The 72,089-nt window shown below is 40.2% G+C and overlaps 2 protein-coding genes across 4 annotated transcripts; one reads left to right on the top strand and one right to left on the bottom strand.

Annotated features, from left to right (window-relative positions):
* Positions 18,787–35,948, top strand: LOC109826420 (notchless protein homolog). Its single transcript, XM_020393457.1, has 13 exons — positions 18,787–19,135; positions 19,731–19,812; positions 19,929–20,018; positions 20,944–21,069; positions 23,181–23,308; positions 30,275–30,474; positions 31,653–31,713; positions 32,926–33,036; positions 34,256–34,393; positions 34,761–34,903; positions 34,980–35,034; positions 35,442–35,498; positions 35,583–35,948. Exons 1-13 carry the CDS (start codon positions 18,959–18,961, stop codon positions 35,664–35,666), a joined length of 1,452 nt encoding a protein of 483 aa, XP_020249046.1. The 5' UTR covers positions 18,787–18,958; the 3' UTR covers positions 35,667–35,948.
* On the bottom strand, positions 40,944–46,365 carry LOC109826403 (enoyl-CoA delta isomerase 1, peroxisomal-like). Of its 3 annotated transcripts, none has more exons than XM_020393438.1 (2): positions 46,201–46,365; positions 40,944–41,818 (listed from the first exon to the last, which is right to left on the bottom strand). In XM_020393438.1, the coding sequence occupies exon 2, from the start codon at positions 41,752–41,754 to the stop codon at positions 41,263–41,265; it is 492 nt and encodes a 163-aa protein (XP_020249027.1). In that variant the 5' UTR covers positions 41,755–41,818; positions 46,201–46,365; the 3' UTR covers positions 40,944–41,262. The 3 variants fall into 3 exon arrangements, 2 of the variants coding, with proteins under 2 accessions (XP_020249027.1, XP_020249034.1); XM_020393445.1 differs by lacking the exon at positions 46,201–46,365 and adding an exon at positions 42,029–42,197; XR_002243291.1 differs by lacking the exon at positions 40,944–41,818 and adding an exon at positions 44,103–44,473.

Genomic DNA, 72,089 nt, shown 5'->3' with positions numbered 1-72,089 from the left:
ACCTACAGCGCAAATCAATCGATGATAATCCCGCTGCAGTTGAGGTCCTCTTGCGGCCAGATTCTGACCAATGCATGGTTACGAAAATGGCACACGCACACAAATGACAATAGGCCAGAAACAAAAGGGATAATTTCATTCGTGAAAGGGAAGTCCTATTACAAACGGAAAATTGAAAGCGAATTACAGAGATTTTAACCGCAGCTCCGCCTCACGAAGTTCTTCGGCATGGCGAAGTTCAAGCCTCCTTAGAATCTCTCGGCGAAGATCTTCATCCGTACGCGAGGCCAAGTCTTGAACGGTCTCTTTGGCTTCCTTATGGGCTCGCTCCTTTTCCTCCACTGAATTGGCAGTCAGCTGCTGGCGAGATTCAATGTTCTCCAACTCTTTGACCGCCTGCTCACGAGCCTTCTCTTGAATAGCCAATGAGGCCCGCGCCTTGGCTATGACCTGCTTCAGAGTCTCTACCTCCGAAGACAGGCGAGAAACGCGGTTGTCAGCCTTCTGTCGCTCGAAGACCAACGTTCATTCTCAGCTCTGGCCTGCTCCAGCTCCTCCGACAATCTCGCCTCTAGTGACATAGTTTCATTCAGACGGCGATCCCGCTCTTGCACCACCGCTCGGACTTCGCCGGATGCAAGATCCACAAGAGTGGAACTCTTCGCGCGAAGAGCAAGCAACTGCTGGATGGCTTCTTTCACCGCCTCCTTACGCTGGAAATAAGGCTGCGCCCCAGAATGCTTTAGCCTCTTGATTAAGAAGCCTATGATGTAGTCGATATCCTCTTCGAAGCTCTCGAAAGGACAACTCTCTTCCAGCGCGAGCCTGATGCAGGCAGCCATAGTGTCATGGAATTCAGCCACGGATCGTGCCGCACTCTTTCTTCGCTCACGCTCCAAGGGAGAGAGGGCAGCCTCTTCCATCATAGATGGAACCGCGGTTGAAGCACTGGTGGCCGTAACTGTGGAAGTAGTAATTGGCGTCGCCAGGGCCGGTGTGACCAATGATGACCTCGGAACAGCAATCACGGCATCAACGGCGACCCCCGACAGGGAGGTGATCACTTGCTGAGCAGAAACCTCTCTTTGAAGCGGTGACTCTCGCACTGAGGAACGATCCTCAGCAGACACCGCCGCAGGAGCAGGGGATCCCCCTATTTGACCAGTCGCATCTTCATGAGCCAAGTCCTCTTCCTCACTCGACAGGGCCTCGTGTATTGAGGCGTCGTCGTCATCCTCCTCAGATTCGCCCGTCTCCCTAGACGAGCGATTCGCCCAAGAGGAAGGACCCTCTTTGCCGGCGATTTCGCGGGCAGGATCGGCTACAAATGCACCGAGAGAGTTAACGGAGACCCCTCGTAAGGGACCCTATTTACGGTGAGGCATGAAAGAACGAGTAATGCTAAAGTCTATACTTACCTAAGCCCGTAAGCCCCTCATCATCTCCAGCTTCTTCCTCTTCGTCGGAAGGAATGGAGATCACTTTCTCAACCGCACCTGCATAGATCCATTACCAATATCAAAAGGTGCAAGAGCAACATTGCAATCAAGGGTACTGTTGCAAAGACTACCTCGTGATGCGGGCAAAGAAGCCGTTGGAACTCCCGACGGTGACCCCACGTCGGACGGCAGAGGAACGTCCTTCGGAGTCTCCTGAACTGCCCCCGATGCGGCAGGTGAGGCAGGCGACACGGCTCCAGACCCAGACGGAGCCACTCCAGACCCGGACAGAGCCACTCCAGGAATCCTTATCGGAGAAACGTCATCCCGACCCCCTGCCGCTTGGATGGTCCCGACTGTCCCATCACAGCGAGCCTTCTTGGCCGCCTCCGCTCTGGAACTCTCGGCCACCGCCTCCCGCTGACGCTTCGAGAGAAGCGAGCTACTCGGGGATAGCAAAGGTGCCCCCATTTGTCCGATTGTCGGACTCTGAACCGGAGCTTGAACATCGGGAACCTCAGATTCGCCACCAGCATCGAAGCTCTCACAGTCCTCCACTGGATCCTCCGAGAACAACTCCCTAGCGGTTTGGTGGCCCCTTCTCTTTGAAGAACGGAGAGAGCCCCTGATGGGACGATCGCGTTCCGCCAGACATGAGCTTTGGAACCAGAAGTTGGCGGGGTCAGCACTAGCACCCCGATACCACCGACAGTACAAGAGCGTGTGGTGTAAATCGCGGTCCTTCGCAGGCAACTCAAAACGAGCTTGAGTACCTCCAGCATGGGTCCAGAACCACCCCCGAGCGCCGTCAACCAGTCCTCCTTCGAAGTGTAGGCGAGGGTTGGCGTTGCCCACATACAATTGATCATACCCAAACTGGCGGGCAAACCTGCAAGGGATGTATGGCTCGAGATAGCATGTGGAGCCTGTTCTCAGAACGTGATACCCTGGTCGAATGTCCACCAACCAGCGAAAGGCACCACGGGAAAGGATTGTGTGGTGATCCGCCGTCGGCGCATCCCTGAGAGATTCTCCATATCCACCCCCGCTAAAGTAAGGAAAAGATCGACGAAAATTATAGTGCCCGAAGTGGGAGAGCGTCTTCCTCGTATCGGGGATGTCCTTGCACTTCCAGGAGCACCTCTCCAAACGCTGGACAAAGGGGACAAACCTGTCTCCCTGAAGCGCTGCCGGGGCACTCATCAAGCATTCGCAGTGATAGACGAACCATGCCACCAAGTAGGTATACGGTAGCCCCACCCTAGGATTGGGGGTTCTGATAACTTCTCCTTCCCCCTCGTCGAGGACCGACACACGGCAGAATTGGCTCGTCAGAGTACGGAGCCCCCGATGGATGCACGCTATCGTCGCCGATACCAGGGAATAAGACTTCCCGTGAGCCAGGCAAACCGCCGGATACACGACCTCTATAGGAAGAGCCTCGAAGGAGTGAGTGGGGATTACGCACCTCTTCAGCCATAACATGAGGTACCCCGCGAGCAGCGCCTTCCCCGATTATCGGAGAAACGTCATCCCGACCCCCTGCCACTTGGATGGTCCCGACTGTCCCATCACAGCGAGCCTTCTTGGCCGCCTCCGCTCTGGAACTCTCGGCCACCGCCTCCCGCTGACGCTTCGAGAGAAGCGAGCTACTCGGGGATAGCAAAGGTGCCCCCATTTGTCCGATTGTCGGACTCTGAACCGGAGCTTGAACATCGGGAACCTCAGATTCGCCACCAGCATCGAAGCTCTCACAGTCCTCCACTGGATCCTCCGAGAACAACTCCCTAGCGGTTTGGTGGCCCCTTCTCTTTGAAGAACGGAGAGAGCCCCTGATGGGACGATCGCGTTCCGCCAGACATGAGCTTTGGAACCAGAAGTTGGCAGGGTCAGCACTAGCACCCCGATACCACCGACAGTACAAGAGCGTGTGGTGTAAATCGCGGTCCTTCGCAGGCAACTCAAAACGAGCTTGAGTACCTCCAGCATGGGTCCAGAACCACCCCCGAGCGCCGTCAACCAGTCCTCCTTCGAAGTGTAGGCGAGGGTTGGCGTTGCCCACATACAATTGATCATACCCAAACTGGCGGGCAAACCTGCAAGGGATGTATGGCTCGAGATAGCATGTGGAGCCTGTTCTCAGAACGTGATACCCTGGTCGAATGTCCACCAACCAGCGAAAGGCACCACGGGAAAGGATTGTGTGGTGATCCGCCGTCGGCGCATCCCTGAGAGATTCTCCATATCCACCCCCGCTGAAGTAAGGAAAAGATCGACGAAAATTATAGTGCCCGAAGTGGGAGAGCGTCTTCCTCGTATCGGGGATGTCCTTGCACTTCCAAGAGCACCTCTCCAAACGCTGGACGAAGGGAACAAACTTGTCTCCCTGAAGCGCTGCCGGGGCACTCATCAAGCATTCGCAGTGATAGACGAACCATGCCACCAAGTAGGTATACGGTAGCCCCACCCTAGGATTGGGGGTTCTGATAACTTCTCCTTCCCCCTCGTCGAGGACCGACACACGGCAGAATTGGCTCGTCAGAGTACGGAGCCCCCGATGGATGCACGCTATCGTCGCCGATACCAGGGAATAAGACTTCCCGTGAGCCAGGCAAACCGCCGGATACACGACCTCTATAGGAAGAGCCTCGAAGGAGTGAGTGGGGATTACGCACCTCTTCAGCCATAACATGAGGTACCCCGCGAGCAGCGCTTTCCCCGAAATGAGAAATTTCGCCTGATGATGGAATGAGTGAAGGACCGTACCAGCCTTAAATCCGCCCTCGTCGCGGTCAAGAGTGATGGTGCTTCCTTCTCTAGCTGTCCTCGCCTCCACTTCGGGCTGGTCGCACGCGCCTAACGGGAGAGCGGGCTTCCCCTTGACATCGTTCCCAGGGAACAGATAATCAGCCCAATTCTTGTGGCTAATCCCTGGGGTCTTCTTCCTCTTCCCCTTATGATCCGAGGCCCCTAAGGTACTGAGGCATATGTGGAAGTGACAGAGTAACTCCCACAGAGTTTCGACCGCCAGAGGGGAATTGTCCGACAGCTGATCGATCTCATCTTGATCAGGGACGTATTCCTCATAAGGGAAGTCTCCCAGAGGTAGCCCTGACACGTCGTGCATCTCGAAGGGGGTGATACCAAGTTCACCGTTGGGGGTGAAAAATGTGCCGCTTTCCGCACAATACAATTCCAGAATGCTATGGAATTGAGAAGCGTTGATCCGCAGGCCATGTCGAGTGGCTTCGAGGGCCACATACAGCTCTGTGCCTTTGAGGTCAGCATTCTCGGCCAAAACATAGTCGGTGATCTTGGACCACCACGTGTCGCTGCCAGGCGCAGAGTAAACCCACCCCGGGGCTCTAAAGTCCTTCGGGGGAAAGCTCCCACCAGCTCGAAAGAAGCGGTGATGGAAGGTCTCCGCCACCGCTGTCGACTCCCCTACGGGCGGTTCAACAGACACTAAGCCAGGGCGCAGACCCGTCACGCGCTTACATGAGCTCTCCACTCCATACCCAGCCGTAGAGCCCGTAAAGACGCCACAAGTGACCCCGTCCTGAGTGGGGGTCAAATCCCAGTTCATCGTCCGAGGGATCGCGAGGGACCGCAGCTCAACAATCGAAAACCCTCTCGACATGCTGGGGAGGTAGTAATGGGTCCCCTCTACCGTGCGGTACCACCGGCTCTCTTTGAGCAACAGGGCGGAAGGGTCGGTCATGGAGTCGCCAAACGAAAATTGAGGTTTCGGCAGCTCTGCCCTGGCCTCATCTGTCCGCGCCGCGTTGGTTGTCAGCTCGCGTAGGGGCCAAGTATCAGACCGTGCGGCTTATCAGCGGTGAACACGGGTACTGGAGCCAAAGAGGGAAACCGAGGAGGTGCTGCGTAGCTCGTAGCCCCGACGTGGCCGACGGCCACACCCTTTGGAAAAGCCTCATCGGAAAAGGTCGCTGCAAGAAAAAGAAAAGAAGAAGGTCAATCAAGACAAAATCCGCTGTAGGGGCAAAATCGCCCATCAAACAGAGGAGGGCGAAATCGCAAGGAGGAACCCCCTTCGAATAAAGTCTGTCCCTACAGACTAGACGTCCCTCTAACAGGAAGGGGCCGGACTCGCCTTACAAAAAGAGAGTTCGCCTCCTTCCCGCTGAAGGGCTCACCCGCGGAGACAGTAATCGTCTTCTAAGGGCAAGCAGGGCAAACTTTGCCCCAAATCGGGAAGGCTACCAAGCTTAACGAGCAACGCTCATCTCCCCAAATCCGACGCCTAAGACCTACAAGAGATCGTCCAGCAAACCCATCAACGTACCTGGGCGCGACTCCACAGCACCGGCGGGCATGCCGGCAGAGAGACGGTCGGAGTAACGTCCGGGGCCTGCACCCCTCACTTTACACCTCTTAGATTTCGGAGCCATTGTAAGAGGAAGCGGGAATTCTTTCCTTGGATGTTCCCTTTCAAGATTTGAAAGCACGGTAACTCCCAATGGAGGAAAACGGCTGATTTAGAAGGGCGGAGTTGTCCACGTGGCCACGACTGCCCTCGAAAGGCGAAAACCCTAACGGACAGGAAACGGGGCCACGATCAAATTCGACGGCCCAGATCACCCTCAGTACATCGAAGGAACCGAGATTGGCGGTTGAATCCGACGGTTGAGTCCGAGAACCACGGCCACGATACGTCGCAGGGCGAAACGCACGAAGATCGTGCTGTCAAGTCACGATCGCCACGATCTAATGTCTTAGCTGGGAAGCACGAGGCTCTATCAGCAGACACGTAGCTCATCTCCCGTCAGATCCGGTTCCGCCTACAAAAGGAAGGGTTTCGCCTGCAAATACTGGGCATAACCCCACGAGTCGCGCGAAATTTGGCTCCCAAAAACTAATTTCGCCTTGACGATGCATTCGCTCTCAAAGGTAAAATTACAAACAAAGCCAAAAGAATGACCTTGCTTAAACAGTTGAAACCCACGCCCCAGATGGCTAAGGGTTAGAGCAGAAATCTTAGCATTAAGCCTAAGAGAAACTGTTCGACAACTCATCGTACTGAGGAGAATAGTATGGCTAGCCCGATCCAAACGGTAATCGGTAAAGGCATATCAAACCCGTTGATAGCTGAGGATTTGCTAAAAATCCTAAGAGAAATCGAAGGCACTTGCTTCGCCAACAATTTCTTCATTCAAAGTATTCCAGACCACACGCAAGCCAGTTTAGGTCTGAAAACTTTGAAGGGGGTCTTGTAGACGGTAAAAAATACCTCTATGGGTCTACAGGGAATTTGTCTACGAGAAGAGTTCGCACGCCCAGTTCTCTGGCACGGACCTAAACCGCGTAGACGTCGACTGTACTCAAGTCCAGGTTCGCCTAACGGTCGACTCGCCAGCATGAGTCAGGGTCGATCAGGATGGCGGAAATTCGCTCTTCGCTCAACTCGCCTGCCCGAGTTCGGAGTCGAATCCGCCAGCAAGCCCCAAAACCGTCAGTACAGCTGGGTATCCACTACCCCACGTGCTGAGATGGACCTTCCCATCTCTCTCGACCCGAAGGGAGAGAGAGCATAGTACCCCAGGACCGTCAAACGGCCGCCCACAGTGCACACAGCGCGAAGGACTGGACAGGCGTCGAGTCAACCGGATCATTCATAAATGCGATTCACCTCGGCTGTCTGAGCCAAGAGCTGGATCCGCCGGCACTCGGCAAGCTGGCTAGGCCCACTCGAGTACTGTACACCTACTTCACCGCCTCCCCTGACCGGAAAGGAGAAAGCATCGTGCTCAAAGCACGCCGGGCGGTCACGCACAGTACAAGTGATCGGACAGACACTTCATCGATCTGCGAACTCATAAATGCGGTTCATTAATGCTGGTCAAATCCACTCGGATAGCAGTCGTTTGTTGCCTCACATACAAGAATGGGCCTTCCCATCGTAGGTGACAGGACATAGAGCACAATCCCTGGAATGACCATTCATGGTATCGAGGAACGGCGAGACGTCTCGGAAGAGGATGTGGTCACATCCCACAATTCAAGGAGAAGTCAAGCTGTCCTTCTTTCATTTAAAAACCCCTTCCAGCACGATGGAAGAGAGGTCGCAAAACTTGGAGTAAAAAGAGTTGAGACCAAGCTGTTAGCAAATCCTTGCATTACAGCACTGCTGCCTAGTTTTGAGCTCCGATCGCCGACGAACTAAGCAGACCCGAACTCCATTGCCCCGAGCTTCTACTGCGAACTGAAGCTCTCCAGCAACCTCATTCAAACGGTCCAAGGGAAGCAGACTCGACCCGAGCATCGAGCGAAGCGTCCTATAGCCACCTAAAGTCCCCACACAAAACAAAGAGGGCCTTCCCTCTGCTTCTGTTGTAAACATTTGATTTGTTAGTTTGTAATAAGCTTTCTTATAAATACAAACGAAACTCCTTTCTTCGGAAGAATCAAATTTTCACCCTACAATACCGAGAGGAGTGTCGTCGGTGGCCTAGTGAGAGATGATAATTCTGAGCACTTGAGGAAACCGATACGTGAGGACCAACACTTGAGGTTGTAGCTTGTGTATGTACTTTGTGAGGATTTGTGAGAGTTGTCGGTTGGCTTGATAACTGAGTGTGTAGAGTTTTCGGTTAGCTAGAAAACCGAGTGTGTAGAGAAGTTTCAGCTTCCAAACTGGGTTGTGATAGTGAAGATCTCCTCGAGGTGAGGAGCGGGGACGTAGGTCGTGGGGACCGACCCTCGTGAACATATCGTTTGTTTGTAATTGCATTGGCGCACTTATTTTTTGTGCTTATCATTATATCGCCTTTGTCAATTGCTTATTGTTTATATTACCCACTATCTTATTTATCTTGTTTATGATTATTTCACCATTGTGTTAGTTTATATATCCTTGCATATATTTCACCATATACCTCTTTGCTAGGATATATATCTCTTTGTTCATATCACTTATCCTTGCATATATCTTGTTGTATATCATACTTGCTAGGATAATTTGTTAATAAGTTTTAATTGGCATTTAAATCAGATTAGATTAGAATAAACCCTATTCACCCCCCTTCTAGGGTTCTTTCCTAGTGGCATTAGGGTCTAACACATGGGCTATCTCTTGACAACTCATTTAGCAAAATGAACCACCACCTCATACTTAGTATTTCCATATAAAAATTAGTAGATGCCATTTTTATTTCAACCTTTAAAACTCGTGTTTTAGAAATTATGGTTTATTAAAGTTCTTTATTAGTTCATCTTTTATTAGTTGTGAGATAATTTAAGAGTACACTTGCAAACTTACCTAAAACACAACACCATATGAAAATATGAACTATTGTTAAATATATCCAAATTTTATTTTTCAAATAAAATCAAAAAATGTTTAAATTAGAATTTGGTTACGATTCACAGTAAATTAAACAAATATTATTGTCTAAAAAGGTCTAAAATTAATATGTGAATGTTATATGAGAACTTTCGGATGAAAATTTTCATATTTACATAATAGAGGGTACTAAAGTGCTAAGTTTAAACAACTTCAGGAGATATAAATGCTCTGGAAAACAGCTAAGAGTATACAACTACTAAATGAGTGAAACATAAGGAATTTTAGTGCAATTTATCCTAATATTAATTTTGATGATATGATGAGCTGGTTTCGTAATAACTTATTGTAAAACCCCAAAATTTTAAATATTTTGTGATAAATAATAATAAATATGTTATATATTTATAAATAACATATTATGATGTTTGATTATGCTAGGAATTGATTTGAGATTAATTCAATGTATACATGTATATATATAAGAGCAAATGCACAAATCATGCTCGATGTATAAATCTGGAAATTTATGACTAGTGGAGAGATTTTATATTTTACATACTGATACGTTATGAATATGAAAAAACTTAAAAGACCAACGTTGTAGATATCTTTAGCAGCTTTCCAACAAATCTTTAATCACCTCAATCCGAGGTCGGATGCGAAAGTTGAAGCTAAAATACCAAAGAGTATGTTTCTAGTCAGACTGGGTTTTCCAGTTTCGGATTTCGGGTTTTTGGCTGTAGTTTTTCGGGTTTGTAGTCATATATATGTTGACCCTATAGTTTTGATGATGATTTGTCAAACAATTTATCGCTAATATATTCTCTAGTTTTGTTTTTATGTTTCTCTTTATAGGTATTTCAACACACGACAATCAAGCGTTAAAGATTCAAGTTCATATGTGTGGAGTTGCCTAGGTATAAGAGTAGTTTACTTACATATATTGTATGTTTATATTTAAGCTCAATATATGTACACTTAACACGATTTTTGACGTTTCTATCATATAAATGATTTTTCATCAAACGTTGTTACAATATCTTTTATCTTATGTTTACAGCTCCTTCATGCTTTATTATATACATATAATATATGCATGATTTATATTTGCATGTTTATAAGTCATATCAAAATTTTCATATTTGTAAAATACAGGTTTTACGAACACTTTTCAAAAACAGTGTGTTTTTACAAACAAAAATTATTTTTCTAAAAAATCCTTTTCTAACATGTTCATTTTATCATTTAAAAACTTTTCCCAAAGTTTTATTATTTTTGGAATTGATTTGCTATTTTTAAAGTATTTTCAAAATCAGCCCAAAAACAGGTTTTCATACTGTGTCAGTTTACGGTCGACCGCCACGGTCGACCGCCATGTACAAATTATCAAGTTTGGATTTTATATGCCCGCGGTCGACCGTGACGGTCGACCGTGATTCATCCAGAGACTTTCACGGTCGACCGCCAGCTTTAAAACCCTGTTCTCAGATTTTTTTGTGCCATTGCTGCTCTCTTTCATTGATCTATGTTTTGTGTTTAACAAAATCTTAAGTGTGTTTAAAAGAGCTGTTTAAGTTGATTTCATCAGTCTGTTTTCAAAAAAAGTTTTCCTACTACAAGAAGAGGATTTTTAATCTCATCATCCACTGTTCTTCTTGTCTATGGAGAAGTTTTCTCTAACTCATCTTTACATATAGCTTTCTACTTAATTTTCATATCTTAGTTATATTTACTTAATTTTCATATCTTAGTTATATTTATTGAGTTGTATTATTTTCATTCACTGTTATCACACACATGTATTGAGTTTAATATCTTCATACTATATAGTGTGGGTTGTGGAGTGTGATTTAGTGAGTGTGAGCTTCATTTGCGTTCTCATTTGTTATTGAGAACAAACCATTGTATTTAATCTTTATTTGTGAGTATCACTTGTAATACACTTGTACACCGAGAGAAGTGTGAGGCGAGAGACAGGGTCGAATCCAATAGGAGTGGCGTCGGTTGACGAACCTAGGGAGAGGTTGCATCCGAGCACTTGAGGAGGAGGATACGGGCTAGGTTCCTACACTTAGTGTGTAAAGTGTGATTGATTAGTAATTGTGTAGTGTGAGAGTTTTTGGTGATCTTGTAAACCGAGTGTATAGAAGTTCCGGCTTCCAAATAGGATTGTGATAGTGGAGATCTCCTCGAGGTGAGGAGCGGGGACGTAGGTCGTGGTGACTGAACCTCGTAAACATATCGTTTGTTTGTGTTTTGCTTAGCGTTCTTTTTATTTGTGCTTATTCATATCTCTCTTGCTCATATCTATCTTATATCATTCTTGCAAGAACAAATTAATCAACATAATTTTAATTATCATTTAATCAGGATTAGATTAGCATAAGACCCTAATCACTCCCCTCTAGGGTCTAACAATTGGTATCAGAGCTTGGTGCTCTTTGATTTAAGGACTAATCGCCTTGAGTTAAAGATCCAAGTTATCGTTTTCGTGCTAATCTAGTGTTGATTGCTTTTTGCTTCTTGCATATAATCATTATGGATATGTATGATGCATCTAGTCTAGGTTATGCTATTAATATTGCTCCTCGTTTGGATATTTTTCCCTATGCTCAATAGCGTGTTAGATTCAAACTTTTTGTTCAATCAATCTAATCAATTTGATTTATGGGAAATTATTGAGGATGCCTATGTTGTTCCCATTTTGGAAAAATCCAAATGGAGTGAAAATAATAAAAGATTGTTTAACATGAACAAGCTTTTGTTAGAATACTTGCTTAATGCTTTTCACTCATCGTTTTCTAACAAATTTGCTCATTTTGATAGTGCTTACGCCTTATGGAAATTTATTGAAGCACATGAAGGAGACTCGTAGGCTATTCAACAAGCGTTGGAAAATCCCGTTTTAAGCTCTAAGGAAGCCTCATCTCCATGTACAATACCACTAGGTGATAACCCTAGTAAGGTATGCAATCTTGATAACGATGATATTATTACTTTTGATGAACTTGCTCTTGAGTTTGAAAAATTACACAATTGTTATATTGATGTAAAGAGTAAGTATGTAAATATGAAATCCACTCATGAAACACTAGCCACTAAGTTTAATTTTATTGCAAATGAAAATATAATTCTTAAAGAATGCAATAAAAATTTGAGATTAGAAAATGCTAGTTTGCTTCATGAAAAATGTGATGCCATGTTAGAAGTAGATAAGTTAAAATCTATGATGAAAAATCTTGTTTATCCTACTTCTAGTAGCAATGCTTGTATGCACAATGATGAGTTGAATCAAATGAGAAAACGTATATCCACCTTAGATTCAACACTAAACACTTGTATTGCTAATAATAAAAAGCTTATGGACTTATGTGCAAAGGTTAATGTTAATTCTTCCAAGAAACCTATACCTCTACATTGCACAAATTGCAATCGTATGAGTCATGTTTACAATTTTTGCTTTGATCGTATCGGTGCGCAAAATACGCCCAAGCGGGTTCATAACCCTAGGACCTTGGATTTAAATGATAAGGGTCATGTCCCAAATTTTAGTGGTACTAAAATGATTTGGGTACCAAAATGATTTTTATATCAATCTTTTTGTTTTGTTTATTTTTTTTGTTTTGTTTGTTGAACAATTGAGTTTTTGAGTTTAATAATGAATTGTATGTTTATTAAGATAAAATAAAATATTTTTTTTGTTTTTTAATGGATAAAAACTATATATGTATTTATACATGTTATAAAACAATTTTATTAAGGATCAAATTGAATTTTCCTCAAATTCCAGATTTTATAAACTGCCTATGCCTTTTTCTTTCTCGCGGTCGACTGCCACGGTCGACCGTCAATGTTTCTGGAGTTTGTTACGGTCGACCGCCACAGTCGACCGCAAGAGAGTTTTTCGGTTTTCTGCTCATTTTCATTATCGGGTTTCGGTTTATTTGGTTTAATTTTTCAAACCCGCTTCTTCACCACCATTGATCTTGATTTGATCTAATCTGGGCCGCCCTTTCTTCCTCTCTAAGATCCGACCCTCTTCATCCTCTACCTTCATTCGAAATATTTTTCCCCAAATCAGAAACCTCTCCTCGGTCGCCCGCAGCAATTCCTCGGTCGACCGTAGCTGCTCTCCACCTCTCTTGGGTAATCTCTCACCTTTCAATTTCTTCTCTTGCTCTAGAGTTTCAACATTTTAATTCTAGGGTTTTGATATAGAGTTTGCTCATTTATACTTATTGTGCTTTATTTTTCTTTTTAGGGTTTCAATTTCTGTCAAATTTCACATCTTTTCATAACCCTAATTGATCATATCTGTCAAAATGCCTCCTAAGAAAAGATCTAAACCTGAATCTGGTTCCTCATCTTCCATTGCCTCTCATTATGAGGATTATCTTCTGTTTAAGTTCCTAGTTAAGAAATATAGGGAGCTATGCAAATTGAAAATCCTGCCCACTAGATATATCAAATTCGAACAATTAGCCATATATGACATTCATACGATTCTACATGATGTTGGGTTGGCTAGACTGTTAGATGTGGAACGTAAAGTTCCTTATTATCCATTTCTGGTATATTTGTTTTATGCAAATTTGTCTGTCACTTCCACTGCTGATGGTGTCCAAACCATCTCCACATCTGTTAAAAATATCCACATTTTATTTTATGCCGACGAGCTTGTGGGAATTCTTAAGATTCCAACAAGTGACGTTGAGCTCATGTCTATCGATCACACCGATCAGGCTGTGAACGATATCTTGTTTTAAGCCCGGTTGCACCTATCCTATGAACAACAAATCACTCAATCCCACCGCCAAAATCATAGCTCGTATTGTTGCTCATAATCTCATTCCAAAAACCGGTAGCTTTGATCATTTTGCTCCTGACAAAGTTAATGTTGTTTATGCCATTTTTGCCAAAATACAAGTGAATTGGGCAAATGTTTTTCTTAAGAACATGGCATGCAAGCATCACAAATTTCTTCCTTTTGGCAGTTTCATCACCCTCATTCTTCAACACTTCGGTGTTGCTCTCTCAAATGAACTTAAAGTTGATCTGGGTAAGGAGTACTTTGATAAAGTCTCTCTCTCCCGTATGCAACTTTCTGCATCTTTATCTGATCCTACTAAGCCATCATCTTCTCGGTCTAGAGCTTCCACCTCCTCCACTTCTGATATCTGTGCCCGTTTGGATTGTCTCGAGACTCAGGTCTCAACTATTCAGAGGGACGTTAGGATTATTCTATCTTATCAGCGTCAGTCTCTTAGGATTCCGGATCCCTCTTCCAGTTCTGAGTCTGGTTCTGAGGAGGGCCCTGCTGATGGATCTGATTCTGGCTCTGATGATGGATCTGCATCTGGCTCTGGCTCTGCTTTTGGTGGTGATGGTGGTGATTGACTTTGTTGAGTTTATTGGATTCCATGCTTATGGTGATGTTTTTTTTTGAGTTGTATTTGGACTAGAAGTTGATACTTATGTTTTATTTTGAGTTGTAATAACTCTATGTTTGTGTGGAAAACTATGTGACTTTGTGAAACAATTTGTGTATGGTTTGTAGTATTGTGAAACAAATTATGTTTGTGGAACACTATGTAGTATTTGGTGTTTAAGTGATGATTTGTGTTTTATTTGGTCTATATATTGTTTATGGTTGTTTTTGGATGGATATGGTTGCTTAGCTCCTACGTATAAGTATGATCTTTGTATATCATCTATGCAAATTAACAGGGGGAGCTTTAGCTGTACTTTTGTTTTTTATCTGTGCTTGTATGCAGGGGGAGCATTGCTCCTATTCAATATATATTTATCCTTTTTTTCCCTTTTTGATGTTGTCAAAGGGGGAGAAAATCTAATGTGGTTTATATGTTTAATTCATATTGTATGTGGTTTATCTGTTTAATTCATATTGTATGTGGTTTATCAGCATATATTTCATATCAATATATAAATTGTTTGCCATTATCAAAAAGGGGGAGATTGTTGACCCTATAGTTTTGATGATGATTTGTCAAACAATTTATCGCTAATATATTCTCTAGTTTTGTTTTTATGTTTCTCTTTACAGGTATTTCAACACACGACAATCAAGCGTTAAAGATTCAAGTTCATATGTGTGGAGTTACCTAGGTATAAGAGTAGTTTACTTACATATATTGTATGTTTATATTTAAGCTCAATATATGTACACTTAACACGATTTTTGACGTTTCTATCATATAAATGATTTTTCATCAAACGTTGTTACAATATCTTTTATCTCATGTTTACAGCTCCTTCATACTTTATTATATACATATAATATATGCATGATTTATATTTGCATGTTTATAAGTCATATCAAAATTTTCATATTTGTAAAATACAGGTTTTACGAACACTTTTCAAAAACAGTGTGTTTTTACAAACAAAAATTATTTTTCTAAAAAATCCTTTTCTAACATGTTCATTTTATCATTTAGAAACTTTTCCCAAAGTTTTATTATTTTTGGAATTGATTTGCTATTTTTAAAGTATTTTCAAAATCAGCCCAAAAACAGGTTTTCAGACTGTGTCAGTTTGCGGTCGACCGCCACGGTCTAAGTTTTGTGTTTAACAAAATCTTAAGTGTGTTTAAAAGAGCTGTTTAAGTTGATTTCATCAGTCTGTTTTCAAAAGAAGTTTTCCTACTACAAGAAGAGGATTTTTAATCTCATCATCCACTGTTCTTCTTGTCTATGGAGAAGTTTTCTCTAACTCATCTTTACATATAGCTTTCTACTTAATTTTATTTATTTAGCTATATTTATTGAGTTGTATTATTTTCATTCACTGTTATCACACACACGTATTGAGTTTAATATCTTCATACTATATAGTGTGGGTTGTGGAGTGTGATTTAGTGAGTGTGAGCTTCATTTGCGTTCTCATTTGTTGTTGAGAACAAACCATTGTATTTAATCTTTATTTGTGAGTATCACTTGTAATACATTTGTACACCGAGAGAAGTGTGAGGCGAGAGACGGGGTCGAATCCAATAGGAGTGGCGTCGGTTGACGAACCTAGTGAGAGGTTGCATCCAAGCACTTGAGGAGGATGACACGGGCTAGGTTCCTACACTTAGTGTGTAAAGTGTGATTGATTAGTGATTGTGTAGTGTGAGAGTTTTCGGTGATCTTGTAAACCGAGTGTATAGAAGTTTCGGCTTCCAAACCGGATTGTGATAGTGGAGATCTCCTCGAGGTGAGGAGCGGGGACGTAGTGATAGTGGAGATCTCCTCGAGGTGAGGAGCGGGGACGTAGGTCGTGGTGACCGAACCTCGTAAACATACCGTTTGTTTGTGTTTTGCTTAGCGTTCTTTTTATTTGTGCTTATTCATATCTCTCTTGCTCATATCTATCTTATATCATTCTTGCAAGAACAAATCAATCAACATAATTTTAATTAGCATTTAATCGGGATTAGATTAGCATAAGACCCTAATCACCCCCCCTCTAGGGTCTAACAATATACACATGTTTAAACATGAAAAACACATCTTTTATCCTGTGTTCCAAACCCTAGCAGCCCCTTTTCCCCTCTCTCAAAACCCTAGTTCTTTTCTTTGGCGATTTTGAGGGATTTCAGAGGATTTTTCAGTGGGTTTTGTGCAGTGCAGCGAAGGGGATTGGTTCTCTTTCACGTGATAGGAGTTTTTCAGCATCTGAGGCAAGTAACATCTTACCCAACTCTGCACCCTTTTATTTTGCATGTTTTATTAAGTTTTATTCAGTTTTTTCGAGCCTAAAACGTATTTTTAGTGTATAAAATATAGATCTTTATAACTTATGAAGTGAGAATACATTATCATAATTTTCTAATTGATTACAACAGTAACCTTGACAAATTTTAGATCTGAAATTTATTAATCATGAATTAAATCACAAGTTTTTGCTTTTAAAACGTTTAAACATGTGTATATAAATGTTTAGGGTTTCGACGATATATTTACATGCTAATATTTCATTTCATGTTGTCTCATATATGTTGATATCAGTAATATTATGCTTGGAAAATAATGATGTCACTTCTAGATTTGTTTCGAAGCAGACAGAAACATGTGAAGGGTTTCTGTCTGTTTCGGTTGATAGCCGGCACAGTTTGTGCATGTTTATTTTTGTTGTGTGTTTTAATGTGAACGAGGAGTTGCCTCGAATATTTGGCGTTAGAAATTATTATTTATTATGTATCTTCATATGTGAGATGGCTTGTGGACATGAGTTTAGATTTGCACACCGAGACACATGTGAAATTAGTGTATATGCATCCTTTTCATATATCTCATCGATATTCTACACATTTCATTTAGTCCATGTGTTCGGACAATTATTATGTGCAGTCCATGTGTTGGACATTCATCATATTTAATTCATGTGTTGGACATTCATTATATTCAGTCCATGTGTTGACATTCATCATTCAGTCCATGTGTTGGACAATTTATATATGCAGCCCATGTGTTGGGCATCCACTACACCTAGTCTTAGTCCATGTATTGGACACCTGTTTAAACCTTGAGTATGACACTTACACTTACATAGGTTGGACATGACACTTATGTGGGTTTTGACATGACATGGTATTTGAGTTCTGAGATGGGTTAGTCTTCTTTATATTATTGTTCCTGTATTAGATCTTGGGTTTGGTATTTAGGGATTTACAATTTGAGATACACGGTATATACATGAGGGTTTCCTTGTTTGGATTATTTCGCTCGACGTACCTATGCTCGTGTTGTAATTTCCTAAATACTAAAATCTTCTTATTGTTAGGATCATTGATTTTATGTATATATGTATTAACTGTATTTTCTATATGCAACGAGCCCTCTCCCTTGGAGTTGGTTGTGATGTTGCTCGCTAGCGCTTTGACGCTCGTTGTCCCATCCCATTTCAGGTAACGAGCCAGGTGTACGGAGAGTCACAGTTTGATGGCGATACTTATTAGCATCCATCTTTCATTTGTAGTTTTATTTTATTTATGGAGCTCCACTGTAGACATTTTATTTAGACATTTGAGAGTTATGTTCTAAAAGTTGTAATGGCTGTGTGTCTTATTTTCTTTTATCAGATATTCTATATTTGAGACTTGTTGAGATCTCCAGACTAGTTATTTCAGAGATTCCCTTTATATTTTTGTATGTTGGATGATGAAATATCATTTTTATCTCTATGATTTCATCATATATCTCTTGTATTATCTTTTACTTGCTTTTGTACCTACACCTGTTGTTGACTCTACTAGTCTTGTATTATCTTTTACTTGCTTTTGTACCTACACCTGTTGTTGACTCTACTAGAGAGATATTAATTGTGATGGTGAAACATGTTATTGCACGGTGTGGTGCATGGCAGGTTTGACATTTCTGGTTTCACCTTGGACTGCAGCATTGTGTGAACCCAGAGACGTCACACTTATTGACAATTGGTTGATCTAACAGCAATATGAATGATTTGAGGGACCAATTTGAAAATATTAATACTTTGCGGCTAGGGTGCAGAACTGTATCCATACCCGAGGAAATATCCATAACCGTATCCGTTAGGATACAGATATGTTTACTCAAGTCTATAATCGATAGGATATGGTTACAAATATGGTTTTGTAGTGAAATATCATGATCCATATCCGAAATATCCGAATGCATATTAGTCATACTCTTACGATAGTTTTAATTCTTAAATTATGGATTTATGTTTAATTTTGATGATCAAAATATCTCATCTTAGCTTTTTAGTTATAATGAACGTATTAACGAACTCTTTTGTATCACATAAACCATGTTTTTCTCAATACTATCTAGTTTTCTCATATCCGTTTTGTACCCACATACAAATCCGCATATACATTTGTAAATATATCTGATTTTATCAGAAATGAATATAATTTTTTCTTACCAAGATATGTATTTGTATCCTTATTTTCGAAATGGGTTAGCGGATATTAATATGATAAGTATTACGATGTTACAGGACTGAATGCACCCCCTCTTGCGGCTCGTGGCTTGATGACTGACGGTACTAGATTCACTATTTCACCGTCTCTCCCTGTAACGACCTGACCAAAAACCCTTGGAATTAGGGTTTTATTTTTCTCTGCCCCCACCCGCGCCCATTCGCACCGAAATCCCCATCAAAATCCTCCAAATCCCTAATTCAAATACACAAACCCTAGCCCAAATTTTATCCACAAAAGCCAATGGAGGTGATCGAACAAAGCAAAGAGATGATGGAGCTCGACCCTAAAACCAGCAGCAACAACGTTATGTGTCAGTTAACGGATCCAGAGGGGCAGCCTCTCGGAGCTCCGTTATACCTCCCTCAAACAGCAGGCCCGCCTCAGCTTCAACAGCTTGTGAACCAGCTTCTCTGCAATGTAATTTTCGAAAAAGATTAATCTTTTTCTAGGTTAAAAATTCTGATTATATAGCACATAGAATAGTTTTCTGTTCTTGAATATGTTGCGGTGGCCGTCAACAGTTCGATTTGTTACCCGTGGCGATGCACGAAAGTTGGCATCAGAGTGGTGTTGAATCACTCACGCCGTGGTATATTATGATTTGATGAATACATATTCAAAATGAACAGCCACCGAGATCACTTTCTCATTGAAAACCAAGAAAATTGGTTTCAAGATAATAAAATACGGACAGTGAAAGCTAGAAAACTTGTGACCCCTTCCGAACAACATAGGTTAGGAATGACTGACGCACATCGTTTTCCTACAACCAGTGGCAACCACTTCAGTATAATAATGTAATATAATGTGTTGTAATTGTAATACAGATGGAGATCGCAGGTGGTTTTAGTTGCTCATGTAATCTTCAAAGTATAGTCTTTATGGCGGCGTGTTAGCGATCATGCTTTACATTTCCTTCTGAATTCTTTGTTACATTAGTTATAATAAGATTTCCCTATCTTGTTTGAACGCAATATCGTTTATTTATTCATCTGTTCATTCTTTAATATAGGAGGAAAGATTGCCTTATGCATTTTACATATCAGATCAGGAGCTTGTTGTTCAGCTTGGCGATTACCTTCAGAAGAACAAAGGTGATTGGGAAGTTTATCAAGTGTTCCTGTATGATAGCATTTCCATATTGACAATCTATTTGATGTTTTTTTGTTAAATGTTTGATTCTTGCATTTTATTTTGATTTATCATGCAGTATCGGTGGAGAAGGTACTTCGTATTGTGTACCAACCTCAAGCAATTTTCAGAATTCGTCCTGTCAATCGATGCTCTGCAACTATTGCAGGTTGTTTACCTTAATTGTTTGTACTTTCAATCTACTCACTCTGTTTTCTCTGCATGTTGCTACTAGTGTAGTGTCACATGCATAAATATTTGACCTCAACTTGTTCAACTAGAGTTGGAGATAGAATCTGCTAGCGCTTTCATTGAGTTGAAGCTCTTGGTTGAGAGTTTGCAGTTATAGTTACTAATGTTCTTTATGATCCGTGCAATTGGTACTTGGGAAATGAAATTGTTGGTCAAATTTGGAGATGAAATTCATGTTCAAATTTGGGGTCCTCTAGAGACTGTTTTCCTGCACATGTCAGAACGTTGGATTCAATGTCTAGGTGCATCAACATCTCCAGCATATCTTTTTCACGTCATTATGTGAAATCATGTATAAGTAATTAATAAATATTCACTGGAAGGCTGGAGTAGCACCTTTCATGTAAAGCATCTTATTTAATGCCGTACTGCAAAAATCAACATGGCTCTTGTTGTGTTCACTTAATCTAACATTTAGCAAACACAGCTATAAATTAGATTACTTCATCAGAGGATTTGGGTTTTATCTATTTATTGCATCTGATATTAGCCTTATTGTTCCTTGCAGCAACAAGGGATATTATGTGCAATCCAAATAATCATGGAAAGGTTAAAATGATTTATCGATAACTGGTTGTGCATTCTGTTAGCTCATGTACGATAACTGTCGAATTCTTCCTGTGGCTGGTACTTTTACATTAGAGCCTGTTTTGAGTGGTATTTTCTCTTATTTGTTTTTTACTTAATGTCATGTGCAAATAGACGGTCAATATGGTTCTCTATGTTTATTTTTCTTTGAAGTTCTCCATGCTATTAGGACGGTAAGTCGTACTTTTCAAGTTTATCTTTGACATTGTTTTATTGTGGTGCCATCTTATCTTATGTCTTACCGATTTTTGCAGGTCATACAGAAGCTGTACTTTCTGTTTCCTTCAGCCCTGATGGTAAGCACTTGGCCAGTGGCTCTGGAGATACCACAGTTCGATTATGGGATCTCACTACACAGACACCTTTGTTCTCATGCACAGGCAAGCTTGTTTCTTGGTTTTATTATCTCCTGTTTAATTCAGAATGTCCTGTTAAATTGTCTGTTCTCATGACATATTTAATGGTGGTTAACTACTTTCCCTCATTTTGTTGGTTAGTTCTTATTAAGGCTATGCTTCATCGGATAGAAGAATGCAAATTTAAACAGTAAATATAATCTATGAGTACACTGTTTGGTTCTGATGAAAGTCAAACACAACATAATCAGCCTAGTTACATTTTCAGTTTCATTGCTACAGCTATGTCTGGTTTGTTAGGCTCTCAATTTTTACTTCATATCAGTATTCAGTTGGTTTGCTTCGGAAAGTTCCAATCAAAGCAACCAAAGAAACTAATCTCAAGACACATAAAATAAGCCATCGATACATGTCCCTTATTGTCACATGCAAGTATGGTGGAATAGTTAGGTTTGGTATGTAGTAACTCACTAACTCCAATGAAGTCAATAATTAGCTAGTTTTTTTTTTTGAGGAACCATAGAAAAAAATATTCTGAAAGTCCTGGTGTATGTCATGATTGTATATGAGCCAACACCAGCTGCAAGTGAGTGGAACAAAGCACATGGAGCTTAGTACTACATGGTGCAAAGTGTCATTCCATACAGGGTTGTCCTGAGAGCCACCTCTATAATCTCATCACTTGGTAGATTATTCATCTGATGATCACACAGATGAAGTTATCATCTATGGTGTGGGGGCTATGTCGGCTATTCCTGTTGTGAGAGAAGGCTCACAATAGGTGTCAATTCTTGTTAGCTATTCGAGTTGTTATGGACTCGGATTTATGGTGGTCCCTCAATTTGATGGTGTCATATCTTTAGGATTCCATTTAAAAATTACGTCAGCAAATTGTCCTTATTTTTAGGTTTAGGAAAGAGAGAAATTAATTGATTTATTTGACAACAAGCCAACATCCACTATAAAGGGGATTTCTATAGCAGTTGCACCTATTAGCGATGAGCTCACTACCTAGTAAGTTCATTTCTAATTCTCGGCCTGTGCTGTATATTAGACGCTTTTCTAGAAGTTCTCATAAGTCATAATACGGAAGAGAGTGGGCTGTTGGTTATGGAGGCCACCCAGTGTACCTGGAATCAAGTACTGGATGTCAGTGTGTCACTGTGCTTGAGGCCGGCCATTATTGTAGGGGTCTAAGGGATGGTAATGTTCATGTGGTTCCCTTGTTTGAGCATGCAGGGGATTCTCATTGTCAGCGCTCTACAAATTTAGAAACTGTTGGTGAAGTGAGGTTGATATTATCATGTACAGTCAAGTGGCTAGCGTGCATCTTTTTTATGCTGCACATTGTATTTTGAAACAAGCACAAAGGTCTGACCTTGAGGAGGAGATATCGAATGCTAATGAGGTCAGAGATGACATAATTTCCCACATCTTCATCTCTGAAGTGCTATGAGTTTCAGGAGCAAATGATATCAGCATCAGACACATGCCCTACTAGTGAAGAGACGTGAAGTGGATCTTGACAGCTTAGGGACATTCAAGTTAAGTTATGACTTGGAAGATCAAAAGGAGAGAAGGTTGGTTGTTGAGTGATCGGACGGTAAGTTACTTTCTGGACGAGGTATCTAATTGCAGATGGCTATGATTGTTAATTTGTAACTTGTTAAGTTGACACTCAAACCTCTCCCTCTCTCTCTCTTCCATATTCTTCATCCCCAATGAATCCCTACAAATGAAATTTTTGGTGGTTCTTAATTATGCTGGGAGCCTAAAAGTTTGGCTAACAGAATGCTTATCACTTAACATAAGGCAATGAGAAAACAAAATATTTGTTCTTATGCATAACATCTACGAAACGTGAATGTCAACTCCATCTTCGATCTTAAATTTTTTACTCCTGGACAGTTGCTGTTCATTTTTGTTTAATTGCATGTTGAGTCCATGGGCAGGGTGCACATGTATATGGGTGCATACACATTAATTTTTTTTCATTCTTTGGAGAAATAAAAAGCTTCTTAAATGGATAACAATTTCTGAATTGTCTAAATTCTATAGTTATGGAGTCCACAAGCATTTAATTGTGAGATTATCTTGGAAGTGGTACTGAATTTACCTTCTTGTGTTTTATTTAGGACATAAAAATTGGGTTCTCTATATTGCATGGTCTCCAGATGGCAAACATCTAGCAAGTGGTAGCAAATCTGGAGAACTTTTAACATGGGACCCACAAACTGGGAAGCAATCTGGCAAGCCTCTTATGGTAAAGTTCACGGAACAACCATTTTATACTAGCATTTACTGAGCATCTTCTTTATTACGAACATTATTCCTAGTGCTTTAATACTATGACATCTTATCATCTAGTCTTCTAGCATTATGTATTTACAATTTATCATTACCAATTTAAGGTATTATCTTTGCCAGATTACAGTAAATAAAGTACATTCTAATATTTGTGTATTTTCTTCCTTTGCTAACATTTTAGCCAAGCATAAGATTTTCTTCATATAAAAAACTATAGTATTTCAACATCCGATAGTGAGATTCGTCTTCTTTCTTAAATAATCATTATGCATTGATAGGCGAAGTCATTACTTCTTTATTGATGTTGAGTCAAAATAATCAGGTAATCTCATATATTATATTTAATTTCTACATTCTGTCATTAAATTATGCGATCTACCAAATTTTATGTCTTTTATCGTATTCCAACTATGTATAAGCTAGCATGAGCTTGAACATCCTGATTCTGCTGATCTAGTAGGTCTTGGAGACATGTTGCTTATTTGATGCTTGCGTAGAAGATATTACAAGAAATGTGGTCTTACCCCCATGCATTCTTGAAGTTCTACATCTGGTGTAGTTGTAAACCAGGATAAATCTATTATATGAGCAACAAACCAGGTCATAGGTTATGTTTGAGCACGAACTATCGCACAATACAATGTACATAACTATTGATCATATAGGATACTCTCGTAGATATACATAGCTATAATTATATGTCCCCAAAGTGCCCATCAAGAAACCTAGCTTTTCCTTATTTGATAATCATCAAATTTATGGAACTCTCACCCGACCATTGGTTCAATTCTAGGTCATGTGCTTAAGGTATGTAGGTCTTCAGCTTTTTTGACTTTATATCAGTGTTGTAAAAAGCGGCGGATCGCGGCGCTATAGCGCCGCGGATCGCGGTCGCGGAGCTTTACCGCCACGCTTATGGTGATTGCGGGGAGATAAGGCGGAGAAAACCGCTAAACACTCGAAAAGCGCGGATAAACGGCGGTTTAGCGCTGAAAAGCGCTTAATAGCGCTAAAAAGCGCTTAATAACGCTATCCGCTACACTTAAACCCTCTCCCCGAACCCGAACCCGACCCGTATCCATTTTACTTAAGCCCTCTCACTTCTGATTCCCAAACCCATCTATGCCCTAGCCGCCTCTCTCCCGCCTCCCCCCTCCCGAACCGCCCCCCCCCCCCCAACACTTATACGACGACTTCGCCGTCAACTAAAAACACAAAACCAAAGTTTGTCAACGCGCTACCGATCGACGCGAATCCGCCACCAGCAGCCCCTCCGGTCACCATCTCTCTCCTGTCAACCCATCTCTCTCTCCCATCAACGCCGACTCCCGCCATGGCCGCGCAATTTGCGATGAGGTCAGATCATCGGAGGGCGATCTGAGGCTCGTGAAAGCAAAATCGATCGATGGGGGCTGAGAAACCCTAATGACGAGATATTTTTGGTGGCGCACGGGTTTGCTTTGGAGACTGTGCCTTCGAGAGGCGTGGAGCCAGGCCCTCGGCCCATTTTGAATGGCTTTTTTCCATATCAATCCCCCACATCTTCATTTTTGAATGGCTTTGTCTGCAACAGAGAGAAAAAGTAATAAACTGAAAGAATATTTATGAGATTTATAAGATTATATTGATGAAGCTAGTGCTTGATTCTTTGCAAATAAATCTCTATTTGTTCGAGTTGTACAATAAAATGTTTGTTGAACACTTGATATCTTTATTCAAGCAGTTTATTGCTTACTTTTCATGAGTAGTATGGTTCTGCGTTTCTTTTTTGGCTTTATTTTATTCAGTATACATTTCCTTATCGACTAAAAATTAAACTAACAATCAAAATAGTTAGTCATAAAGATTATTTAGCATATTTAAATATATATATTTGACCGCTATTTGACTGTGCGCTATTTGCCGCTATTTCACCGCAATAGCGCGCAATAGCCTTAGCGGTAGCTCGCCGCGACGCGACGCGATCCGCTATCAACAACCTTGCTTTATATCTTGTTTAATGAATATTTTTACAAAATAACTTCACACAAATTTAGTTAACTAATGTATCATATCAATTTCAGCACTTAACAATCCCATTACAACGTTTGTCAAATACAATCTCATCATTGAAAACAATGTAGGCCATAAGTGCCTTCTGAAATATCTGGGCCTTTGAAGTCACCTATGTACCTATCTCATTAATGTTTCCACCCAAACTTGATCTTTATACATTCAATCTTCTGCTAAAAGGTCTACCGAGTTTCAATATTCGCAAGAAAGGAAAAATATGAAGGAAAACCACTAGAATACTATAGTTAACTTCCGCCTCAAACTCATTGTGGATAACAATTGAGAGTCTGGATAAAAATTATAAAAAATTATCCGAGTCCTGATGAAAGAGTCATAAAGTCAGCGAATAGGCAGATAAATTACCGAAAGCGAGAAGGTAAACAACAAAGGATTAATATTGAGAGAGAAAATCTCAGTGGCGATGAGATTAAATGACAAATGATTGTAATCCAAGGACATCGACATAAAAATTCAATAGCGACGAGAGTTATAATGAAGGATAGGAAACCGGATTAATATTTTCTCCTTGAGGTCTTCCTCTCTCCAAGTCTCTATATAGATCATTGAGTTTTTCTTGATCAATGTGCTTAGAATCCTACCCGTTACCATCACTTGTTCAGCGAGTTTTCTTTGCTATGTCCTAGGATTCTTACCGTTCACCATTTAATGGGGTCGTCACCAAGTTTTTCTTTGATATTAATACTTTTTTGTCTATAATTTGTGTCAGTCATTGATCCACCATGAGTTTGGGGAATGAAAAATATAATATTTCTCTTTCATGGTAGTTTCCTTTATTATAGTTCTCCTTGTTATGGGAGTTTTCTTTTTGCACGATTTTCTATCTATAACCTATAATATTTGTGTATATACAGTATATTACCCCCTTCAATGTCAATAAGAAGATACAACATTTTCTCAACTCTTGATAGTTTACGTTCAACAAACTTCATCTGATATGGTGTTGTACTTGATGTAAACAAAGTAAAGATGAGTTGAGATGTCCTCTTGATTAATGGGGACTAGTATAGACTTTTTTATCTTACTTGAGAGGTATTTTGATGCAGATCTATGTTAGTTTTTCTTCATCCTTGTGGAATATAAAAACTTCTTGATATTTTTTTAGTGTTATATTCTATTCTTACATATCGTGGTCATTCTTCAATAGGAGTACATTTTTTTCATTAAAACTATACAACAACAATACAAATCCAATTAATTTGTGCGTTTATGTAAAATTGGTTTGCTGAATCAAAGGTCTTAATAGTCCTAGAACATCAAATATAATGTCTGATCTAGGCTTCAGGTTTTTCAGAATTTGATCACATGATCATTCACAATATGCACATGCATAAGCACTTACACAAGTCCAAGGGCAAAAATGTCCTCATGTGCTAGTTGCTTATAGTTATTCTTAGTTCTTGTCAGTTATATTCTTTTATATTATTCATCCTCTTTTACAATTATTCTAGCAGTCACGTTAAACAATGACAAATTGTTATGTACAATTTATAAAAGGCTGAAAACAGGAGATTCTTTCAAAGATGTAATCAAACAATTTTCTACCTCAAATGGGAAGCATCGCACTCAAACTGAATAGTCCCAACATGGCATATGCACAAGAAGAACACATGGTTTACAATAGTTCCCAAGAACATGAGAATTAATCTTAACTAACATTTGAGGATATGTTGAATGACTTTTTAGTTAATGGATTGGAAACGGTTTTTGGATGAACTCTTGAGGAGTCCTTTACTTGTGTGCATTAAAGAAGTGAGCATGTAAGTTCATAATTAGATCAAGTGGATGCACATATAACCTAAAATAATTTTAGAATATTGGTCGGGAACTGTGTCTTTGGTCTAATGAGATCTAATGAGATGATATAAAGACAAAGTTTTGAGTGGACAATGGATATGCACAAGATGTTGAAAAACAATTTTCTAGCTCAAGTGGAGAATGTCACTCAATTGAATAGTCCTAACATGGGATATGCACACAAATATTCTATGGTAAATAATAGTTTCTAAGAAATTAGATGGAAATTTCTACGAGACAACTATAAACCTGAAGATCCTTTATGGATCAGAATGGTGGTAGGTAAGTAACATGTGCAAAAAATGAGTATAGAGGAAATGAAAATATTATTATGGATATATGGATGTACATAGTATAAGCAATGTGAGCTTGCTTCTATTGGAAGTAAAATGAGAAAATCACTTGAGATAATTTGGCAATGAGCAACAAAGGCCCGCTAAATGCATCAAGCAGGAGAACTAATAAGATTATAGTGCAGTGTTGAGCACACTTGTTTGGAAGCGAGAAGGATATGATAGTGAATAACTTAACGAAGGAAATAATCTTAACATAACTGGATGGAAAAAATGGTGTTACCGAAAGCAAAATATTGGAATAAAAGGCTTTATTATTGTTGTTGTTTATGCGCTTGTCAACTAGTAAACTATCATCAGTAAATAGTATGCACTTCTGGACTTCATTATGCACTTAGTTGACTCATCCACAATTAAGGAAAAGAGGTAAATGAATGTTCATCGTATGTGTAAGCTTATGGTGGAGACTCCCATCTAATTTCTTATATGCCAGTTGCTATTTCTTTTTGTTTATCCTCGATCATTATCCTCAATCACATAGATATAATTATTAGACACCTATTTCTTTTTAGAACGAGACATATAATCTTCTCAATGACCTAACTTAAGCTTTTTCCAAATCAGTAAAAACCATTTGTAAATAAAGCTTACTCCCCTAGACCTATCAACCGCCATTATAAGTAAATATCTGCTATACTCACACTGTTGAAAGTAGCACCTAATAGCGTTGCTATAACGCTGCAAATTGCGTTCGCACCCACTACCCTTAACAATATCGACGAAAGCGGTGGAAATTTGCGCTCTCTGTGCTATTTGCTTAAGCGCGTAATAGTACTTTGTAGCTTTTCGTTATGGACTCTTAGTTTACTATCCGACTCAAACCCGACCCATAATCAATTAAAACCCCCTCAACTTCGTTTTATCGCTTTCCTCTCCGATTTGATCTCAAAAGATAAAAGAAAAAAAACCCTAATCCCACGATTCCTACTAACTCCGCCGCCTCTTCTCCTCTCCCTCCACCAACTTCTTCGTCAGCGACCCTCCTCTCCTTCTCCGACTACTTCACCTCAACCTCTACATCTCACTCTCCAACTGCAACACCTCAAACCCCAAAACCCCTCTTCAACAGCCCTCCACCTCAACCCCTACCTCTCCCTCTCCAACTACTCAAGCTCAACCCCAAAACTCCCTCTCTGACTGCCTCACCTGCTATCTTTGCCAATCAAAACTGACTGAGTCCTCTTCCTCCTCCTCAGGATCTTTATAAATCATAAAATATGCATTTGTAGATTTTTGAATACTTGTACATATTTAAATTGGACTGCCATTTGACTTCGCACTTTCTGCTGCTATTTTGCCACTATAGCCCCAAATAGCCTTAGCGGTGCCTCACCCTATCCACTGTCAATAACCTTTGCATGCTCATTGTCAACCTTCTTGGATAAAAGCCAATTGAATGTACATCACGATAGTTCTTTTCCCCTTATTCTCTGGTCAATTATTGACAATTACTCCCTTCCAAGTTTCAATCTATGGCTTCATTTACTTGTTATCTTGATCCTAGATAGTTTCTACAACTTTGGGTGTCTCCTGTACTTGTAAGTAAGCTCCTAGATTCTCCAATCATTATTTAATTTCATAGTTCCTATAAGTTTGCTCTATAAGTCAATAGCCATATTATGTTATTAGTTAGTCTCTCTTCTCCCTATCACTTCCCAGCATCAAAATAGTGAGAAAAAAAAAATATTGTAATGTCTTACAACACTCATTTCATTTTCCAATACATCAATAAGTTTGGGGCATAAATTTAATTTTTGACAATGCATATATTTCCTAGAAAACTTTGGCTCTACTGCACCCTTTATTGAGTAATTCTTATTAAATAAGCCTATGGAAGTGAGTTCTTTATCCTTTCATGAAATTGTCTTCCTTTAGTAACACTCGTCGATCATCTCTCATGATACGATTCAATTATCTACACTCATCTAACGAGCTATCTCTCTCTTATATTTAAGACATGTAGGAGACACTTTGGATCTATGAAAGTAGTAATTTTTTTCTTCCTTCTGTGATAATAGGTGGTGATGTTTGTTACAAATAAGATACTGCTGGGATGTGAAAAAGGACATTTGCGCAAATATGACTTTTGTAGAAATATCAATGGTTTTTAGTAGGTTCATACTTAAAGTGCCCTAGCTCTGACTGTAACCTCAGTATTTGAGTAGTATAATAGTGGATGATAATACAACTGTGACGTATATGTATTATTTGTCACCATCTCCTTAGCATTTCCTGCATATGTAAATTGTCTGAATTCATGACTACTGGTATTTGTTTGTTCTGAATGTTTAGTCTAAGTACAGCCTTTTCCCTTTAAATCAATTTAGAAAAGAGAAGTTCTATCCATTTTCTAGATATACTACCTTATGCTAATCTTGCTTGTTCTACAGTTGAGAACATGTCTTTTAGAAGTGAAGAAAAACTCATGCTAAGATATTTTTTCAAAGAATATTATTTAAAAAGAATGTTTTTAAAGAAATTATTCTTTTGGATGTGATGGATTAATTTTTTGTGGCAAGCTCAGGAAGTATCCTGATTGAACTTTTCCCCTCAAATGGTGATTTTTGTTTAGTTGATGTATGTAGTTCAGCATCCTTGTCCTTTAGCTGACAGTGGTCAGTAATACCATGCATGTCATGAATTTTTAAATAAAAAGAAGTAAGCAAGTTTAGCTTTCTAATGTACTTCCTCTGATGTTTCAGGGCCACAAGAAGTGGATTACTGGTATTTCTTGGGAGCCCGTACATTTGACAGCTCCATGTCGTCGTTTTGTTAGTTCCAGTAAGGATGGAGATGCCCGTATCTGGGACATTACATTGAGAAGGTGTCTTCATTGCCTTAGTGGTCACACCAAGACCGTCACCTGTGTGAAGTGGGGTGGTGATGGAATGATATACACTGGGTAAGATCCAGATCCGTTCATATGGTTAAATAAACTGTTGCTACTTTGAAAACTATTAGTATTTGCAAAGGAACATGTTAAACTGGTATAGTGGATACGCCATTGTACTTTTAACTTTTTTCAATGCTTCAATTTTCTTGTTAGTGTTACTTCGAGCTGAGTTACACTTACACAGTACTTTCTGCTGCTGTGTTGCATGCCAGCCTATAGTCCAGTGTCCTTTAGCAATTAGCATGCTTCTTTACAGATAGTTTATTCTATAAGCTGGGGAAATATTTGTAAGCATTTAGTCACATTCTCCTTAAAAGTAACACTTTCTAGACATGTCTATTGCTAATGATGCTTACAAAAATTATGTGTAATCAGTTTGTAGTAGCTTATATCAACCATTGACTTACCATTATGGCACCTTATCTTTTATCTTTTTGGTATTAGATAAGGGTTCTTTTTAGATATTAGTCCCTTAAATCTTCAATAATTGCATATGAGTCCCTTGAATCTTCATAATTGCATATTAGTCCCTCAAATCCTATGGGGTCTTGCAAAATGGTCCTTCAAGTTAAATCAAGAAAGATTTAGGGGGAATATTCCGTCACATCTAACGGTTGTAGGCAAGATGACCATTTTACCCCTCTAATATGTTCCCCACCCATTTCTTGATATCTTGAAACCCAATTCCCGCTTAAAATAAAGCTAAACTCAGTTGTGTTCTTCTTCTCGAATGGTTAGCAAAAAAACTTAACTCAAAGTTGAGCTTCACAAGAGGTTGAAACATCAGACAGAGTAGTTTGGTAATTGTAGATTTGGATTGGGAGTTAACCTAACCATGATTAGGTTTTTTAACTGAAATACTAATAGAGGGACCATTTTGCAGGACCTTATAGGATTTGAGGGACTAATATGCAATTATTAAAGATTTAATGAGCTAATATGCAATTTTTAAGTTTTTAGGGACTATTATGCAATAATCGAAGATTTAAGGGACTAATATCTAAAAAACCCATTAAATAAATGTGTAATCTTCTGCCATGCTTTGCTCAAGGAGAAATAGAGCGGTTTCTAAGATTGCTCCTGGTTTGTAATTGTGACTTATTCTTGCTGCATGCAGCTCACAGGACTGCACAATCAAAATATGGACTTCCGAAGGAATAATTGTGACTTATTCTTGCTGCATGCAGCTCACAGGACTGCACAATCAAAATATGGACTTCCGAAGGAAAGTTGATCCGTGAGTTGAAGGTAATGCAGCTCACAGGACTGCACAATCAAAATATGGACTTCCGAAGGAAAGTTGATCCGTGAGTTGAAGGTAATGTGTTTCTTGCAGATAATTGTTCTCGGCTCACATTCCTTTTGAATCTGGCAACTTTTTTGATCAAGTTGGTCTGTAATAATGAGCTGCGATTGCTTTCAGGTTCCTCAATAAATAGCATTTCTTTCTTTTTAATGATGATGAAGTTGGTGATTATAGAATGGAAGGAATTACATCAACTTAGAACCAGTGTCCAAAGGTGTCTGCCTGTTATGGCCAGCAAACAAATTTCTGAAACACATGATACATGCACAATGTATTATTAGCTTATGCAATTAGTCTCCGAGAACATTGTTTTTTCAGTTAATTACCTTTGAAAGAAGTGGTTGGCCGATTGCTTCATGTTCATGGTGAACTTGAAAGCTTTTGAGAAAACAATGGCAGAAACAGTAAGCCTTTCTCATTTTTATAAGGTTGGCTTAATGAATCTATTTTCTTCATTCTGATTTCCTAAAGGCCATCTTCTCTATTAATAGTCATATACTTTCTGATGGCCTCAACCCATGTCTGTTTAGATCTTCATTCTACCCTTACTCTTTCCTCATCAACTAGGGTCCTATCTTTTTTTCTGTGGTACGAATAATTTGCCTTTGGTCCTACTAATTAGAGTACCTAATAGTCTAGACACACATTGAACATCTCAACTGGTTCTCCGTCATTTTCTCCTCTTTAAACTACCTCTTAAGGTTGTCTCAGGTTCGGAGAATACAATATTCTCATCTGCCAGTAGGGTCCCAGGAATCTGATCTCCACATTTCTTGAAACGTGGCATTACCATGTTGCTAAAACTCTGAGCATTCCGGTAAACATAATAATTCTTGTTTGCTGTCTACACTAGGTTTTACCTTTGTTTCTCACATCTTAGCAAGTTTATATATTTTTGTTTACGAAGCATGTATATATGTACATAGATAATTCTAAGAAGCATGATTATCTTAATGTACATAATTCATGTAGTGTTTTCTTGTGTTGTAGAATATACATGTGCATCTAAGTATCTTCTAAGAAGTGTAAAAAAACTAAGAATTTCTTCCTCCACATAATTTATATATAAGAATTCTGGATTGATGATCTAATCGTATAAGGTGATCTGAGTAAGTCTGTAATTATTCTGTTAAGGTTGGTGATTTTCTTTTCAGAATCATGCACATTGGGTAAATTCACTTGCTTTGAGCACTGAATATACTCTTCGTACTGGCGCATTTGATCATACTGGACGGACATATTCATCCCCTGAAGAAATGAAAGAGGTAACTCTTAATGATATTTGACATTCATCGCATTCATTTACTTCTGAACATGCATGCAATTATATTGTCTCCATGCTCATTTCTAAACAACAGAATTTGTGATGTATACTATTTTTCTAGATGTCAAAGTTAAGTCTAGCCAAGGTTTTAAATATTAGACATTAGAGAAATATCGGACAACCAAAATTCATATCGGATTGCGGATATTACTGAAATAACGAGGATATGTAGTAATATTGGAGTGTCATATCGAATGGTTTGCATATATAATATAATGTCCTAAAATGTAATCTAATCGTATTTAATGAAATCTAATTATACAAAAATGTAAATAATATGTTTAGAATTACTAACCAACCGTAGAAACTTATATAGGGAAAATAGCCTACTAGAATTTTGCTAAAAGCTTTATAGGGCTAGAATTTTTGCGAAAGAATATTAAAGAATTTTTTTCTTAGGTTAAAAAGATGCTTATGTTTGATTGAAGAATTTGATTCCTCTTATGTGTCACTGTTGATACTAGAACATAATTTGCCACCACAGCCACTGTTATCCTGGTCAAGTTAATGCATTTACCGCTGTTTCTTTTTATCAGAATTCACAGGATTGTCAATGGTTCAACTGCTAACTTTGCATTGTACAAATTCCATCATCCCTGTTCTTCTTGTTACCTAGCCTAATAACAAGTGTGGCTGGAGAAATACCATGGCATCAATTTCTTTCTTGTCTCTATTAATGTCTCCAATGGAAAAATTCCACCGTTCTTTTATCTGTTTAATCCTCAGTATACTATTATATATTGTAGATTTTTCTCGTGCCTTATGATGAAGTAATTGAGATCCTTAGATTTTTCGAGTTGCATTGTGCTTCTTTCTCCTTCACATGTTTGGCTTGCTAAGTATCTACGAAAATTGCGCACTTAATGTTTGATAGTCTTACAGAATGTTTTGCATGCCTGATAAGCCAGGATACTGTTTACTTGAGATTTGCGCTCAACTTTCAAACTAATTTACTTTTATAGGCTTTCAAACTAATTTACTTTTATAGGAACTTCTACTGTGCATTGTAATTATTCTTTTGCGTGAGATTTGCACTTTAACTTTCAGACTAATTTACTTTTATAGGAACCTCTACTGTGCAATGCAATTATTCTTTATTGCTAACTAATATCTCTTTGTTCCTTCTTTTTCGTGATGATTATTACTGTGTTAAATGTCAGGCAGCTCTTGCAAAATACAACAAAATGAAAGGCAATGCTCCTGAAAGACTGGTCTCCGGGTCTGATGATTTTCATTTGTATTTGTGGGAACCTCTCACTAGCAAGCAGCCGAAGGCTCATTTAACTGGCCACCAACAGGTACATATGACTGATAAATTTTACTTCTTGTCCATGCTCCCTGCTACGATCTTATGGCTACCTGGTTCTGAAGAATTCTTTTGTCAATAAGGATCTCATATAAAGATTTATTATCTCTCTTTTTATTAAGATAGTTAATTATTACTTTCCTGTCCTGCATAGAAAAATTTCATTGTTTTCAATTTTTTCTACTTCATCAGGCCTCTTTATAGATTATAGGTTATTATAAAGCAGAGTTGCTTCTTTCTATTTATGTTGTTTTGCCTGTGTAAAATATTGTCGTTGCCACAAGGAGCTAGAGAGAGTGGTTTCACTTTTTCTCTATCTATATTCAACATTTTTGACAAATACAATACTTTATTTGCAGCTTGTAAACCATGTGTACTTCTCCCCAGATGGGCAATGGGTGGCGAGTGCTTCATTTGATAAATCTGTTAAGTTGTGGAATGGGATTACGGGGAATTTTGTTGCATCTTTCAGAGGGCATGTTGGTCCTGTATATCAAATCAGGTCCAGACTATTTCTTGTGCGCATCTCTTCTATTAGCTCATCACTTCTCTGACATGCTTCTGCTTTATTGTCACAGCTGGTCTGCTGATAGCAGGCTTCTGTTAAGTGGAAGCAAGGATTCCACATTAAAGGTAGACACCATAGTTAAGAGGGTTCATATTACCATAATTTGTTACTCGTGTCTTTTTCCATAACGGACTTGGCTTCCATATACGCATTATGTTACAATATGAATGAATTCATGTTGGTTTAACTTATTGATGTTTAAGCTCTTTTCCTACTTCATTACTTGCATAGAAATTTTTTTCCCTGTTGCATGTTTAACATTTTTATACTGTTTTGAGAAAAAATGTTACAATATTGTTGCTGTAGCGTTACAGACTTACAGTCTTGGAACTTTTTCTTCTTGCATTCTGTCTCATTTTATTAGATATAATATATTTCTATTATTAAAATGCATGAACTGTATGGTTTTACATTTTTATTATTTGATATTATCTCCTGTTCACCCGATACTGATATTTTAAGCTGGTTTTAGGTATGGGATATCCGAACAAAAAAACTGAAACAAGACCTTCCAGGCCATGCAGATGAGGTATTTATTTTCAAAATAAGATGAACTAATGGACAAATCTTTTGTGCATTTTGATTAATTTCAGTTAAAATGCTTTTATTGGAGGTTTTTGCTGTGGATTGGAGTCCTGATGGTGAGAAAGTAGCATCCGGAGGCAAGGATAGGGTGCTCAAGTTATGGATGAACTAGCTACTCTGCCCGATCAAATGCTAAGCGCACATAAGTATGATTACGATGTTTATTAGTACATAAGATTCGTGGCTCTGCTGAAAACATGATTTACATCATTTAGTATCAACCATGTTCTAATTATTCAAATGTCAATGAGATTGAGTCGATATGACTTCTGTGTGTCATGGAAACAAATTCTGTGTATCACGGAAACAAATTCGTGTATCAAGTTTGCTTCCCATCATAATGCGGCCGGGTATATTGACATTCTTGTTTACTGAAAAACATATCATTCTAATATGACGCAAGCAAATGTATGAGTTTACTTTATGCCAGAAACAACTCGATGTCAACCAAAATTAAAGATCAAAATAACTAGCAGCTGCTTACCCAACACGCTCAAGTCAATTAGCAGGACATAAATGCTTGTTGCAAAGCCTTTACAACTTACAAGAAATAATAAGTTCCAAGTATATTCAAATACACCTTAAACCAAAATTTGAATTCCTATACTGTAAGTATTACATCTATGTATTATAAATTTAGGCAAAACAAATTTAACCGCCCATCTTTTACTCAAATAGGTAATTAACACAGCATACCACACCACATAAGTTTGACAAAGTGGCAAACAACCTCAACATGCCCAATCCTGAGCGCATCAACTAAATTTGTGGCTTTTATATTAACCATTCTAAACTAATTTGAGTCCATACTTTGTTTAAGAAAATGCCAACTACAACATCCTCTTCAACCCACAAAGTGCCGTATGCTATCCCATTTAGTTCTGAGTATTCTCTTGAATGTTCTGCTATTATGTATTAATAACACCAAATCCAATGCCTAAATTTTGCCAAATTGGCCTAGGATAGTACATAAACTTGACAACTCATATAATTTTCAGCAGATGTTCTCTTAAAGGCAACAATCGACGACCAAGCCATAAAAACTAAGTTTAATTTATTTTTCTTACTAACCTTTTTCTTTAAAATCCCAAAGAACAGAGTCCGAAGTTTCACATAAGCTCTATCACTCATATATCCTTTGATAAACCTCGAACACCCCTACCCTCAGGGAAGCATACACTAGACCGTCTAAGTGAATAATGTGCCAAGCGTAAAATTTGTATGGAACTACTGGGGATGTTCGAGTGGCTAGTTTGGAAAGGAGCCTGAAATGGATAGAATATCATGTTTTGCACATTTCCATCAACAAAAAGGATTATAGGTCGGGAGATACGCAGGGAACAAATGTTTATAGTGCAGATATCATACTCCCTTTATCAAATTTTTCACACATCCAAACCTTTTCCTTTTGTCCATTCTTCCAATCCTCTCCAGGTTTCACTCAATCTTACTAAACTTACTAAACTTCCATATCTCTACCAGAATCTTTCCCATATGAAGACCAGTTAATTTTTGGTACTCAATCATAGAACTGAACCATGCTGAGCTTGCATTTCACCCTATGCAAATCAAGCAAGGGAAGTTTCAATTGCATGAATTCAATAACAATTGCCATCATCAGAATTCTGCATCAACCATAGTCGACGATAAGGATATCATATATTCATGCAATATGAACAAAGCATGATTCTCTATCATAGACAATGTTTTAAAAGTGGGCACCTAGCACTGCCTAGTGCTTTCTTTAATATTGGCATGTATTGTCAATTATTGTAAAAATAAATAAATAAATAAAGGAAAACCGCCTAGGCCCTGCCTAGGCTCCTACAAAGTGTCTAGGCTCTAGGTGCCCTGGTCTGGAACCTTGGCCACCTAGCGCTTTCTATAACCTTGATCACAGTGATTATGAACAGTAAGGGATGGTAAATCTAGAAATAAGAAAATTGATATTACTTCCATAATGCTCCATTTAAAGAGTGATATTGAAAACATGGCGAGATGGCAATCGACAAGTTAGGTAATTCATAGTATAATCAACTTGAAAACAATGTAAAAAAGTTTGTTGAATTTTCAGGTGGAGCCTGGAGGGATGAATCAAGGCATTAGTAACTCAATTCAAAATGGAACATCTACTGAAAACAAAGAAGTTAGACTGCACTCTTCAGACAGGAAAGCTGACAGGTAGATTGAACAAATGCAAGCCAGAGAAAATTCACTTCTGATATTTAGTTTGTCAAGCAGGTGCATTCTCTGATGTGCATTTCTTGAATGATCATTTAAAAGTGACATATAGAAGGAAGGTTTTGTTCATTTCCTGGAAAGATAACAAGCTGCATAGAGATAATCATTCAAGAAAGATGAATTGTTCCATTCCTTTTTTCAAGGGGACATACTGGTCCTCACAATTTATAGAGTAAAAAACCACAACATTGCTGACTACTAACTTGAATATGCAACTACTTCCCTGTAGATTAGAAATAGAGAGGGAGGGTGTGAGAACATCAAGAGAAGATTTTGGAGGCAGGTGCCATTTCCAGAGCTGAAGACATGTATCTGAGGAAATCTGAATTAGCCCATGCTACACAGCATCATTCATTATAACCAAAGCCTACACCAAAGTTAGCACCCAGGCCTCACCCCTTTTAGTTGCAGATGAAATTAGCAGGCATATTCGAAATGAAGTCCAATAGTGTATGTTATGCAGTATAGTTGATAAGACTAGACAAAAAATAATGTCCAAAGCAGAATGTTGAACAGATGCTTTTGAATTAATAGAATGAAAACATAACTACTAAAGATGAGAATGTGGTGTAGAATGATGGTCGAATATCTCTAACTGACCATTTTCATTATTTAGAATCAACCATTCATCATGATGTGATAACGAGAAGGATGCAGTTCGAAGAACCAACGAAGAATGGTTAAACTTGATAAGTGCTTATGCAATATTAAGAGAGAATAACAAATCTGTTACACCAAATGTAAAATTTCCACACGATAGTTATAAGTCTAGCAATGCTTTATGGATCATAATGTTGCATAATTAAGAAAAATGTTCAAGAGATGAGTATGGCGTAAGTGAGAACACTGATATGATATGTAGCAAAAAGTAAAAGAAGTTAGAAATGAGTGCATACTTAAGAAGTAACATGTTATTCTCAGTAAGGACAAATTGTGGGGAAATATCTAGGTGGATTATGAAGCCCAATGAGTGCATTAGTTAGCAGAAGTAACGAGATTGTAACCAATAAATAATGAAGATTAGAGGCAAGCTTAAAGAGACATTGATGGAGGTAATTAAAAAGTGTTTGTAAAGTAGAGGAAATGACCCTAATGGGGCTAAAATGGAGGATAACGAATTATGTAGGCTACACAAGAAGTCTAGGATATAGTTGTTGAAGCCCCTACTTCAAAAGAATGACGGTTGATGCTCCCCGAGATTCCAAAAGCACCAACTATAAACTCAAATATACTTATTACTTGGATGATCGAACAACAGACAGCTAGCGAAGATACTGCAGAACAAATAAACAAATTGACTTTGATCTCTGGAAACAAGAAACTGCAGGACTGATCCAAATAGAAGGAGCTTAATTATTCGCATATAGCAGAAATCCTGACCACACATGTTTCTTCTTCCTTAAACTCAACATGAACTGTTGTAGTCTCCATTACATCTATCCACCCAGCCTTCAAGAGACCTAAATCATCCTACCTTACCGTCTGGCATCTGCATATGCAATTCTTGGTTCCATGTTCATATGACTCACCAAATAAGATCACAAAAATTCAACAGGCGGTCATCTTCAATAGTGGTAACATTTTAAAATGTTGAGATGCACAATAGAATACTAGACGGAAGTAACATAGGAGGACAAGGAATAAATCAAGTTGACAAAGCAGATGGCAATCAGGAAGTGTCACAAGCAATCATCATGATCTGGAGCAATATCCAGAGTACATTCATTAGCATATAACTGTTCAAAATTTATCAGTATCATAAACTATGCAATGGTGTTATACAATAATATGATCAAACACAGAGCAAGTAAAGGAGGTTATCAAATAAATTAGCAGGTAGAGATATATCAAATAAATGGAAATTCTGAAAATGAAACACTTACCCTGTAAATCAGATGCCACTAAGCCTAAGGCCTCGTAGAGATGCATGGGTAAACTTAACTGTAAACAGGCAAAGGTAGCACTTTCATCTATAAAAGTATTAATACCTGATCAGACAAATCTAACTTTGTAAACCTAGAGCATATGTGTTGGAACTAGAGTCAACAATATTGACTCCGGCTTTGCTTGATACTTCTTAAGAGTTTGCTATTTGCTCTTTTAAAGCATCGAAGGTGAGTATGTGTGGCAGGAAAGTTGTGCAAGATAGCATTCAATTAGAATACAAATCTTTATTCTGTATCAGAAAAGGCTTACATTAAACATTGTTCAAACTTGTAAATTAATAATGAAAGACCAACTCCAATGTGCAGTCCTTTTCTGTAAATTGATTATTAATCAGAAGCCATCGCCCCCTCCCCGGATCCCCGCCCCCTAGCAGTGCCCCACTGATTTCTTCGACAGGCTTTATCATAATAAGAGTACAAAAATGCATATTTCATATCCTAATTATAACAAAATAAAGCTAACATAATACTACTCAAAAACTAAATCTCACTAGTGAACTAGTCAAGAGGTCTAACTCATAATAATGTTGTCTCCCTGTGGTTAATTCAAAGTTCATATTCCCATCCCAATACTTGGTAAATGTCTTAAACAGGAATCACACTTCAATAGTCAAGACTCTAAACCTACCAAATATAAGCTCAACATTGTCCATACGCTTTAAATTGGTGGCGAACAGAAGCATACTATACTGGGTGGCTTATCATCTTGTCTTGTCAGAAATGTCTGCTAATCCTTTGATCTGTTCATGCTCAAATCTCAATGACTTCAATTTTACCCCAAAAATGCATACAATATCAAAACATGCCACATGATACAAATTTAAGCAAGTATTCTAGCAACATGCCAAACCATGCATAGTTTAGTTCATTTTTGCTCCAAAACACTCATTATTATCTCTTCTTCTAGCAACTAGGAACTTCAAAGCAATAAAATCATGGAAGCATATGCTACATGACATCTTTGGCCTTACGAATTTCTTCGAGCAACTAGGAGATTCACAGCAATAACATCGTGAACCAAAATGCTACATGACATCTTTGGCATATTGTAAGAAAACCAAAAGAAGAAACATGAAACAAAACAGTTTTCTGTCAAGCTTTTGGCATTATTTTATAAAAAAAGAAAAAGGAAGAAGTGATGAACGCATCTCAAATGCATAATTTCAGTCATCTGTGCATTAAATTAAAGGTAACTTCATATAAGCTCCCATGATTTTAGAGAACATTCTATTTTCTGTCATTGCTGAACTATCACATTAATATTGATACTTTTAAACTCTTATCAATCAGAATTCTCAATTATTCCATCTAATTTCTCACCTCTTGAAGACAATGCCTTCAAGTTTATGAAACAGTTACGAAATAGTTTTAAAACTTTGCATAATTTCAGCAAGCCTTCTACATTAAAGGAAACAAGTAATAAGCAACAAGCAACAAAACTAACTTTTATTTATTTCCTACCGACCTTTATCATTAGGAGCCCAAGCAAATGGGCCAGCGGTTTAGCAGAAATGAACTCTATCACACTTCATTGCCCTCATCTGGTAACCCAATTGCCCTACCTATTTCTGGAAATGCCCTCTTCCTAAGGGAAGCATGAACTTTCCCATTCCAGTTTTTCTTTGCCAGAAGTTGCCCCAATTTTAACGCCGCCTCCACTGTCTCCGTTGCTGTTTTCTCGACGAAATCAATTACCCCCTTATCCATTGCCTCTATTGCTGGAATCTTCAGTGATCGGAACACCAAATCCTTAAACATTTCCTCATCTTTAACCTTGGCCTTCATCATGCTCAAGAAGTATCGATTAGTTACCAGATTATTAAGATCACTCATGCAAAGAAACCCATTGTCCGCATGCATTGCCACATAATCATGAGAAAGAGCTAACATGAACCCAGCAGCAGAGGCCTCACCTGTAACGACACAGATGGTTGGCACCTGGAGGGACATTAAGTCTGCTGTGATTGAGATAAGGCCATGTGTGAGAGATCTGGAGCGTTTCCACTGGACCATAGATGATTTGACGGAATTGGCAAAGTTTAGATTAAATCCATTACAGAAGTAATGACCCTCAGCTCTGGTAACAAGGGCAGAGAAGGGAGAAGAAAGGGATTCAGTACGAACTCGAGCAAAAGCACAACGAATACAGGCGATAAGGTCAACTGAAAGGCGGTGTTCACCCTCACCGGTTAAGGTAAGGATGAAAACTTGGCCCCTCTTTTCGATGGTACACATTATGGATACTGGACTTGATCTGGTTAAATTACAAGGGCAGGAGGTTCACTACCTTTATAGAGAATTAGAAATTTGGGCGGAGCGTCCAAGGAATAATATCTACAATATGAAATGGTGAGAAGGGATGGTTCGAGATGTCTATGGAGCATGTTTGGAAAGTAATGAAGCTGCGACAAACATCATGCCACTACCTTGAACTTTCCATTAATGCAACGGTTTCTATAGGTAGGATGACGCAAGAGAGGACAAGATTCATGGCCTTATGATGAGATGCTTTGAATGACAGTTGGGCCCTGAAAGCAAACCTGTGTGCCAATGAAGGATAAAGAGAGAGACGGTTGTAGAGGTTTAAGTATAAAGAATTTACAGCACTCTAAAAAGCCAAATAAAAGTTGACTGTCTTGTTTAGCAAACATTTGGTCATTTTTCGTACTTTACAGACCTGATAAAATATGATATAACTTAACGGAGAGAATATATCAAACTCCCTCTTCAATTATTTTCCCCTGCTCCTCCTGTTGTCATCCCCACGCAACAACTTTGCTTATCAGCCTAAACTACAATATCTTTCCCAGAAGTATTGCATATTATGATAGTGCGGGTTAAATTTCATAGTAACCATGTTAAATTGATGATCATGCATGTCACCCACAAATCGAGCACAATTCTTGTCAAGGATTACCGGTTCCTGAGTCAGGATTGCCACTCTCAAGAAAAAATGACCACCTTGATAATTTACCAGGGGCAAGGAGAGGCCACTATTGACATTACATGTTTCAACATGGCACAAAACAACTGCCCATAATGATTATTGATGTAGACTGTAGAGAACGTAGAATATGATAAATTCGGTGCTAGCATAAAGAGATCATTATTGTACTCCTAGATGGAGACAAATGCGGAAAGAACAACAAACTAAGAAATTGAGAAATTGTGTAGTGCACTTCGAAGAGAAGGAAAATTATTATTTAAGTTTCAAGTTGACACTGAGCTAGAGCTCAAAACTCGATCCAAAAAAGAATTCCACTAAATGGAAAGAAAAATTAACTATATTCTCCAAATCGGAAAGCATAAATGCCCTGTTTAGCAAGGGGTTAAGAGAAGAAGGGGGGGGGGGGGGGGGGGGCTATAACGCGTTAAGTTGATCAAAAGGCTAACAAACCTTTCACAAGGGTTAAATCCAGTTAACCCCTCATTTAGAAGGGTTAACAAATCCTCCTAAGAAGACGGGTCAATATTTATTACCTCCGTAGGTAAGTGATGAAATTATGAGAAAGAATATTATAGTAACTAATTTCGAATATTTATGGCAACTAACCTCCTTAACCCTTCTTTATTTACCAAACACAAAAACCTTAAACCTTCATATTTATTATCAAATCCAAATGGAATTAAATTATTTTTAACCCTTTATCAAGGATTGCCTAACTTAATCATTCTCCTTAACCATCCTCTTGCCAAACGACACTAAGTCTTTGGTCAACGGTTAAGATACAAAAATTCATTTTTGACTTTTAATTGTTGAAGGTGTAATGGCACAATATGATGGTGTATCCCCTAAGAGATCTAGACACACAGAAGAAGGTGAACTATTCACTTCCTGTAGGAGATAACTTCTGAATAGAACTCACTGTTGAATAAAGACAGACAATTGAACTCTAATGATTTAAGGCACACTGCTTTTGCTTATTGATTAAAAATGATGGCCTTAGTATACACCATATTTTGTGACGAATAATTTCATTTTCATTTATATTTCATTTGCTCTAACTATTGCATTAAAGTAGCTAATTGGAGATATTAAGAAGCAAGGTTTAACACAAAACCTCCACTAGCCCACAAGGACAATAAAAGAGAGACTAGAGAAAAGTATTGGGAGAAGGATCTGAAGTCTAGTACAACTTTTCGTACAATGGACTGTAAGCAAGAAAAGCATAAGCTAGCTCCTACTTTAGGATACTGATGCTTCCTTGTTCAATAGATATTTTCTATACAATATTTGAAATACTCCAAGTTTGAAGTAAGCGAAAGTTCGCCTCATCGCTCCTCTGCAAACCATTCATCTAACATATTGTATAGAAAAAAAAATCTATTGAATAAGGAGAAGGTTCTAAAGTCTAGTACAATCTTTGGGACAATGAACTGTAAGCAAGAAAAGCATAAGCTAGCTCCTACTTCAGGATACTCATTCTCCCTTGTTCAATAGATATTTTCTATACAATATTTGAAATACTCAGAGTCTGAAGTAAGCGAAAGTTCGCCTCATCGCTCCTCTGCAAACTATTCATCCAACACATTTTGTAACACTTCAAAATATCCATATTTAATCCCACTAATTGCTAACATGACAAGCCCAGAATAGTAGAGAAACATGCCAAATATGTTTTAGGCTAAACAACTTCTTCACCAATAGTAATAGTTGCTAACCACAAATTCCGAGCTACTCTTGTTCATTTCTCTTTTTGACGAAAATTGTGCAATTCATTTCTAGTTGACCCTGCATGATACCATTCCAGTGACTAGATTAGGGAACTTCAAATAAAGATAAATGTGAATCTGTACACTTCAGCTGATATTAAGAAAAATGAAAATTTCAATTTGCTGGATATTTTCTATAGTTTACCAAACACCAAACTAAGTGCATAGTTTATCTGATACCATTCTGTTATATTTCACTACAAATTGAAACTCCATTGAGCAAGATTTACTATAACAATATCTAAATCATCATTCTGCTAAATAGAAACTTAACCCAGAGGTATGTTTTATTAACTAAAAACATAAACGGTATTGGCTAATACTCCTTAAAATCTACACAAGAATCTATAATCTCTTTTTTATTGTTCAATAGACATTTATCATACAATGTGTGAGAGACAGCCGAATTGAAGTAAGCAAAACTTCACCCTATATCCTATCTCTGCAAACCGTTCCTCCTATATCTTACTGTTACATATTCAAAAGACCCACTTCTGATACTATCAATTTTACTAATTTGACAAAAAGTAGAGAAACACTCCAAATATATGTTCAGGCAAAACAACTTCTCCATCAGTATCAAAACTCTCATACTATATAGTATATACAACCCCCAAGTAGTCTTGTTCACTCTCTTTTATGAACAAGTTGATGTTCTTTATTCCTCACCAGACTTGTGTGATACCAATCGTGGTGACATGGAAACATGTCAAATTGCATACTTCAACTAGTATGAAGCATCTCGAAAATTTCCAATTAGCTAAGTACTTTTTATACAAATAAGCGTAGATGACTATGTGATGTCTATTTACTGAAAGTTAGAATTCTGTTGATTAGGAGTTACTAAAAACATATCCACTTTATCATTTTTTGGATAGGAACTTCATCTTGAGTAAATTTCAAGTGATTTAAAAAAAAAACAAGAAGAAGCCATACTTTATAGACTTCCATGGCCGTGTCTTATTAATTCAATTCACTGTCCTAGCTCATTCACTTCTCACCTTAATTTTATAATTGCAATCTGAGTGACCATTCTCGTAACTTCATTACAAACATGTTGGCCATACACTTCAACCAATCCACAACAAGATAATGTCTTATATTAAGCATATATAATATATATTATTATATGTTACCAAACAACAAAATATGCATATAGTACTCTGATAGAGTCCTCATAAAAATTTCACGTTCATATCATTTCAATAAGTACGCATCCCTTAAACATGGGAACTCTAGAGTAACGAGTTACTCTATCAGATCCCAATTATCATTAGCCAGTTTTCCTTGTATCTCATGAATTCATTTTGAACTCAAATCATATTTATTATACAATTTGAATCAATAGCTGGCACTTAATTGATGATCAAAATCAAATCTCTACCCATTTTTACTCTTGTTTCACCATAATGCTAACACTTCAACAAACATAGAACAAAATTTTCCTAAACATAACTAATTTACACAATACGGAATTAAAATATATTACTCCGCTAGAGGAATTGCAAGATTTTCACCCTTCATCGCCTCTTATAATATTAATTAAAAAAATATATCTGCCATGCCTAATAATTACCAAATCTGAAACCTACTCATAAAAAATAAAAATAAAAAACATAGTATACCAGCATTCAAATTATTTTTCATATATATCATACAAATTCACAATTCATGTACCATATACTTGAATCACAGCATTTCATAATTTCAATTTGAAATCTTTATTCATTATAGTGGTTTTGTTACCATGATCTTCAGAGCCTTGATGCAGTCATCCGGTGCCTATCCTCGTCGTTCTCCTCCTTCAATCCGACCGCCTTGCAGATCCCCGGAAATGACCCCATTCTCACCGAAGCGTACGTCTCTTCCCTTCACGTTCCTCTCAAGAACCCTCCGCCATCGCCACCGCAGCCTCCAACCACTCTCCCCCCGTCGAGCCGCTTCAGCCAGGATGCCCACCCCCCTCCTCCGCCGCCTCAGCGCAGCTGATCTGGTCTTCGAACTCATCACCAAACCTTCGACAACCCTAGGGTCTCGAACTTCTCCCCTCTATGATCGATAAAAAATATGGCGGAAAAGGTACGGCCTAGTCGAGCTCAAGGCAAGCTTAGGAGGACGCGCGCGATCGCCCACGCATGACGACGTTAATCGTGGGCAAGAGGCGAGGCGGGACGCCGGCGCGGCGGCGTGGCGGTTACGGCTGCCACCGTGGCCATCGGGAGGGACATGCAGGTGCGGCGACGTATGGGACGAAAGGCGGGAGACGCATGGAGGTGCGGCGGTCGCACGTGCGGGAGGAGGTGGGCGGAGTGGCGAAGGGCGAGGTTGCGAAGCGTTGAGAAGAACCTGTCCGGCCGGCGGCGGCACTGACGAGGGCGGATTGGGGCGCGAGGAGGGCGAGGGATTCGATCGGATTCGGCGAGGGCGGAGCGTATCGAGGCAGTCCGCGGCCGGCGAGAAGGCGGCTGCTCGCGCGCCGCCTGTTAGGTTAGGATGAAGAAGTGGCGCGCTTCTCGACGCTGCACATCGTTGTCGGGTTAACGGGTTCCGGGTCGGGTTTGTGTTTTGGCGGATGGGTCTAAAAGAGCGCCGTGGACTGGATTATTATTACTTTATATTAAATAAGATTAAGATTGGGGTAGCAGGTGGGCCCGACAGTGAAGCTCATCCTCACGGTTCAGTCTTTCGAAGAGAGAATTGGGCGGTTCTCAGAATCAATTTAAAATTCCTGCATTTCGAGCCTTGGTCCGTATTAGTGAGCGACTGAATATTGAGACACGCATTTAGAGCCAAGACTTTTTCATTTCTATTTTATTTACTCATTCTTCCACGTGTTTTACTCCCATCTTTGTCCTGCTTTCCTATTCCTTCATCACCTCCTCATTAAATTCAACAAATTCATATTTAGAAAATTTCCCTATTCAAATATTAAATATTAGATAATCCTAATCAAAGTATAATTTGTTGGATTTTTTTGGTCAAAACGGCTTTACAAAATGAGTTTTCAAACTATATATATATTAACTACAAGTACTTTTCATAAATGCTTAGTAGCCTAGTGAAAAGTTAAAGTTTTGATGTTTCAAAAGGTCCTCTATTCGAGGCTTGCTAACGGCAAGCCGAGAAATATTTTATTTTAATTAATTCTTCGTAAGTTCTAGTGGGTCGTGGGCCGTTGGCTCGTGGGCCGGGGATCGGGGCTAATCGGGCTGAGGCGATAAGTGACGCTTTGTTAGGCGTACTTTGTACTTTGCACTTCGCACGGAGGCATCCGGGCTAGGTGACGTCACGTTGGTGCTACATTGGCTGCCACGAAGTTTGCTTTGCTCGTTTGACGAGGTTCGCTCGTTCGACGAGGTTCGCCTGTTCGACGAGGTTCGCCCGTTCAACGAGGTTCGTCCTATAGACAATGTTCGTCTGATTTGCTCAGATGTGACCCTCGCGTTTCGTAGTAACGCGTCCATTGATTGCCTCATATTCAGGAGTTAATGCATACAGCAGTTACGACAGCATTTACATCAATTTAATGGATTATTGTTACAATCATAATTGCCATTATGATTTGTAACAGCCACATTAATTAAGGATGACTCTTGAGCTAGCCTTAGAGGCCTATAAATATCACCCCTTGGGCAGCTCTTGGTGAAAACAGGAAAAACGAACATCGGTTCGAGGAGATCTTGACGTTGTTGCTACTGTTGTGCTGCTGCTGCAGAAACTGTGCCTGAATGAACTTGCCCTGAAACCGAAAGGTTTTGAACCGAAAGGTTTTGAGATCGAGGAGATCTTTGTCTTGACCAAAAGGTCTTATACATCGAGAAGATCTTGATAGTACTAGGTTGGTGCACATCAGAGTACTATACTACTGTTCCTGTAAGCAATTTGACTTTGGGATCCTTGCACCAGAGTAGGCCAAATATTGATTTAAGCACAATGTTTGACAAACGCACAACAGTTAACTTGTAAAAGTTTAAAATTACAGCACATCAATTTTTACTATTTTATTCCAGATTTAACCTTAATCTCCAACAATCTTAAAATAATAGTTCTAATCTATAACGGATCCCGCAAGGACTCTTGGAGTGGATTATCTTAAGTTAGAGAACTTTGACGGATCTAACTTCAATGCATGGCGTCGGAAAGTAATCTTCGGGATGTAACTCCTGAAGATCTACTATGTGGTTTCTGAGGAGAAACCTAACTTTGAAGAAGACTCTGAGTCTGAAGCTTCTTTGTTAAAGATGATCATTTCTGTAAGAGTAATCTCCTTAACTGCCGGCCGATCATCTGGCAGATGTTTACACCAACAAGCCCTCTGCAAAGAAAATCTGGAATGCTATGGAGGATCAATACAAGGATGAGGAGAAACTATTCAAGTCTCACCTCATTAACAAGTTTCTGGACTTCAAATTTGAAGATGACACTGAGATTTTGCCTCAAGTCAAAGAGCTTAAAAAGCTTGTTATGAAGCTGGAGGATGAAAAGATCAATTTTTGTCAAACATTTATTTCTATTACAATTGTTAACAAGCTTCCTTCATCTTGGATGTCATTCTCCACAAACATTCGAAGAAGGAAAAGATAGGTGACTTTGTCTGATTTGAAGAGGTCCATTCAGATTGAGGACGAGATTCAGACTCGTTCGAAGGATGAGCTCCTTACTAATTGGAAGGTGTCTACTAACATGGTGGCTGCTAACTCTGAGAAGGGTACTAGTTCTTCATCCAAGAAGAAGAAGAAGTCATTTAATAAAAAGAAGAACCAAAATTTGAAGAATCTAAATGTTCAAAAGAAAGATTTTAAGAAGAGTGGCAAATGCTTCAACTGTGGGAAGCAATGACATTTTGTCAAGGACTCAAAGCACCAAAGAAGGGAACAGTACACAATGTTAATCAACTTGACAATTGTGTGACTATGCTCTTTCGGGTGACAACTCCTAGCAACATCTCTGGTTGGTGGTTAGATACATGTGCTACCTATCATGTCTGCTCCAATAGAGATGTGTTCTCTTCTTATATTGCTGTTAAAGAGAACACATCAATGGCTGATTGTTATGTAGTTCTTATTCTTAGAACTGAGACTGCGGTGCTGACTCTTTCTTCAGGGAAGACTCTCACATTGAAGGATGTGAAACATGTTCCCTCAATTATCAAAAACTTAGTCTCTGAAAGTCTGTTGTGTGATGCCGGTATAAGACTGGATTTCTAAGGAGGAAAGGCTATGTTATCTTTTAAGAAAATGTATTTTGGTAATGCATATCGTACTGATAGCATGTATAAGATCAGTACTATTGTACCCAACTCAGTTATAAATAAAGTATCCTCTTCTGCTTACTCTTCTGTATTATAACACAATAGGCTGAGATATGTAAATTATAGAAAGCTATCTAGCATGGAGAAATTAGGATTACTTCCAAAATATGGGGGTAACAAACCTGAGAAGTGTGAAGTTTGCATGCTAGCGAAGCTGACAAGGAATCCCTTTCTAAGTGTCACAAGGAACACCAACCTATTAGATCTGATTCACTCAGATACTTGTGATTTCAAGAGCTTCGTCACTCGAGGTGGCATGAAGTAATTCATCACATTCATTGATGATCATTCTCGCTTCTATCACATCTACCTGCTAAATTCTAAAGATGAAGTCTTCAGTAAGTTTATTGAGTTTCAAACTCATGTGGAGAATCAGCTTGGACTTCAGGTGAAAAGACTCAGGAGCGACAGAGGGGGAGAGTACCGATCTAAGAAGTCGGAAGCATACTTCAATGAGCATGGAATCATTGCTGGAACTATTGCTCCGTATTCTTCGCAATCCAATGGAATTACAGAAAGGAAGAATCGTACATTGACCGAGATGGTGAATTCGATGCTAATCACATCTGGTCTACCTACCTGCTATTGGGGAGAGGCTCTGCTGATGGCAAATTAGATTCTAAACAGAGTACCATATTCTAAAACTGATAGTATTCCTCATCAGTTATGGTTGGGATATCCAGATTCTTTGGATAGTCTCAAAGTGTGGGGTGTCTCGCATATGTTCGAGTTCCAGATATCAGAAGACCTAAGCTCGGACCAAAAGCTAACAAATGTGTGTTTCTTGGCTTTGTTGAAGATAGTGATGCTTATAGGTTCCTGGATCTTAGAACCAACTCCATCATTGAAGCTCGGGATATAAAATTCTTTGAGGATAAGTTTATCAAAGATAAATGCTTATTACTCAAAGATATAGCAGAGAATGCTAGTATGTCAAATGCACTAGAGAAGTCAGTTTTGCGAGAAACTAAAAGTATCAATAATGAAAAGTTACTGAACCATCTTCCAAACGTGTCAGAAGATAGAAAGATTTTGGAGATGACTTCATTACCTATAATGTGGAAGGAGATCCACAGACTTCCTAAGAAGAAATGCAGTCAACAGGCGTTCTTCTATGGAAAGAAGCTATAGATGATGAGATTGATTCATTGATCCAAAATCATACTTGGGAGCTGGTGGATATACCTAAAGGTGCAAGGCCCATCAGTTGTAAGTGGATCCTTAAGAAGAAGCTTCGTCCTGATGGTACTATTAAGAAGTACAAACAAGACTGGTGGCGAAGAAATCTCTCAGAAAGAAGGAATAGATTTCTTTGATATTTATGTACCAGTTTGGAGGATCACTACCATTAGAGTACTTATCGCATGGGCAGCGATAAAAAGGTTCATTATACATTAAATGGATGTGAAAACTGCCTTTCTTAATGAAGACCTCACAGAAGAGATCTACATGGAGAAACCAGAAGGACTTGATGCTCCAGCTGGTAAAGTTTATAAACTTGTTAAGTTTCTATATGGACTTAAGCAGGCACCGAAACTCTGGCATGAGAAGTTGTGTTAGACCCTAGATGGGGTGATTAGGGTCTTATGCTAATCTAATCCGATTTTATGCCAATTAAAACTAATTCAAATATTATTCTTGTAAGATAGATATACAATATGATATGAACAAGAATATGCAATATGAACAAAGAGATATATTCTATATGGTGAAATATATGCAATGATATATAAACAACACAAGGGTAAATAATCTAAACTAAAGATACAATTGTGATAGAGCAAAATAAATAATGCAAATACACAATATGATCACGGAGTTCGGACCTTCCGTCCTACGTCTCCGCTCCCCACTCCCGGGGAAAAATCCACTATCATAACCGGGTTTTTTATGCTCACCTGAATAACGTTTACACCACATAATATCGGTTTTCAATGCTCACCGATCAACGTTCACAATCTCACAACTAACACACCGGGTTTTCTACGCTTACCCGAAAAATGTTCACACCTCACAGTATAGTTTTCTAGCTAACCAAAAACTCTAAAACACTCACAATATAAACACACTAACTACCACCTCAAGTGTTGGTCTCTAGCCCCGTCTCTCACCAACCACTTCTCTCGGTGTCCAAGTATAATACAAAGTGCAACTCACAATAATAGCTCACAACAAAAGATTTGTTCTCTAATACAAGGCGAGAACTCAATTAGGCACAACTCAATGTCACAAACCCCACAACCCAAATTATACTATGAATGTAAATACAATAAGCTCAATGGTTGTGTGTGAACAAAGAGATTCAATAAAATAAATAAACTCAATATGAAATCTAGCTTACGAAATTAAGATCAAACATATAAAATGCTAGAATTGAGTTAAATAAAAACTTCTCTATAGATCAAGAGAGAGAGGGAGAAGAGTCGGATGCTCAAACACCGATGGATGATCTTCCTCAAGCTCTTGTGAAATTGTTTTCACAAAACAAACTCGCAATTGCTTAAGAGCTTTTTAAACAAATACTAAACAAAACTTTAAACCCTTGTTAAACCTTCTTAAAACATTCTCTTGAGTTGTATGTAGAACTGAGGATATGTGGGGGTATATATAGGAACCCCAAATCCAAGAGAAAACAAGGCAAAAAGATCAAATACCCAAAAACAGTACAGTTTGGAAATATAGCCGTTACAGTGTTATGAGTCAACTTGGTACTGTTCATGAGTCGACTCATAAGTAGCCATTACAGGATAAAAACCAACTTATGTATCTATTCATAAAATTCATGAGTCGACTCATAATGCATGGGTCGACTCATGAAGTAATGGGTCGACTTAGCAGAAACAAAACATACTTTCCAGCACAGTTTGTGAGTCGACTTATGACAGGTATGAGTCGACTCAACCTGATGGGTCGACTCATAATGTTATGAGTCGACTCATCAGAAATAAAATGTAAACTACACAACAGTTTATGAGTCAACTCAACACTGTTCACGAGTCGACTCAAGACATGCACACTGTCTGTTTTAAACAGAAATCTAATTTTCAAACCTCTTTTAAAAATAGCAAATAAAATCAGAAAAATGTAAAACTTTGAAAAATGATTGTAAACATAATAATAAACATGCTATAGAAATAGGTTTTCAAAAAGGACCCCCCAAATGAAAGATATTATTATTTTACAAAATAGTCCAAAACATGAAAATGTAAACACATGAGTTTTGACATTTTAACTTAACCATGTTTTGAAACATTACAAAATAATTTTGTAGACTTAATAAAAGATATATATGATTATTGTTAAGTCCAAAAACTAAGAATACAATATTTTCATAAAATTGCACATTTTGCAAACTTTTCAAAAATAATAAATATGATTTCATTAAACTAAATAAAATTGATATTGATGAAATCATATATATGCATATAAGTATGAAACAAGAAATATATTTTTAATTGTATTCAATTATTTCATATTAAAACTTAAAAACTATCAAACCAAAACATATATGTATATATATAATTATATATATACATAGAAACCACAATTAAAGTGTGTATTTATATATAACTACATATATATACAAAGAAACCAATAAAATATGTGTGTATATGATATTGAGCTTAAAGTATTTAACACACATAATATAAACTCCTAAACTAATTATACCTAAGCTTATGATCTTCAACGAAGCTTTATCTTGATACACTTGCGGATGAAGCTTGAACTTGGATCTTCAACTTGAATTGCAAGGCTTCAACCACTATTCTGACAACCTCCATTAGATATGATCATGAAAGCTTGATTCCATCCATCCTCCAACATGTTATTTGTCTATAATAAATAAAAAACCACAAACACTAGACAAACAACATTAGTCGTAAATTGTTTGTTAAACATCATCAAAACAAAGAGGTCAACAGTTCGATGGGGTTATTCGCAACTATGGGTATCAAGTTAGTGAATCTGACAAGTGCTTATACATCAAGGTCGCTAAAGGAAAGGTGGTGGTTATCTGCCTCTATGTGGATGATATGCTCATCATCGAGAGTGATTTGGAGATAATAACATCTACCAAAAAATTTCTCTCAACACAGTTCAGCATGAAGGACCTTAGAACTGCAAATGTGATTCTCGGAATCAAAATCATATACTCTGAAGAGGGTATTGGATTGTCCTAATCTCATTATATCGAGAGCATGCTAAGAAAGTATGGTTACTACGATTTGTCAGAACCGTCAGTGCCATATGATTAAACAAGAAGCTTCGATCGAACTCTGGAAGACTAGTAGAGCAGCTAAGGTATTCAAAGATTATTAGGAGCCTTATGTGCGCGATGAGCTACACAAGACCAGATATAGCATTCGCTATAGGAATGCTTAGTCGGTTCATAAGTAATCTTGGAAAGCTTCATTGGGATGTTGTCCAGAGATTGATGAGATACTTGAAAGGAGCTACAACTCTAAGCCTATTCTACACTGGATATCCGGCTATAATCGAAATCTATTCATATGTGAGCTGGTGCTTAGAGCAGATGAGTGCAGATCTACTAGAGGTTTTATCTTCACCATGGGTAGAGCTGTCGTCTCGTGGAAGTCTAAGAAGCAGACAATGATTGCATAGTCATCGATGGAATCAGAGTTCTTAGCACTCTGTGCTACAGGAGATGGAGCTGAGTAGCTCAGTTGTATTCTCTAGGACCTTTCATTGATAAAATTGCAAAGCATAATTACTATTGTAGGCGTCAAAAATTACCTATAGGTCCCCGTACGCAGCTCGAGACGAACAGAAAATGATGATTATTATTATCTAAGTCAAAGAGGATTATCCAATTTCGTAGAAAAGCTAACAAGTACATGAAGTGAGTCAGCGAAGTGTACGAGTCAACGTAATACGCGAAAATGGCAAAACAATGAAGAAACAACTCAGTCAGGAGCTGTGTTTCGCCCAAAAGGGGCAAAACACCATGTGTGTCTCGCCTATGAGAAGTTTTAGGTCTCTTCACCAGCTTTCCAATGCATTTTGAATCACCTCATTCTGAGATCGGACGAGAGAGTTAGAGCCAAAATACCAAAGACACTACAAATTGTCTCGCACATGTGCGAGACACCCCAAACTGTCTTGCACAAAGAACTAAAATTTCATCCATGATGTAATTTAATTCTAGAGAAGCTTATAAAACAAAAGTTGTAGGTATTTTCTTCATATTTCCAATGCAACTTGAATTATCTCATTCTGATGTTGGACGAGAGAGTTAGAGCCAAAATACCAAAGATAGTACAAACTGTCTCACACATGTGCGAGACACCCCAAACTGTCCCGCACAAAGAACTAAAATTTCAGCCATGATGTGATTCGATTCTGAAGAAAGACAAAAGTTATAGGGCTTTTCGTCAGATTTCCAACTCAACTTGAATCACCTCAATCCGAGGTCGGATGAAAGAATTAGAGCCAAAATACCAAAGGTGGTACAAACTGTCTCGCACATATACCCGAACTGTCTCGCACCCGGGATGTGTTTTCGACAGTTTTCGATCAGATTTGATAGTTCTAGAGCCTCCCTAACTGCTTTGAGGCTATTCCTAAATATGGTTAAGCAGTTATTAACTAAGCATAAGGTCAAATCATCAATTCCTATCCTAAAATATTGCATCTGAAGCCTATAAATATAAGACTAGGGCCCATATACACGGGAGATCTGAAATGAGAGGCAAAATACTATCAAATTGAAGAGTGAACCACGAATTTTAGAGGAGGGCCAGCGAGATCTTGTCGAACTCTAGCATAAAGAGGGAGCTATTCAAAGGATCTGAGACACGTTTCATCATTCCTTGAGATCAGACTTTGTTTTGATCTCGAGAAGAGCAGTAATCTCACTTCGTTGAGATTATTTACTTCTACGATTGTTTCTTTTGTGAAGCAAAAACATTAAATTTTTATTCTGTTAACCGGATCTGATTCATGATGGTCCACAGATAAACCCCGACACAGGTAAAGATCCCACGCAAGTAGCGGGTGATAAACGTCCTCTACGTGTGTTTATAGAGAGTTGTATTTTTCTTATTTTTATTGTGTAAGAAAGTCTTATAAAAAAACTAATTTTATTTTGAATCTGTAATCGATAAACATGTAATAAATTCAGTAATGAAAACAACTTTCGATGCAAACATGTTGGCAACTATAGTGGGAGCTAACAACCTCTCTGCAGAGGCTATCGTGTTGCAACCTAGGATCTTGATCCCTATTGATACGGAGTCGAGTACGAGTTAGACTAGCAGAAGTTCGGGGAATACCTCTCATCATCCTCTTCAAGATCTTCCACACCCCGTAGGTGTAAGAAGTTCTCTCCTTTTAAAAAGGTTTACACGCCAATGAAGGCTCGGAGTGACTCTCGCCCAATTGTTGTTAAGGCTTCCCCTTGCAACGCTTCTCCGGCATCCAATAAAGCAGGAATTTCAGATCACAATTGTAGGCATCTAAAAATGCCTATAGGTGTCCGCACATGTATATTGGAAAAATTACAATAAAGAGAACAAAAGAAAATTGACTTGTATTTATTTGATTCCGGTTACAATTTGATTACAAAAGAGAAAAGAACGAATTTGGTTCTCTCCTTTGTTTAAAACTAGGTTCTTCAAGGTAGCGATGGAGTACCTCCTTCGATTGTTCGTGTCGAATTTGCTCTCCGTTGACGATCCGACCGTCTTTTATCTTGTGGGAACGATGAACTTCTGTGGAAAGTTTGATGGGTAACTCTTTAACGAGTTTAAGAACTCTGAACGAGTTAGAACTCTGTGAATAGAGTTGTTAGAACCGAAGATTCGGTTAATGACCAAGCAGATATTCTGTTGTTGAAGAATCCTTTCAGTTTTGATCTTCTGCACTCGATTCAAAAAATCCTATCTCCAAGGATTTCGTCTCTCCTGCCTCTCTGTTCGGCTGAGATCCTGAAGATCCTCCAAACCCGTGCGATTTAGATGCTGAAAATCTAACCTTGATGCCTCTCTTTTCCAAAAAAGCCAGCCCCTAACTCAGTTGAGTTTGTTGAGATTTTATAGGTGGATAAGAGGTTGTAACTGCCTTATAAATCCGCTCCTAAGTGGGCGTGATTTTCTCAGATCGTGGGGAAAACAGTTCTGAAACCGTTCGACTCATGTTTGAACGAGTCAAACGCCTAATCTGGCGTTCAGAACCCCAACTTCGCGTCTTAGAATTGAGATGCGAGGTTGGGTGTTGACTGAACATTGATGAACGTGAGGGTCGCTCGTGTTTTGCTTGTTGCGGCTTGAAAACGCTGGGGTCGGGTGTTGGTTGAACCTGAAGAACGCGAGGGTCGTTCGCGTTTGAATTATTGTAGCTTGGAAACGCGGGGGTCGCCTGCACTTCCAGAATTGTAACGCAGGGATGACTTCCGCGTTTTAAAAGGGGTTAGTTGATCTGTAACCTCTTCTACAGAGCGTTGCAAGGACCGTTGTTCAGTAATCCTAGCTTTAGCTGTTGTGGAGTGTGAAAGTCATCAGATTGTAACTTTCACTGCAGAATGTGAAGACTGCTGAATAGAGTTTTCATCAGTTGTCAGAAGTGTTGTTGAATTATAACTCTTCTCGATCTATGTGAAAAGTCCTCCGTTTGCAGCTTTCGTTTGTTGGCATGAAAGCTATCTGATTGTAGCTTTCATTGTTGGAACTTGAACGGGAATCAACATCCATAGTGTCTTGAAGACGAATATTTGCCCACAGCTCTCTACCAAGCAACTCACCAACTAAGTCCAACTTTTTATTTCTGAAATCATTACACTGCTCATTAGCATCTTTAATAGTTGCTAATATAATATTTGTCATGTTGTTGTCACAGCCATCAAGATCAATAATCTCAAACATGAGGTCGTGTTTGTAGCGATTATAATGCCGCAAATGCAATGATTTAGAAATCTCTTCTGTTTTGATTGTAAGGATGAATTCTGCTTCTTGATTTGAAGGAACCATTGCCTTGTAATCTCGTGGGGATCAGATATCCATTGTGATTTTTAAACAGCCTACAGAACCCCCTCCAAAGTTTTCGAAAGTTCGCGGTTGACTGAGACGAATTTTCGGAATACTTAAAGTTTTCGAAAGTTCGCGGTTGACTGAGACGAATTTTCGGAATACTTTGGATCCCAAAATTTAGTGGATTGATTGTTCGCTCCGTCTGATTTGAAGACATCACGAAACTGGTTGTCGGAATGTTGAAATGTTGCTTCCTCGAACCAAACAAGACAGCCTTTGAGCCTTGATGATAATGAAGAATGAGGTGCGCTCCAAATCGAATCTGATGGTTTTGGCGTTGCTGATTGTAATCTGCCTGCACCCATCTGATAGACTCCCCAGTGGAGTCGCCTGTTTCTTCTCTATTTTGGTCACCTTGATAGCTGACCTCATTTTTTTTATTTGGGGCCGTGTCGTATCTCCTGTTGATTATCACGCGTGGGTGAACTCTATGCTTGAGAGTTTGAACGCGTAGGTAAGCCTCGCGTTTGGAATCCCAACCAACTCGAACGCTAGGATCGAGTTTGGGTGGGATTCTGGCCTCGAATCCCGTCCGTTATGATTTGACAGCCCGCAGCTATCTATAAATAGACCGCTGGAGGTCCAATCAAGAGTCATTCGACTCTTCTTGAAACTTTTAACGAAAATTTTCGTTCTCTTCTCCGGCGAGCTATTCCTCTTCTCCTCCGACTAGACTCCATGGCACCTAAGAAGGCTATCTCTCGTCCTTCCAAGTCCGACGTCGCCGCGGCTCAAGGGTCGGCGCCGTCTGCTTCGGCCGGCGGCGCTGCTACTCAGGTGGACGTGCCGCCCTAATTTCCTTTGATCGGCGGTGAGTACGACCTCTGTGGTCCTTAAACTTGCTTCAGCAAGTTCTGATCTTTGGATCAACGAGGAAACTCGTTTTAGTAACGCGGGGCTGGACTCCGTCATTTGGTATTTTTGACGAGGGGTTCGACCTCAGCGTCTTAGATTCTTGACGCGAGGTTCGACCTTCGCGTCTGAGATTTTTGACGTGAGGTTCGACCTTCGCATCTGAGATTTTTGACGCGAGGTTCGACCTCCGCGTCTAAAATTTGCCTTTGTGTTGTCTAACTTTTTTCCTTATTTTGCAGTGCGTCATACCAGCGAGCCTCTTCCTTTTCGCCATCATTTTGGGCACGAAGGTGGTGTGGATCCAAATATGACCTTCAACCTGTGCCAAGAACTCCTAGTTTTCCGAATTAAGGAAAAGAGTCGCGTGGAACTAATCACCCAAGCTTCTCCTGAGACCCTTAGGATATTGGTTACGGATGCTCGACTTGAAAACTGGAGCCGTAAGCTAATAGTCAAACCTGGATTCCTCTTCGGGGATTTTGTTGACTTCGAGGCAGGCGACGCTTATGATGGGGACTACAAGTGGCTGCGAAAAGTTAGAGAACGCAACCTCTTTTTGCCCAATATGGAGAGGATGTTCCCCATGTCCTACTTTCAGTGCGCTTCCATCCCAAGGCGTATGGATTGGCCCCTGGTTAAAGATCAGGATGGAGTTGTTCTCGGAACCCTAACTTTTCAAGGGGTCCGCACACTTGGTTACAACAGGCAGGTGACAGCTTTACGGCCAGGTTTATTCGTTAAGGAGTATCCCGTCGGTGAAGTGGCCAGTCCGGCGAGCACCTTTGTTAAGAAATTTCTGGCAAAGAAAGGAGAACTTCCCACGCAAGGATTTAGAACTCCTGGCTGGGTTCATTCTCCGGTGACAGGGTGGTGGACTCGGATGACCAAGTTTGTTTTGGAGGAATTGGAAGCCCCTCTTGCTCGAGCTGGATTGCAGATTCCTGTGCGGGCTACTAAGTTCGAGATTATCCAGAGTCATTTTCATTTCTTCTCCATATTGGAGAAGTATAATCCTGAGATTTGTACTTTCTTCACCCCCGTGGGGGAATTAGGCTTCGCTCTTCATGAGATGCATGAAGTCTCGGGGCTTCTTCTTGGGGATTTATCGTACGAAGAATTTGTTCCGGGATCCGCGGAACTTAAAATTTTAAAGAAGACCAGCCCTGAAATTTATGCCACCCTCTGGGAAGTCATGTGTCACTTCCACATTTGTATGCAGCAGACGGGGGCCTGAGGAAGCGACATTAAACAAGTGTCTTGGGTGGAATATTTATTCCAGAACTTGACCAACAAGGGGGCCTCAGTGACCAGATTATCTGCAAGCACTTTGGAGGAGGTTCAGGCCCGAATCGATGATGCTACCTCCCACTACACCAACGAGGCCAAGGAAGATGTTTTCCCGGCTCATACGGAGTTTAAAAGCTTCCATTATCAAGCTCTGATTCCAATTTCCGACACGGCGCTGTTGGATGGATTCTTAATGCTGTGGCTCAAGCGTTGCATCATTCCTACTAGGCCGATTGATGCCCTCGCTGTCGAGGTGGTCTACCTAGCTATTCTTTTGGCACATGGGAGACCTGTGAGCCTCCTCAATGCCATGGTGGGTTGTTTACAGAATGGGCTGCGTGAATTGGCCTTGGATTTTACTGATGTCACCGAGGTGGAGTCTGGAGGCCACAAGGTTTTTAAAACTCCCAATCCCAGGGTGCCACTACCATATACCTATCTGATGGCTTGGTACGTGCTTCACTGCCCTCTCCTAATGAGTGCAGCCTCTCCTCCAGGAGACTCATTTACCCCATTTGTGCAACGACTAGAATCTGCAAAATGGGAGGGAGGTTATATGGTTAGGATTCGCCAAATTTTATCGCAAGACACCCACTACCATATCTTCCGTTGTTTCCCTGATTTTGAGGGTGGCGTCTACGGAGTAGAATATCAGGACGCAACAGGTCCTAATGGATTCACTCAGCTGAGCGGGGGTGTTCTCCATTGGCTTCTCTCTATCAGGCCAGGCTACTTGATCTTTCGGTAAGGCGCCAACTGTTTCATTGAGCCCTACCAACCCTATAGGTTCGCTCGCCAATTTGGGTATGATCAGTTGTATGTCGGGAACCCTCGTCCTCAACTCTCAGTTGTGGGCAATTTATATGAAGAAGCCAGGGCTTGTTATTATTCCGTGGCAGGTTGTACCAAGGCCATCTTCAGGTTTCCCCACAAAACACCCAACTCCTACACTTCCATAAGCTTCTGTAATTGGTATTTCGCCGCTTCTCAGACTCCCAATTACAACCTGAATACATCTTGCCTAAAAGACATCAGGCATATGTATGCTTCAAGAAGGGGGTCGAAGACATCCCGCTTGAGAGGGATTGACGAATTTCTGTCTATCGAGAATCAGCCTGCTGGACAGGAAGAGGAACAAAGAGCTGAGCCTATTTCGGTGGAAGAACAACGAGTGGTTGATCCTCCCGTGACGAGAGCAGCAGGGAAAAGAAAACTTTCTGCGGATGAAGCCGGCAAATACGATAAGCAGATCCGTTGGAAGTTGATGGTTGATTCTCCTTCCCCCAAAGGCCAGCAAAAATCTAAGTTGATGGCTGATGCCATGAGAGCTGCTGAAGATGAAGAATAACAGGAATCTTCCATTGCAGGCCTACCACGAAGAACTGGACTTCGTTCTCATGGCCCAGCCCTATCGAACGAAGCTTCTTCTTACCATCCCCCGAGGACGAAGAAGGCGAATTAATGGCTGCAGATGCAGAATCTACTCCGGTGATGGACCTTCCTAAGTCTCCTGCATTAGAACCAGGGGGTCTCGAAGAGAATCCATCCCCTCCTCTTTCAGCGTTAATGTCACAAGCTGGTGATTTAATTCCTAGTCCTACAACGGGACTTATGAATAAACCAGCTGCTGGCACAAATCTTTCTGAACCTTCCGCTACCCGGGATGATGAGGAGCGAGTAGATTATGAAGGCTCCTTAATTGGTGATGCAGCTGACGAAGATGGAGATGATGAGGATGCTAACGTTGCCAACATGCCAGGTGATGACGCGGGGGACGAAGAGCATAATTCTATGGATGACATAACCATTTTTGATGATGCCCCCAAGGTCCCATCCGATAAAGCATCTGGTTACACTCCTTTTCACATCTCCGGTAAGCCTAGTTTTCTTCGAATTCTTCCACATGTTCTTTCCGCGTTCCGACCCTTTTTTTGTGTAGGTTCACCTTCTCTCGGGACTACTGCTGCTACTACTTCGGAGCAAGATCCTACGCAGATGTCGGCTCCTTTACAAGAACAACATTTACCTGGCTCACCTACGGCAACTGCTTCACCTGCAGCATTGCCTGAAACTACTGCCGCGACTCCTCCTTTGGAACAGCAGATCGTGCAGGTGTCAGCTCCTGCGCAAGAGCAGCCTCTACCTGCCCCATCTACTGTAGCTGCTTCGCCTACCGCATTGCTGAAGATCTCGCTTACTCCAGCAGAGGCACGACCAAGCACATCTCAGGCAAGGGTGATGATGGCTTTAACCTCAAGCCCATCACAATTGAATGTTTTTACCGCTTCTGCAGCTTCGGCGCCCGAATCCCCCGCACCAATTTCAATGGCTAGGGGAGCATCCCTGAGTGTCACTTCAAGTCTTGCGGGTGCACCTGAGTTCCTTCAAATCTCCTTGGTGTATTTGAATAGCCTCGCGAAGAAGGTGATTGAATATGTGGTGAGTGGTCAGGGAACTTTTAATTCCTTCCGACCTCTTCTGGAGGCAGGCTTAAACGGAGTCAGAAGTGTGGGAAACACTCCGTGGTTCGAGCGCTGTTTTGACATTATCCTTCGTTTGGAAGAACAATTACAGCATTTTGAGGCCTTGGGTCGCAGAGAGCTTCAGCCACAAATTGTGTCTACTTTGGCCAGTCTTCAGGTTGCAGAAGTGGCTCACCGGGAGGCGATAGAACGGGACTTGGCTGAAAGAGAACGTCAAATCACGGAGCTTCACGAGCGTAATATTCGGAAGCGAGAAGAGTTAGAATGCTCGACTACTTCTATGAATTCGCTTCGTGATAGGCTTGTTGAAGCTGAGGCTGAAGTCCTGCGATTAAAGGCTGAACTCTCCCGTGAAGAAAATGTTGTCAATATCCTTAGCACTCAAAACGCTACTAGCGCTTTGGAATATCACACACAGGCTCGAGCTTTGGAACAAGCCAGGAATGAAGCGATGACTATCATCATACCTAGTGAGGGAGAACTCCGGGCAAAGGCTGAAGCCATGGTGCGAACCACTCACGAGGAGGAGCTAACCGAAGTTAGGACCCAACTCATTTCTTTTGATTTGATGTACGAGTGAATTTTACACTTGTAATGTTCTTTTGATAAGAACAAGTTTGCCTTGTATCACTTTCTTTTGGTTCTTAAATAAAAAGTGATATTGATTCCTTATTGTTTCTTGCATTTATCATGTTTTGATTTTAAGCAACAAATCACGAGAAATACCTGAGATGTATTCCCAATTTAGAATAGATCTCCACAATGGTTCTGATGCAGAAAAACTCTCTTTATTATCATTTAAGATAACTCCAGAAAGTTTCAAACTGCTGAGGATTAATATTTTATTATTTTCCCGTAATGGGGCTGACTAGTAGAATTCTTCCTGTGTTATTTTTTGCTTGGAACAGTGAAAGAAGTCTATAAGTGCCAGAGGTATAGCTTTTTAACTTGGCAGGGGGGTATTGCGATCAGGGTAATTTTGAGGACTTATCTATTGAAGAGAATCGATAAGTTGATTTTGTCAGAGGTGTGATTTTAACATGACAGGAGAAACATTGCGATCAGGACAATTTTGAGGACTTACCGTTCTATTGACGAGAATCGATAAGTTGATCTTGTCAGATGTGTGATTTTAACGTGACAGGAGAAATATTACGATCAGGGCAATTTTGAGGACTTATCGCTCTATTGACGAGAGTCGATAAGTTGATCTTGTCAGAGGTGTGATTTTAACGTGACAGGAGAAATATTGCGATCAGGGCAATTTTGAGGACTTATCGCTCTATTGACGAGAACCGATAAGTTGATTTTGTCAGAGGTGTGATTTTAACGTGACAGGAAAAATATTACGATCAGGGCAATTTTAGGGACTTATTGTTCTATTGACGAGAATCAATAAGTTGAACTTGTCAAAGGTGTGATTTTTAATGTGACATCTGTGAGGAAAGAATATTGTAGCGTCTTACTGGGGAGAACTGCTAAGAAATGGGGATATTTTGTTATCCCATTGAAAACTGGTTATTTATTACTCTGTTTAGGAGAGCTAATAAATTGACAATGATCTGGATGATTTTAGAGACTTATCGTTTTATTAATGAGAATCGATAAGTGGATTCTGACAGAGGAGCTATAGCTGCATTGGTATTAATGCCAGCTAAACTTAGACGCTGTAGGGACGATGATCGTCTGGGGCGTAATAACAACCCAATGAGAATTTAGATTCTGCTAATGAGATACAGAGGTTTTGATTAACACTCTGTTAGGAAGGCTGATGACTTTGAGGAATAAGTGTCGTGTTTGAAGACACGAGTGTAGGTTCTTCATTTAGAAGAATTGCAACACTAAGGTGACCTTCGCGTTTGAGGTTCAAAAATGTGAGGTTCAGGCCTTTGTGACGCTGGCTTGAGCCTTGCACTTGGGATTTTGAACGCGGTTGTGAACTTCGCGTTTCGAAGATGGTTGGGATTCACTCTTAGAATCCCGTGCCATCTTAACAGCTTGACGGCTGTTATAAATAGACCTGAGTGATCATGTCAAGAGTCACTTGACTCTCTAAACTTTTGGCTATTTCCAAGAACGAGAACTCTCGTTTGATTTTAGCGATCCTCCGATCGTCTGTGTTGATGGCGCCTCGGAGAATGGGTTCAAGCTCCAAGAAGGTCGCTGGAGTGACTTCCGAAACGCCGTCGGCTGAGGACGTCGGCGGTGTTCTTGTTCATGCGGGGGCATCGTCGTCGTCATTGCAGCCGCAGGGGCTTCCCTGTCGTGGTAAGTGTTGACCGAAATAACTTTCCTTGGCAAGTTTTTTGAAAACCCTAGATGGGTTCTTGACAACGAGGAAGATGACTCGTTTCTATTCGGTGAAAGCGCTGAGTTGGGATTCCCTGTGGATCTCGACTCTCGCGTTTAAGTCTTTTCAACACGAGATTTGACTCTCGCGTTTGAGATTTCTGACGCGAGGCTAGACCTTCGCGTTTGAGATTTTGTATTTATGTTAACATCTCGCTTTTAGATGCTAACCTCTGCTTTTGATTGTGCAGTGCTTCTCCCAAACGTGCCGCTTTCACAAGAGCATCATTTTGGATATATCGGTGGACCTGACGCGAATGAAATATTCAGTCTTCAGAGTAGAATTCCATTGTGTACCTTCCCCGACTCGGAGAGAGCGGATATGATTAATTTCCCTCGATGCTCCACTCTCAGAATTATGATTACTGACTTAGACTTGGAGACCCCTACCGGTCATGTCCAGTTTCCCAAACCAGCGTTCATATTTGGAGATCATATACCTGTCGATGATCACCTCACATATGTGGAAGATTCAAAGTTGCTGCGGAGAGTTGATAATCGCTTTTTATTCCTCCCAAACATGAAGAGGATGTACCCACTCTCCTATTTCTTGAATGTGAGCTGTCGTCGGGGTTTGACCTTCGACATAGTCAAAGAGAAAGAGAATGTGTCGCTTGGATTTGGTCGGCGGGCTCGTACACAAATCGGGGGACAACTCAAGGGGTTGAGACCCGGTTTATTTGAGAAGAAGGATCCGATTCAGGAGATGCCACGTCCAGCGAACATCTTTATTCGCCAATTTCTTGCAACTCAGGGTGAATTCTCTACCCAGATGTTCAGATCCCCTGGATGGGTCTGTTCTGGAGAAGGAGGTTGGTGGACCCGCATGGTTGACTTCGTTCTTGAGGAGCTTAAGGAGTCACTCGCTCAATCAGGTCTCACAATTCCCGTATTAGCTACTCGATGGGGTGTCGTGCAGAGTTATCATAATTTTTTCGCTATGTTGGAGAAATATAATCCGGATAGTTGCACATTCTTCACACCTACAGGAGAGTTAGGTTTTGCTCTTCATGAGATGCAAGCAGTGTCGGGGTTGCCGCTAGACAGAGTATGCAGAGGATGATTTTGAGGCTGGTGTCGAATTTGAAAGTTTCCACCACCAAGCCACAGTTCCTATTTCTGACACGGCTCTTCTTGCGGGCTTCTTTATGATTTGGTTGAAGCGGTGCGTAGTACCGTCGAAACCAATTGAGGCAATACTAGCTGAAGTTGCGTACCCAGCTACTTTGCTAGCGCATGGAAGGCCTGTGAGTCTCCTTACTGCTATGGTTGGCTATATACAGAATGGCCTGAGGATGTTGACCTCAGAACTTCTTAGCGTTTCAGGAATCAAAGCTACTAAGAAGAAAGCTGGGAAAGCTCCTCAGCCACGTATACCAGTGCCGTATACGTATCTAGTGGCCTGGTTCGTGTTGCATTGCCCTTCATTGATGACGGGAGTATATGAGGGCGATGACGCTTATACCCCTTTTGTGCAGAGATTGGAGTCGGCCACGTGGACTAATTCTTATATAGTCAGGGCTCGACAGCTTATATCCCGGGAGGACAGTTACCGGATTTTCTGTTGCGCTCCAAATTTTGACGGAGCTGACGTGGAAGATGCTCTCTTTATGGACTTGCTTTTTGAGGGCTTGTCTTCCTTGGAAGAGGGCACATTTAGCTGGCTTCTTATGATCAGGTTGGGCTACCTGGTCTATCGCTTGCGGGAGAAGTGCATCATCGAGCCTTACATGCCTTCTAGATTTGCTAGGTAATTTGGATATGACCAGCTTTACGTTGGCAATCCCAACCCGGCTCTGGCTCAAATTAGGAATTTGTATGAAGGGGCTCGTGCATGGTACTTCTTTTCCGCTAGGGGAACCCATGTGCAATTTACTTTACCCAATTCGCCGCCCGGCTGCTCCACCGTTGCCGATTTTCGCAGCTGGTTTGACGAGGCTTCTCAAATCCCGGAATATGATATTTATACTTCATGTATAAACGAGATTCGGGAATTGTATCATTCGAGGGGCGGTTCTATAAGGACCCGTTTACCTGGGGTAGAAGAATACTTATCTTGTGAACCGGAAGCAACCGGAGCCGTTGAAGCCCCTAGGGATTTGTCCACCATAGAACCTTCTGAGGAAGAGGTTCCTACAGGGATCAAAGAGGGAAGACCAATTGTTGATTCTCCCGAAGAAAAGACAACTGAGGAGATTCCTACAGAAGCGCCAGTTCCTGAACATCGTTCTTTAAGATCGGGTAAGAAGGCTCTTTCTGCTGCTGAGCAAGGCGAGTATGATAGGAGAATTCGTAAACGAACACCTGTCATGGCCAAAACTTCTAAAAGGGCCAAGTTAATGGGGGACGCAATAAAATCGACGCGTGCTGCATCTCCTGAGAACAGAGGGGATATTATGCCTCAAGCTGCTTCTCCTGGTCTTGAAATGACAACTGGTGGGCGTGAACCGACTACCTCAGGCTCAGCGCCAAACATGGCCGAAAAGTCATCATCTGAAGTTGCGCACACCTCCACTCGCACTGATTACGCGAATTGCTTTATTTATCCGACTGCTCCACCCCCAAGCTCGGAAACTTTGAGGAAGCTCATCGAACAATTAGAGCATTGGATGCGAATGACTATCGACGTAGTTAGTCTTGGGGACGTGAGTTTCAAGGTTTTTGAACCCCATCTACTGGAGTGTCTCGCAAAGATTGGGAACCAGGAGAATGCATTGTGGACCGAGAATTATCGCGAGAGCATTGTTATTCTGGAATATGAATTAGAATTCCTTTCGATGCTGCAGCGCGACGACATAGGGCCAGAAGTGGATCAGGCTCTTTCTCAGGCCAAAGCTTTAAGAGTACAACACCTAGAGGCTCTTCAGCAAAGTCTGTCTGAGACCGAGTCTCATATCGCCAGCTTGCGTGGGGAACATCTCCAAGTACAAGGGGACATGGGCAATTTTGCCGTGGGTCTCCGGGATACTACAGCAGAACTTACTCGTGCTGGTGTTGAGCTATCTCAGATAAATGCTCAGTTAGCTGGTGATATGAAAGTTCTAAAAGGGTTAGCTACCTACTGTGACAGGCTTTTCAAAGGCTATTGCGATGAACTTGTTGCCGCCAACAAGATTAGGCGAGAGATTGCAGAAGCAGCACCCAATGAAGAGGAGCTCAAGAGCAAGATAACAGAAGAAGTCAAGAAGGCTCGTGAGGAGAAAATATTGGCTTTGAAGTCTAAGCTCAAGTCTTTTAGGCTGATGTGCCCCAACGCTTAGGATTTGAATTGCTTTTAGCGGAGAGAATAAGTTTGTATTATTTTCATTTCGATTGTCTTCATTTTGTATTCAAATTAACAATATTGAATGAAAATGATATCATTTTGGCTTTCATTATCTCTTTTGTTGAAATCCGATTCAGGACAATGAAAAATAATGCAAATGCTATCGAAATTCTCTTTATTACTTATTTAGAATAATTTCAGAAAATTTCAATCGTCAGAGGTGTAGTGTTAACATGACGAAATACAAGACAGAATTATACTATAAATAGGCAACCCCCAGCCTGATTTAGCTAGGGTTTGGGGGCTACATGATTTACGGGAAGTATCTCTTAAGAAATTTCCCATTGATTGGCATCATGAGCCTGTCTCCTTTTTGATTGATGAGATGATACGCTCCGTTCGAATAGACCGATTCTATTACGAAGGGCCCTTCCCATTTAGGATTGAACTTCCCTTTGGTTTTGTGTGTCATCACCATGGGTCGTCTGTTAGCCAAAACTAAGTCGCCTTTCTTGAAAATCCATTCCTTAACCTTTTTGTTGTAGGCTTTGGAAATACGGGCTTGATATAACTCAATCTGTTGCTGAGCTTGAAGTCGTTTATAGTTTAAGGCTTCAAGTTCTTGCAGACGTCGTTGATGCTTTTCTTCTTCTGTTAGTCTAGTTGTAATAGCAACTCTCAGAGAAGGGATTTGGATTTCCAATAGTAATACAGCCTCGCAGCCGTATACCAAAGAGAATGGTGTAGCTCTTGTAGGGGTCCTCACTGTCGTGCGATAAGCCCACAGACATTCACCGAGTCTTTCATCCCAATCGCGCCGGCTCTTGGAAACAAACTTTTTGAGAAGCTTCACTATGGTTTTGTTGAAAGCTTCTGCAAGACCATTCGCTGGCGGATAATATGCCGTGGATGCAACACTTTGGATACGAAATTTATCACAGAATCTCTGAAACCCAAAGCTAACAAATTGTGTCCCGTTGTTGTGCACTATTCACCTCGGGACTCCAAAATGGTAGATGACATGATGCTTGATGAACTTGATTACATTTGAAGTCTTGACTTCTTTCAACGGGATTGCTTCCGCCCATTTGGAGAAATAGTCGGTCACAACTAGAATGAACCGGTGTCCTTTGGACGTCGGCAGGAAAATTGGTCCCACGATATCCATACCCCACATTTCGAAGGGCTAGGACGCCGATGTGGGGTGTAAGTTCCCAGGTGCTTGGTGGATGAAGTCCCCATGAATTTGGCATGCGTGACAACGTTTAGCGTAGTCAACTGCATCTGAGAACATCTTTGGCCAATAATAGCCGATTCGTCGGAGACGATCTCCTAATTTAGCTCCAGGCTGATGAGCCCCACACATTCCGTCGTGAGCTTCTTTGAGGGCCTCTTTTGCTTCCTTTCGAGAGAGGCACCGAAGCAAAACTCCATCATGTGACTTACGATACAGGACTTGAGAGACTGCATCGTAATAGAATTGGAGGGCCTTTCGTTTGATAGAGGCCACTTCCTTAGGGTCATCAGGCAGAATTCCATATATGGCATAGTTGATGTACGGGAATCACCAATCCCTGGATTCAAACTCCATAGAGGTTGTACAGACTTCTCCTGTCGTTGTCTTGTCTGGCTTTTCCTCTATAGGAATCTTGGAAAAGTATAATTTGCGTCCCGCGATTGGAATCATTGTTTCAGCCTCCGGCGGCAATGCTAATGAAGTTGCCAAGGAGGCTAAAGCATCTGCATAAGCATTCTGAGTCTGTGGTACATATTCGATAAAGAAATCTTCGAACTTTTGAGCTTGCTTTAGCACTGCGAAGTAATACGGGATCAGATCCTCATGACGTACTTCGTATTCCCCTCGGACCTGATTAACGATAAGCTGAGAGTCACCGTAAGCCTCGAGGTGCTGAATATTAAGTTCTTCAGCAAATTGCATTCCTAATAGCAGAGCATTATACTCGGCTACATTGTTGGTGCAAGGTTCGATCAGGGAAACTCCTCTTGGGATTACGTGACCGTTTGGAGAGATTAATACTACTCCTACTCCTGTGGTGATTGCTCCATGCGGGTTTGCTCTAGACGCACTGTCGAAGAATAACTTCCACACTTGCGTAGCTTCTTGAGTGGCGCAAGCTTCAGCGACTTCATCAGGTAATTCTTCATACAACTTAGACGTTCCCGATACTGGGTGATCGGCTAAGAAGTCTGCCAGTGCTTGACCCTTGACCGCCTTTTGAGGCATGAACTGCATGTCGTATTGTGATAAGAGAATGGCCCACTTTGCGAGTCGGCAATTTAAAGATGATGGTTTCGTCATCAGAACTCTCAAGGGGTTCACCTTAGAGATGACCTGAATTGTTTGTCCAACTAGGTAATGTCACATCTTTTGAATTGCGAATACCAAGGCGAGACATTCTTTTTCGACCGGATTATACCGGTGCTCGGCTCCCATCATAGTCCTGCTTAGGTAATAGATGGCTTACTCTTGACCCTGATCGTTGTTCTGGGCTAACAAAGCTCCAAGAGAATGGTCCATGGCTCTCACATACAACAGGAATGGTTTTCCTGATGTTGGGGCCACGAGAACTAGCAATTGAGTGAGATATCTTTTAATCTCCTCAAATGCTTTTTGACACTCTCCATCCCAGACAAAGGATACTCCTTTCTTCATGAGCTTAGAGAAAGGTTGGCAACGCCCTGAAAGATTTGATATGAATCTTCGAATGTAGGCTAGTCTGCCTTGCAAACCTCTGAGCTCTTTAAGATTCTTCGGAGGTGGCATGTCTTGGATGGCACGCACTTTCTCCGGATCAAGAGAGATTCCCTTGGAGGTAACAATAAATCCCAGGAATTTTCCACTTGATACTCTGAGGAACGATTTTGTCGGGTTCATCTTCAGCTGATGTGCTCGCATGATCTCGAACATTGTCTTCAGATCTGTAAGATGATCACCTTTACATTGGCTCTTTACTGCTATATCATCAACGTAGCACTCGATCATCTTTCGTAGATGTTCGTGAAAGATCGTGTTCATTGCACGTTGATAAGTTGCACCTGCGTTTTTCAGGCCGAAGGGCATCACTGTGTAGCAATACACCCCCAGTGGTGTTCTAAAAGCAGTGTGTTTTTCGTCTTCTGGATGCATCTTGATCTGATTGTACCCGGAGAATCTGTCCATGAAAGACATCCTTTCATAGCCACATGTGTTATCGATCATGACGTCAGTGATAGGAAGAGGAAACTCGTCTTTTGGACAAGCTGCGTTAAGATCGCGGAAATCAATGCATATTCGGACCTTACCGTTCTTCTTGGGAACTGGAACAATGTTGGCCACCCAGTCCGGGTGTTGTTCTTCCCTAACAAAGCCCGAGTCTATAAGCTTTTTAACTTCTGACTCAATTGATTCCATGATCTCTGGACGAAACCTGCGTTGTTGTTGTTTAACGGGTTTTGCATCCGGATCAATGTTGAGATGATGCATGACCACTTTTGGGTCAAGACCAGGCATATCTTCATAATTCCAAGCAAAGACATCTATATATTCTCGGATGAGAGATATAAGGTCCTCTTTTTCGGATGATGATAAGTCTTTGGCTATAAAGATAGGCTTAGGGTTAGATTCATCTCCCATGTTGACCTGGATCACTTTATCTTCAGTGGGTGGTTCGCGATGTTCGAAGCACATATCCCACAAGATGTTGAGGCGTTTGATCCAAGGATCATTGGTTGATTCGATTAATCCTTCATCACTCCCTGCGTCTTCATCTGGATGACTAGTTGAAACCATGTTCACAGTCAGATTTTAAAGAAAGGTCCGACACTGATATCAGATTCCCAAGAAGAAGTTTCGGATGAATGGTCCTGACGCAGGTAATTACTGATTTCGTTTTCCGAGGCAAGGGGAGTTGTGACGTAACCCAAGCCCCTTCCTGTTTTTTGATAGTAATCCAGAGGTTTTCCTTCAGGAGTGAGAAACATTCGGACCGGTGTTCGTCTTCCTTTTCCGAGGTTCAAACCCTGTTTCTCATTAAAGTTAT

The sequence above is a fragment of the Asparagus officinalis genome, chromosome 1, assembly GCF_001876935.1.
Source record: "Asparagus officinalis chromosome 1, Aspof.V1, whole genome shotgun sequence".
NCBI classification, from domain to species: domain Eukaryota; kingdom Viridiplantae; phylum Streptophyta; class Magnoliopsida; order Asparagales; family Asparagaceae; genus Asparagus; species Asparagus officinalis.
This window is presented reverse-complemented; position numbering and strand designations above follow the sequence as displayed.

What these genes read in the sequence shown, in the direction of transcription:
- LOC109826403 (XM_020393438.1), bottom strand. Translation starts at nt 41,754, where the DNA reads ATGGTCCAGTGGAAACGCTCCAGATCTCTCACACATGGCCTTATCTCA.
- LOC109826420 (XM_020393457.1), top strand. Translation starts at nt 18,959, where the DNA reads ATGGAGGTGATCGAACAAAGCAAAGAGATGATGGAGCTCGACCCTAAA. An exon ending in AATCTGGCAAGCCTCTTATG is followed by an intron (nt 23,309 to 30,274) that starts GTAAAGTTCACG and finishes CTGATGTTTCAG; the next exon opens with GGCCACAAGAAGTGGATTAC. An exon ending in AGTTGATCCGTGAGTTGAAG is followed by an intron (nt 31,714 to 32,925) that starts GTAATGCAGCTC and finishes TTTTCTTTTCAG; the next exon opens with AATCATGCACATTGGGTAAA.